Genomic DNA, 61,303 nt, shown 5'->3' on the forward strand with positions numbered 1-61,303 from the left:
CAGAAGTGCTTTTAACACTGGGCCATCTCCCCTGCCCCAGCCTATTTTTCCACAGGAGGTATCTCCCCACTTGGCTTTGTTGTATTTTAGGACCTCTGAAGGTACAAAATACTCCAGAAGCCCCTAAGGAGAGTCCCTTTACCCTCTTGCTATTCCTACACACGCCTCCATTAAAAAAAAAAATCATTTAACTCTATGGTGACATCTGTTTTACAACGACAATTTATTTTCAACAGTACAAAGGTACATTATAATTTTAGCGAATGCTTATTCAAACACCACCCAATCTCCAAATTCCGCCAGACACATACTTGTAGTCCTCTCCAGCACTGCTAGTGTGATGTGTCTAAAAGCCATGATTTATTTTACAACAGCAATGTAAATTCACTCATTAAACAGGTCTATTGGTGCTGTAATATGCCAGACCCTAAATAGGAAGAGGGAAAAAGAGAGAAAGGCTAGCAGCTCTCAATTTAAACGTTGCAGTATACATACTTACTGGGGGCTGCCAAATTAATCAGCAGTTCTTTAACATTTCGGAGGATGAGTGATTCAGACCCTGTCTGTTTTTTTCAAAATTAAAGGAAAACTAACCATCCAGGAAAACAAAGCCTAAACACAAAAATTTAGTATAATACAATTTTCGGAAAGTTAGAAACTCAGTCCCAACTATCCTTATCCTCAAACTCAGGTTAAAAGCACATTAAGGAAAGCAGATTGCGCGGGATTAGAAATTACCACGTCTATTTAATAATCCTGGTAATTTCTTTCACTGTGTAACGCTCACAAATGCTAGTTATGAACTAATTCCCCAATAATGCTAACCAATTATCACCAGCGAATCGTTTCTCCCACAGGAGCCCTGTTGGCCAAATGGTTATTTATACAAAGACCTTTCACTAGTTTCACTAACGCAAAATAGTTCAAAACTCACTGTTATTCATAAATGGACTACAAGATTACTCACTAATCCGGGTTTCCTCGCTTTACCTGTAAACTCCACATCTCAAGATCAACACCCAGAGAGAGCCCTGCTGGCTGGAAGGAGGTGGAAATTAACTGATGCTCCGCAAAGCTCACCCCACCAAACCAAGAGAAGGTAGGTCCCAAGGACCGCTACGGCTTCCAAGCCCTTTCTTCAAAGGCTCTGGAGGTAAAGAAATGTACCTCAAGCTCCAGGAAAGCGGTGGCGACTGCTCTCAGAGAGCAGAGCAGTTACCAAGTAGCCTCCTGACCTTTCCGTCACCATAGTGATTTCTAAGCGCTGTGAGCGTTGCCCCTGCCATGTTCCCGCGATACTTGCCAGGTGCCAGTCACCGGAGCGGGCTGTTGACCCCGCCCCCCATGAGCCCGCCCTCTCACTGGAAGGTGTTATTGGGCAACTGGGCCACGCCTACAGCTGTGGGCGGGATCCTGCTCGGTGTTTTCTTTTTCTCTTTTTCAAATTTCGCCAGTTTTCCAAATACTGTTGTTCTAAAAGTGCGAAAGGCTGTAGTTTCCACAGCCCTATGCCTGTTAAAGACCATAGAAAAGACGCAGTCCTCCTTGCTCTCCCTTCCCAATCGAAACTTCCGCCTCGCGCCACTAAGGAGAGCCCGCGCATGCGCCCAAACGGCCCGAAGATGGCGGTGGGAACCGCCGCACTTTTTTTCAAATTCGCGGGTCCCAGAAACCATTGCGCGCATTTGTAACGAATTTCCGTTCGAGTTTGGATTTTAGGCGCCATTTTCGAGTGAAGGGCCCGGAGCCGAGACACCGGTAGGAGCGAGGCGGGGGTCGGCCGCCCCACGATTTCAGCCCTGCTCGGAGTGGACCTGCCGACAGGTGAAGTACTTCTTTTCTAGGTCGGGTTGTCACATTCTTCCTCCCTGCCCCGCGGGCGCCGGGAACACAGGCCTGGAGCGGGAGCGGCGGAGGCGGCGCGGGGAGCGCCGTTGCCTGTCACCCCTCCCCCTCGGCCGCCCGGCGCCTCTTCCCGGGGGAGGCTGCGAGCCTGCCTCGGCCGGGGTGTCCCCCTCGGCGCCTCTCCTGGGGACTTGGCATGGCTTATACTGTCCATCGGGACTCCGCCCCGGACCCGGGAGGGATAGACCCCCGCTATTCCGGAAAACGACCCAACCCGAGCAGACGCTGCCAGAGTCCGGTTTAGCAGTGTGTGGCGGGTGACTCCGGCCGTCCGGGCGTCAGGACCGAAATGGCGGGGAGCGGGGAGGGGGTGACAAGTCGCCCGGGCAAGCGCTGCTGCTCTGAAGAGTAGCCACGCAGACCCCGAAGCTGGACGAACTTCTCTCTCCGACTCCGAGCGAGCGCGTTCACTCCCCAGTCCCGACGGCAGGAGACTGTCCGCCGGTGGCCTGAGCGAATTTCTCCGTCTTGGTCCGTTTGCAGGCGTGGCTAGGTTCCCCCACTTACCTGGGGCGTGGGGAAGCCCGCCTCGCCTGGTTGCCGCCGCTGAGTTCCTAGTAGTGACTTTCCCCGGGACCCGCTACCGGCTGTGGCGTTGGCGAACGCGGTGGCGGGTGGGTCCTGGGCGGCGCCCATCCTGCTGCTGCGGGGCCGGGGCAGCGAGCTGCGGGCCGACCTGACTCCAGACTCTCTCCTGCCCGCCGCAGCCACCATGCGGCGTAAGGGCACCAAGCCCTCCCAGGACGGTGCCCACAGCGAAGGGGACACGGAGCAACCGGCCGGCGAAGCGGACAACGGAGTGGACAGCGCTGCAGCCGCAGGTGAGTGACCGGCCGGGATCCGGGTGCGTCGGAAGCCTGCAGAGACCCACTGAGGTTGGCCGGGCGCAGGCGGCAGGTTGACTTCGGAAGCTCCGGAAAGTCATTCTGTGGTTTGTCGAAGGAATTCCATGCAGTTTTCTGTAACGGTTCTGGAAGGGATGAGGGTGAGCGGAAAAGATGAGTTGTGGATTTCTGTGTTTCGGAGTAGCACTGGCGTCTTTCTCGTTTTTTTCCGCTGAAAGCGGCATGGTCAGCCCTGAGTTGCTGAGCGCCTCTGCACCTAGACGGGACCGAATGTGATGTGGAGTTGTGTCTTGACTCGCCCTTTACTGTTGGGTGCCCTTTTGTGTGTAACTAATTGTTACTTTTTAAAGTGTGTCGGCGTCGGCGTATGAACCTCTAGTTATAGGCAGTCTCGAGTCTCCCATTTTGGGTGCCGGGAACTAAATTCGGATCCTACACGAGAAAAAAAAGGGTAGGCCCCTTTAATTGCCTTTAAAGAAGGTATAATTTGAAAGCGTGGAGCATCCTGAGTGTAGGAATTAAGAGCTACTGTGAAATTCCCGTTGCCATGTTGCTGAAGTTGGTGAGTTTGAGTGCCGAACCACGTAGAGAGTTGGATTTTTCATTGTTAGGTTGCATTGCATCTCCTGTCTCAGATAGGTGTCGGGGAATTCATTTGTTGCAAGGTTTTCTTTATGGTGTAGTATTTTGACTCCTTTAATAAATACAGTGTAGTTGTGCCAAATTTTATGACTGGTCTGACTTTCACGAATTTTCATAAAACAGATAATCTGAAGAATTATCCATCCCCTTGATTTTAGCATATGTTTGTGTGGAAGATTATAATTTTTAGGTTTCAAAAGTAACATCCCTCCATTAAGTTCTTTAAATGCTAGCAGGCAATAAACTAATTACACTAATGTAGGCTTTCCTTTCCGTTAACCTAGAGACTCCAGGTGAGGAGCTTGATAACCGAAGTTTAGAAGAGATTTTGAATAGTATTCCTCCACCCCCACTTCCAGCCATGGCCAGTGAAGCTGGAGCTCCTCGACTTATGATAACTCATATTGTAAACCAAAACTTCAAGTCCTATGCTGGAGAAAAAATTCTGGGACCTTTCCATAAGGTATAACTTGTAATACATCTTTATTACAAGATATCTCAGTTTCCTAACGGTCCTGGCTATTGTATAGTGGTATGTTATACACATACATATGCTCACAGACAGTATGTTGTTGCCTGTGACTTCAACAACAGGAATTAGTTTTTTCTTTATCTGATATCTGGTATTTTTTTAGCACTGATGTTTGCATATTGAATGGAATCTGATTTTGTTAGAGGGTAAGATTTTCCCTTTGACTTTGCTAATGGGTTTGCAAAATGTCGGGATTAGGAGTAGAATATGGTTTTATTTAAGATGGTAATGCTTGTGCTAGAGAAGAACATGATGTAAGAAAACTCAGATGGGGTTTTGGAGTGCATTCTTTTCCTTTGGCTCACTGGCCACTCCCATTCTTGGAGTGCTTTCCTTTCCTTAATAAACTGCTTTTATTTCTAAAGAGAAAGAACTAAACAATATTTATCTTCTAATAATGAAAACCTTTAAATACTTTTAATTTTTAGAATAAACTAAGTTATGGGGTAGTTTTAAATTAGTTTAAGTGTGACTTAAAATTTAAAGTTTTTTAAAACTTACTTTTATGCAGCGCTTTTCCTGTATTATTGGACCAAATGGCAGTGGAAAATCCAATGTTATTGATTCCATGCTTTTTGTGTTTGGCTATCGAGCACAAAAAATAAGGTCTAAAAAGCTGTCGGTACTGATTCATAATTCTGATGAACACAAGGATATTCAGAGTTGTACTGTAGAAGTTCATTTTCAAAAGATAATCGATAAGGTAAGATTATTTTCTACTTGTAACCTCAAGCAGGAAAAAGGAAAACACGTTATTGCAGACCTGTGTTGTTCTTTTAAAAGGTAGACTCTTTTTGCTTTAGAATAAACATTTTAACTTTTAAAATGTAATAACTGAGTCTAAAATATAATGATTAGTAGCTGTATGTGTGAGATGGAATTTTCTAAGGTTTGAACCACCATGATAAAGCATTTTCTAAAATGGTGGGGTCAGGCATCTGATTAATTATTAGCTTAGAAAATCCATGATTCAAAAAGCAACTGAAAAGAACCTTAAAAAACTAAATGCACATAATAAAAGGGATGCTGGGAGGTTAAATATAAAGAAATTTAATTATACAGAAACGTCATAATTTTGCTTCTAAATTCATTCTGTTGTACATTTGAGTTAGAGAATGCCAATAAATCAGATATTATTCCAATACCTGTTGTTTGATCCATCTAAAATTGAATGTGACCCAGAGCCTTTAAGGATAAATGAACTTTAATGCTAAAATGGATTTATAATCTTTTATTTCCTTTATCGGGTATATAATTGTGAATTTTTATGATTTGTTTTACTTTCAATTAATGATAGGAGATGCTGTTCAGGAAAGTGCAAAGGGAATACACACACACACACACACACACACACACACACACACACACAGAATAACCATCAACCTTTACTCCCTGACACCACCACCAGTAAAGTATTTCCCCTGAATATTTTTCTTAAGTCGTCTGTACCTTTTTAACCAGTCATCAGAGTGATTTGAATGGAGTAGGTGGTTGTGAGTACGCAGGGGGCTGGGGTTCTTGTCCACCTTCCATGGGTTTTATTCAGACTTTTTTTTTTTTTCTTTTTTGGCTTCTTCAAGGATGAAATTTTTGTTTGCTTGATTCAAACTTTTAGAGATTTTTGAGAAAGAAACCAAACAATTTGGAGAAGTACCGAGTTCTTTGTAAAGCAGTTTACTGTACTAGTTTACAGTTATTTTTTATTTCACTTTAAAATGGTTGTCAGCTTATGGTCATTCTTAATTCAGGGAGATAAAACTAGTAGTAGGTGAAAAGGGCTAAAGTTTGTTATATACATTTATGAATCTGTTAATGAATACAAGAAAAAATTTTTATTTAATCCGTTGCATTAGTTTCAGTATAAAGAAAATGAAATCTGGCTCAAACCTGTGATTTAATACCAACAGTTTTTTGGTTCTGTTTTTCCTAAAAACAGGAAGGGGATGATTATGAAGTCCTTCCTAATAGCAACTTCTATGTGTCTAGAACAGCCTACAGAGATAATACTTCTGTCTATCATATAAGTGGGAAGAAGAGCACATTTAAAGATGTTGGAAATCTTCTTAGAAGCCATGGGATTGACTTAGACCATAATCGATTTTTAATCTTGCAGGTAAATTTAAAAATTCTTCCAACATTCTTGGGTTTTGGGTTTTGGTTTGTAATAAAGCTTGAAAGAGTGTTCTTCTGTCTGGTGAATCCTCTTTTGGAGCCTTAAAGTACTGTAGCAGCACATCATGGTTTACATACTACAGTCAAGATGCGAATCATCATTTGCTGCTCTAGAAATTTAAGGAAATTCATTCAAGATTATATTGTTATCATATTCGTATTATTATGTTTGGATATCTGACATACTTGTTCCACTCTAGCAGCACGTAAATATTGGCGTAGTGAAATAAATATTAAACACCAATATTATTGTGCTGCTTTAGTGTGACAGGGATATAGCAACTCATTTCTGTTTGTTATTTCCCTTTAAGATAACATGTTAGATGAAATCATTTAGTAGTCCCTTTTATTGTCATTTTTCTAACATAAAAACTATATATTTGATATCACAGCAAATTTTCCTGAGTACCTCATAAAACATTTTTAACTTATTTACTTGCATGAAGCTTTACTCAGGGTAGGTTTAATTTGTTATTAAACAATGGCCTAATTTCTTAACCAGTACTGTTAGTATCAACTCTTAGAGAAGTCTTTTTTTAGAAGTATAAAAACTAGTTTCTTGGTGTTTATTTTTATTTTTAGACCCTATATTTTATTGTTTCTTTTTATTTATTATTTTTTCCAATTTTGGTGTGAATATGGAAGTAAAAGCATATCCTGCTAGTATAACTTGGAAGAAAAATTTTGTTTTTCCTACCTATTTTTTCCAATAATGCCTTGATAGGTATTATGAAATTTTTGTTTTGATTTGAAGGTATTTTTTTTTTTATCCCAAGCTACTAAGAGCATAATTTTAAAAGAGAGATTGCTTGTTATACAGAGAGCTGCTGATACATTGTATTTTGTGCTACTAATTTTAAAATAAGTTGGGAGTTTTGATTTAAGATAAAATGTTTTGTTGTGGTAACTAAATGTTCCCACTAACATAATTTTCACAAATTTTACTCTGTTCTTAAGGGATTATTATTTAAAAGCATACACAGTATAGAAGACAAATGATAATTTTCTAGAATACCCCTTAACTATCAGAGCAGTGTATTTACAATGCTCTAGTGAACCAGTGTTATCTAAACATAAATATTGAAAAAATCAGTTGCAGACATACATGTAAATATGATTTGGATTTATATAGATGTAGCTTTATGCCATTGTGGGTATTTTACTTTGTTTTTTAAATGAATTGTACTATTTTGTAGATTTCCATTTTCAGGAATTTGGCTTAAATAGATGGATAAAAAGTTGTATTTTATAATTTTAAATTTAATCATGAAAACAGTTTTTCAGGGAATTATACTTTTATTATTTGCTGTTTGCTTAATTTTATTCTGAGATTAGCTTTATGCCAGTACAGAATAGATTGTATTTTAGGTTTTGGAAAGTTTTTGTGCAACTTACTAATACATAATTTGTTGATAAAGTAATTTCCCAAAGAAATAAATAAGTTGAGTTTATTTTAAAACCTGCCTCTAGAGTACTTAAGATGATTGTTGGTCCTCCTAACTGAATCCTTGTCTGCTCTCACAATTAAACTTTTATATTCTTTCCAAAGAATATTAAGTTGAGCATTCTAATTAACACATTCAGTTTGTTTTGATTGAACTTTGATAAGAACTTTAGCAACTAGATAAAACTCAGAATTCTATTAAATTTGAAAGTGGAAGTAGTTTCTGTGCGTTTTATTTAGTTCCTTATCCAAATCTTTGATTCTTCAACTAGTAAGATTTAAAGCATGTGAAGGTAAGTAATATTGTAGCTTTTATTTCATTCTCTCTTCACTCACATTTGTCTTAAAAATTACGTAGTGAGGCTAGAAAATTGAGGATAGTATATCATAGTATCAGCATCCAAGATGTAAGTATGCAGAGACAGTGATAATGATTCTATCATATGTAATCTAAATTTAGGAAAAGCAAATTTTTAAGATTAAAATGAACTAAATTTTAGAAATTGAAAAGGCTTTTACACTGTATGGATTCATGTTTCTTTAAGCATCTCTAGTATACAGATTTAAGATTCACTAACTGTTTAAATGTGTTTCTGATGAGACACTGTGCTAAGATTAATCTAAAAATTAATAAACCCAGCTTCTTAACCTTAGGGACAGGTATACATGGACATCTGTACTTCAAAGGTAGTCACATAGTTGACCAGTGGTTTACATAATTTTGTATGTTACAGGAGAGGCTTTGTGATATTTAAGACTTGGTCCAAACAAGAAAGGTTTTATTAGCCTGTAATATTTTATAACTTGGGTTAGAAATGATAATCCTGTGTTCTGTTACCCTTCAAAGTTACATTAATAAATTGCTGTGTTGAGAGTGGTTTTGTAAATTCCTTAAAAGGCAGAGTTTTGATTTGGTCAATTTTTAGTTCTGTATGCTTTTGTCTTTTATAACAAAATGAAACAAATGATTTCTGTTACCATTTTCTACTTTGGAAAATGGGTTAACTTAGATCTGAGTTATTCCTGTTTTCTAATATGCTTTTACAGTTGGCATGACATAAACTTATATATTGTACTCTATCTGTAGAAATAAGGAAAAATTGAAAGCGAGTAAGTCTGACTAAATTTCAAAAGATATTTTTGAGTTAATAGTAGTACTACCTCAGTTTTACAAAGGTATCTTATCTGATTCAGAGTCTCAGCTATGAAAACCAAGCTAGGAAGCTTCCCCTAAGTACCCAGAATAGATATGAAAACTAATCACATGAACATTCTCTTTACTTATATACTTCAGACAGATACTAACACTAGAAATTGGTTACTTGTCCTTTTGCAGAAAAATTGGAGTAAAATGCACTTGAGGAAGGTAGAAGTTAACGGATAGTGCAGTAAGAAGCAGGAAAAATGAAAGGTATTTAGGCAAGACAAAAAGCCCAAGGGGTTGGAATGTTGCTCGGTAGTGATTAGCTAGCACTCTTGGTTTAATATCTAATAGTTTCTATAAGTTTTTCCTGCATGTACGCATGTGTACCATGTGTGTGCTTGGTGCCAAGATGGTCAGGAAAAGGCATCAGAACCCCTGGACCTGGATGGCTGTGGGCCACCATGTCTGCTTGGAACTGAGCCTGGGTCCTTCATAAGAGCAGTCTGTGCTCTTAACTGCTGAGCCATTTCTTCAACCCCTTCCCTACCTGTATCTTAGTGAAAATAAAAGGACTTACTTCACTTCCTAAATGCTAGAGTTTGGTGTGTGTGCTACCATACCCAGCTTCCTCTTAGATTTTTAAGCTGTAGATAGATGCCCAGCCCTGCCACTCTCACACTGGAGGGTGTATGAAATTTTACCAGCTTCAGGTATGACACATCATGAAATGTCTTAGATATCACTGTTCTGTTACTTACTGTTTGTGATTTATAACCTTGGTATGAAAGAGTATCCCTTTTAAATTCAAGTTGATGATACTTTTTGTCTGGGTGGTGGGAGATATCTATTACTACAGAGGATCTGAAATGGGTTCTCAGCATCCAGTTTGTAACTACATGTAAGTCACCATCTTGAAATTCATAAGCATCTGTACTCACAGGGGCATATAAACACAATTTTTAAATTTTTTTAATTATTTCAGAAATATACTAAGCTTGCTGCTTTAAAATATTTCACATGAGCTGTGCTTTCATGAAAGCTCACATCTATCGGTCCACAGATTACACAGTATATGGCATAAAATGGAAATATTAGAAAGCATAGAGTAGCAAGTGGTTGGGCACATGAAGGTAGTATTAAGGATTAAAACGATAAGAAAAGTCATAGGTTGTCATTGAAGAGCCACAGTTGAGAGGACCCACATGGAAGCTTACTCTCTTTGACTCCAGTTCCAGAGGATCTGATACTCTCTTCTATCCTCTGGGCCACTGCCCACATGTGGCACATAGTTACACTTGCCAACATTACAACCATACATAAGATAATAAAATGTTTTGCTTTTTTTAAACACAGGAGTCCTTTTAATTAAAACCCTAACTCTGCCTTATTCATTCACTGTCTAGTCTTTAAAGGAATGCAATTGCAGGTTGGGGTGGTGGTGCTCGACTTTAATCTTAGCACTCAAAAGGCAGAGGCAAGCGGACTTCTGTGAGTTAAAGGATAGCCTAGTCTACACAGCAATTCCAGAACAGCAAGGGCTAAGGAGAAATATTCCATCTCAAAGGAAAACAAAAACAATTCAGTATAATACGCTTTAAAACATCCCATGAGACTTGAAATGGTTATTTTGATAAATAAATGAACTTATCATTAATCGACAACTTGATTGGAATGGGAGGAAATCAGTGCTGCTTCCTTCATTTTGTTTTGGAAGGAATCAACTACCATGCTTTCTCTCAAGCTAGATTGCTTCTTAATAAGTATACCTTCCGAAAATACTTTGGGCAAGAAACGTGTTACTATACAAATACTTTTCCTTGTGTGTATGGTTTTGATTATTTGAAAAATGTAGACTTACTACCTTGTGGTCATTTGACTCAAATGTGGGTTCTTTTGGCATTTTTTTTCTTTTTCTTTTTTTTTTTTAAAAATTTAGATACTCAACATGAATTAGGTAATATATTAGAGTATGTGTTCTCAGTGACTAAAGTTACTACTGTAATCTGAAGCTTTTGGTATACTTCAGATTTCTAAACGTTGGTGCAAAGATTTGAGAACTCACGGGAAAGTACTCTGCATAAATACCTACATACTATAGGATTAGCATGTGTATGGGCATTTTGGTTTACGATTTCACTCTGTACTTGGTGATCATGTGCTGCTGCTAGATCATCAGGGTATTAGCATAATGATACTGTATAAAACTATTAAAAAGCACCTGTTAGCATGGCTTAATACGGTGCATGCCTTGGATCCAGCATTGGGTAGACAGTGACAGTCCTTCAAGGTCAAGGCCAGCATGGACTACTAAGAGAACCCATCTTAAAAATCAACACAAAGTATACCTGTCATCGAGTAAATTTTAAAATGCTAAACACAATTCTTAGCCTAATATTTAAGGTTGAGTCATACACTGATAAACATTGAATCACTAAACTATCGTAACATGAATTAACATGTAATTCCTTTTTTGGTCATTTAACTAGAAATAGTCTGTCCCTGACCATCCCATCCCCCACTTATTGCACGTTCCTTTGATTTTACAATGTTTACAGAACAAAAAAAAAAAAGCTACAGAATTTTCTTCACTCTTAAGTTAATAGGTTACCTGGAAATCAGCCTTAGGTGATGCTTATAGGTTTTTTTGTTTGTTTTTTTTTTTTTTTTTTTTCTTTTTAAGTAATCAAAGATTTTAATTATAGTTTAAAGTTGCTAGATTGACTACAAACAAGGTTTCCTACATATCATAAAACAATGCTATTTGCTGTCCCTAATCAGGGTACTTAGAGGGAAGATAATTTCCTTTCGAATTTAAGACTCTTAGTTGAAGAAAAAATGAGAACACTTAAGTCATCTTTTATGAGGTGGGTCCCTTGTGACTCACACCAGGTTTATAGAGAAATTAAATAGCTATACATGGTAAAACTAAGCACTCAAGCAGGTTCTTTATACATTTCATGAAGAGACTTTTTGAAATTTTCTTTTAGAATGAGAACTAATTAGCAAATTGTTTTAATAATAATTGGTAACACACCTTATCAAAATGTGCTTGACAGAAAAATGTATTTACTTAAAAACACTAGATGGGGGACTTTTGTGTATATATGTGGGTATGAAGTATATAAAATGTATATATAATATGTATGGTCTTAGACCCCTTGCATAAAATATCTTTACCCTTTGCTTGGGATTACCCTGCTCTGACTGGAGAGATTTAGCTGCTGTATGAATGTGACTCTCTTAAAGGGTGAAGTTGAACAGATTGCTATGATGAAACCAAAAGGCCAGACTGAACATGATGAGGGTATGCTTGAGTATTTAGAAGACATAATTGGCTGTGGACGGCTAAATGAACCCATTAAAGTCTTGTGTCGGAGAGTTGAAGTATTAAATGAGCACAGAGGAGAGAAGGTAAATGAATCTTCAGTAGGTGTTTGTTGCGAATGAGAATGGGTTACAAGCCCAGCAGTAGGTGCACGCCTTTAATCCCAGCACTTGGGAGGCAGTAGCAGGCAGGTCTCAGCTTGAAGCCAGCCTGGTCTACAGACTGAGTTCCAGGACAGTCAGGGCTATCATAGAGAGTGCCTGTCTCAAAACAGAAAGGGGAGAGAGAGGGGCTATCTGAATTTAATAGTAAATGCAGACCAGCTGAGTTTACTAAGTTGTATACTAATGTTTTATAGTTCATACTTACAGAAGTTTTTTTGTCAAACCCTCTATTTTTTTGTTAACCTTTGCATGAGATGCTTTTATTTAGTTTTTATGTTTTAAATTGATTTTGTATATGAAAAGTTTTAAATCTTTAATATTTGTAGTTAAACAGAGTAAAAATAGTAGAAAAGGAAAAGGAGGCACTAGAAGGAGAGAAAAACGTGGCCATTGAGTTCCTCACCCTGGAAAATGAAATATTTAAGAAAAAGAATCATATCTGTCAGTACTACATGTAAGTACTCTGGTCAACTGTATATTGCTAAACATCAAAGCCCTTTTTTTCTCTATAATATGTGAATGCTTACAATTTTCTAAAATCTTTAAGGCACTCAGTTTTTAGTTTTCTATCTTAAAGTAAAAGGTAGTTATACCATTTATGAATGCGGGGTGGGGGCACATGTTGCATTACAGTAACCCCTTCATTAATGGTTAATATTTGGAACCTAGTAAAAACCACTGTTAGTATCAAATCTTTATATATACTATTTGTTTTCATTTATGTCCTATAGAAGTGCCAAAAATTCAGAGTTAAATCTACCTTTCCGTGTGATTTTTTTTTTTTTTTTTTTTCTTGTTTTAGTTACTGTGCAAAGGTAGGTGAGTACTAACTTGCTCAGATAGGATGACAGCTTCCTCTAGGAGGGTCCAGATCTCAAACTCAGGTCATTTCATTTACTCTCTGAACTATCTCCCCAGTCTGGGGTGGGTGGTTTGGTTGGTTGGTTTGGTTTGGGGGTTTTGGTGCACATGTGTGGACATGGACATGTACATGGGTGTGCATACAGAAGCCAGAGCAAGATGTCTCTCTCTTCATTTTATTCCCTTATATGGTCTTTACCTAAAGCAGAAGTTCACTGATCCAGCCAGGCAAGCTAGCCACAAAGCCCTTGGGATCCACCTATTTCTGCCACTGTAGCACTGTCCCCACCCCAGTGCTGATGCTAACACCACAGCCATGCTGCTGTATAGTTTTTCCTGAATGTGGGAAGTTCATACTTAGATCTTCATGCTTGAAAATCAAATGTTCTTACTGAGCCATCTCCTTGGCTCCTTTTGCATTATTAGGAAATATAATAGTTATTTGAAAAAAAGCATAGTGCTACTTCATAGTTAAGGCTTCTAAGTGACTATAAGATCGATATATACAATGTTGTAATACTGAATAAAAGGAATGGTTAATAGTATCAGTCAATGTGCAATTTTAAATTGCTTCTTCTGTAATTTACCATTTAATATTTTCAGATGACAAGGGTACGCCACAAGTAACACAACTCATAAAAAAGAAACACATGACATTCATATGATAGAGATGAACTCAACCAATTTTGTTCTTAAATTCTATGTAGCCTTAAGCCAGGGGTCCTAATTCAAATAGCCTGGCTTGCTATAAATTGATGAATGTTTTTGAAGCAGCGGGTCTTACTAATGGCATTTTACATTCTCTGATTTTTCTCCTCTAGTTATGATCTACAAAATAGAATTACTGAAATGAAGACTCAAAAGGAAAAAATTCATGAAGATACTAAAGAAATTACTGAGAAGAGCAATGTGCTTTCCAATGAAATGAAAACTAAGAATTCAGCTGTAAAGGATATAGAAAAGTAATAATCTTTGAAAAAGTATTGAGTATTTAAATTCAGTTTTTCACATGTCTACATGTAAACGTACTACAACTAGGTTGAATGTAATATATTTATTTTCTAAATTAGTTCTTTTAGGCACCACCACCCTGTACCTAACTCATTGTTACAGTTGCCCAACTTTGAAGTTATGCTGTATTGTATGCCTGTCTTCTAGTGGCACAGTAACATCCACAGCTGAAACACAACCGTTGACCCATTAGTCCTGATGGCTTACAAATTTAATTGAGAAACCAAATTTTAGTTATTTTAGATAGATTAAAAATTATCACTCTGTGCCAACCTTCAAAGACACTATGGGTTTCATTTCTTTAACTTTTGCTTTTATGGATAAATTTTTAATGATTTAGTTAAAATACGTAAAGGGGGCAGAAGCAGGCAGGCCTCTGAGGCCAGCTCTGGTCTACAGAGCAAGTTCCAGGACAGCCAAGGCTACCAAAAGAAACCTTATCTCGGGGAAGGAAGAAAAAAAAAAAAAGACTACAATATTTTCTTCCCAGCTTAGAAACACAAGGCAACTCTCATGATTAAAGAGAAGAGGTCTTCAACTCTCGGTGGTGATCAGCTTGGATGTTTTAAGATTTTAATTATAAAAGCTTTGACATGAATAAATGAAATATGCCAAAAAGATTGTATCTCTGACAGTTTACTCTCTTTGATAGGAAGCTCAATAAAGTTACAAAATTTATCGAACAGAATAAAGAAAAATTTACACAGCTGGATTTGGAAGATGTTCAAGTTAGGGAAAAATTAAAACATGCTACAAGTAAAGCCAAGAAACTGGAGAAACAACTTGAGAAAGATAGAGAAAAGGTAGGTATTAGAAGAAATTCTGAATTTATGTCTAAAGTACCAGACTGAGTTCTTTACCCAAATTCACTTGGCTTTGGTTCCCTAAGAAAATGAATTGGGATGCTTCTCCTAAGGGGTACATTCTACTGATTGAGTTTTAGAACTTAATAATGTTGTTTGGGAAGCATTCACCTAAACAGCAGTACTATTTTGATGGTAGTGGTAATTTTCTCATTTCTAAAATCATTCAAAGGGATGTTTAGGTGGGTTTGTATTTTGTTGTTTGTTTTTTCATTGGAGATGAGGTCTTGCTATGTAGCCCTGACTGGCCTAGAACTCCCTGTATAAACCAGGCTGTCCTTGAATTCACTGCAATCCTCCTCTCTTTGCTAGATGGCTAAAGATTTTTTTAATTTTTTTTATTTTATGTGCATTGGTGGTTTTGCTTATATATGTCTCTGAGGGTGTAAAATCACTTGGAGCTGGATTACAGACAGCTCTGCCAAGCAGTCATTGCTACTAGCCACAGAGCCATCTCTCCAGCCTAGCTAAAGCTATTTTTTGAGTGGATATTACAGAGTTTTTAAAAAATAGCCACAATAACTATACATCCCCCTATCATTTATATGTGTGATATGCATGAATCTAGAGGTCAGAGGACAATTTGAGGGAGTTGGTTTCTCTCCTTTCACCTTGTGGGTCTCAAGGATCAAATTCAACAGGCTTGGTGGTGAATACCTTTACCCACTGAGCAGTCTGAGCATTCCCCCATAAACTTTAAAAATAATACCTTCTTCTCCAAAAGCAAATAGTTTGCTTTCTGGAGTTAAAATTTTTTAAATGAATTCCATGGCTTGGACAGGTGACAGTGATCACTGGCTACTCTTGCAGCATTCCTGCACACGATTCCTAGGACCTCTGTGTCAACTCCACGCCAGTCTCGGGGTATCTGATGCCCTCTACTGTCCTTTGCACACATTGCACCCCCATGTGGTGTACAGACAGACATTCATTCGGTAAACACTCTGTACATACAAAATTAGAAAAGCTCAACCAAAAAAAAAAAATTGGTTCTGACAGCTAAGTAATTTAGTGTTCATAGCTTTACCAAATATAAATGGATACATAACATCCTACTTTAGGTTCTACTTTACCTTTAATCATTTTCCAAATGTACTTACTATAGCTTAACAAAGGTTTTTGGAAGTACTGAAAAACAGGAATAATATGGAATAATGCTCAAATTCTGCAAAGACATTAGATTTTTATTTTAAGGGTTTTGAGTTTGTGTATGTATGCACATGCACACACACCAGAAAAGACTATTGGATCCTCCTGAAACTGCAGTCAGCAGGCAGTGGTGAGTGCCTGGGTGAGGAGACTAGACTTAGGTCCTCTGGAAGTGCTCTTAATTGCTGAGTCAGCTCTCTAGCCGTGATGCTTTCGTTTTCAGGAATAAAATGTTGGCGTGTGATTACTACCAGATTGTATTTTGCATAAACATCTTAACTCTACATAATGGCTCTGAACAGTTGGAAGTTCTTAAAGATCTTAGTATTGGGTTGAAGAAGTGAAAAAAGATAATTCAGTGTGTGTTGTCTTCAGATAACTAATTATTAGGTACATTTTATTAGTATTGAGTACTATACAGAATATATAACCTTGTTTCATAATCTCAGGTTGAAGAGCTGAAAAGTATACCTGCCAAGAGTAAGAAAGTCATAGATGAGACAACAACTAGAAACAATTCTCTTGAGAAAGAAAGAGAGAAAGAAGAAAAAAAGTTAAAAGAGGTTATGGACAGCCTTAAACAGGAAACACAGGGGCTTCAGAAAGAAAAGGAGGTAAGAGTCTGTCAGTGATGGCTTTGGTGACTTAATCCTAACTGATGTTTGTTTTTGCAATAACATTCAAAGGTGAGCTTTGAAAATAAGTCTAGGCCTAGCACAATGCTACATGCCTATATTGTAATATCAGCTACCTAGTAGGCTAAAGCAGGTAGGTGAGGAGTTAGACACAGAGCTATGTTACATAAAGAGACTATCTCAAACTGTCTAACCTTTCAGTTTAAAATAGCTAAGACTGTAGGCTAAAATATTTGCCCTGTTTGTTTTCTCTTTTTGAAAGAAAAGAATGCCTAGCGAAGAAAAATTTGTAATTGTAAGAAATGTGAAGTCAAATACTTTCACCTATGGCCATTCTGTGAATTCATTTTCTTTAATGTACATTGATGGATTTTTTTCCTATGTATCTTTTATCCTGGTTAATGATAAAATATGAGTGAAATTGAAATGAAGTCTTCCCATAATGCAGATTTTTCAACATAAATCCATTTGAAGAGATTTTGTGAATAGTTCTGATACCTGGTAATGTAGAAACAGTATGAAATCCAGATATAAGTCCAATGTTTCCTTAATTATTACATTTTTAATTCAGAAGTAAACATGCTAATGCTAGCTTCTCAAAGCTCATATGGAAAAGTTAGGAAAAGACATGAATACATGGAAAACCTGACATGGGCTGTTTTAATCTATTCCGCTTATACAAATTATTTTTTAATGGTACTCTATTTGTAGACCTTTCTTTAACTGACTTAAGAATTTGACTCAGTCAAACTTGAAATATATATTTCATATTTAATTAACTCATTTTAACAGATTCAAGAAAAGGAACTTATGGGTTTTAACAAATCAGTAAATGAAGCACGTTCAAAGATGGAAGTGGCTCAGTCAGAACTTGATATCTATCTCAGTCGACATAATACAGCAGTGTCTCAATTAAGTAAGGCGAAGGAAGCTTTGATTACAGCTTCTGAGACTCTCAAGGAAAGGAAAGCTGCAATCAAGGATATAAACACAAAGCTCCCCCAGGCTCAACAAGAATTAAAGGAGGTAAATTACTTCTATCTTTGATATATCTTTGTCATTGCTAGAGTTGTATGTGGGGGCTGGGTTGGTTGGTTGGTTTTAAATTGCCCATGTTTAAAGTGATTTTCATATAGAAGTTTCCTCAACATAATCTTGAATTAAAAAGCATTTTAGTATTTGAATTTACTGATAATTAACTGGAGCTATAAATGTGGGTCACTGGTAGAGAGCTTCTATGAGCATGTACAAAGCCTGGATTTCATCCCTAGTACATCCCAGAAAAGAGAGAATGGGAGTAGAATCATTATATCGTTTCCAAAAAAACAAGCAGCAAATAATGACTACCACAGCCGCATGAGAATAACTAAGATTTCTCAGGCTGCTTACCCATCCCTAGTACCCTGTAAAACTAGGAATGTTAGTATGCCTATATAATCTTTGCATTTGAGAAGTTGAGGCAGGAGGATCACTTTAAGACCAGTGTTAGCTGCATAATGGATTCCAAGCTAGCCTGTTGCCCACCACCACCTCAGTGTTTCTCTCAATATATAAATGTAGATAACTTACATAAACATATGTGAAAAGTAACCTTTTTTAACATTTCTTGTTAAAGTTTATCCTTCTTTAGAGCCCTGACATGGTCATTTGAGGAACTGGAGAGATGACTTAGCATTTGCTGCTCTTATAAAAGAATAGTTCCCAGCACCCACATTGGGTGGCTCATAACTACCTGGGACTTCAGCTCCAGGGGTTTTGATATTCTCTTTTGGACTCCAGGGACACCTGCACATACCCACACACAGACACACACAGGTATACATAGTTAGAAATAAGGTTTTTTTTTTAAATATTAGTAAATGTATACTGTTTGATCATTTATACTGATGTGTAAAATTTAAAGGTAAATTAAATTATGCCCAATAAATATTTTTAGTGATTTGTTTTATCTATAATTTGAGCTTTCACTCTATGCTTGGGCCATAAGTAATAGAGAAGGAATATAGCAGTTAGAGAAAGAGGGTTGTTTCTAAATTGAAGATTGAGAAACTAAGTTTGGGTTTATGATTCCTCTGGTTGACAGCTATCCCTGTCATCTTTCCCTCTCTGTTTAAGAACTGTACCTTTGTGTTTTGTTGTTTGCTTAGCCAAACAGGCAAATACCATACAACTACCCAGCTGTACACTTGACCCTGGAATCCAGTTCCTGCACTTGTTTAGGACAGAACATGAGAAAAATCTACTGGGATTTTTATACCCGTAGATACTTTACGAGATCTGGGTTCCCTGTTCAGCCAAGTAATTTATACTTCTTCTAAAATAGGAGAGACTCATTGGTAATTTCAGAGCCTGGCCAAGATAGCAATATGGAAGCTCAGTGTCATTTAGGGGCTCACTTATTATTGTGGAAACATTAACAAATAATTTTCCTGCTGCTATTGATGTTTAAGATCAAATGCTTGTAGGTTTCATCTTCTCACTTTTAGAAAGAAAAAAAACTTCAGAAATTGACACAAGAAGAAATAAACTTGAAAAGTTTGGTTCATGATCTTTTCCAAAAAGTTGAAGAAGCAAAGAGTTCCTTAGCAACAAATCGAAGTAGAGGGAAAGTACTTGATGCAATAATTCAAGAAAAACAGTCAGGCAGAATCCCAGGAATATATGGAAGATTGGTAAGTACATTACGTTTTGCTCAGAAAAGTCGTAAGAGCTAGGGTCTCAATGTAGCTCTGAATAACCTTAAACCACCTGCTAAGGTTGACCTGTACTTCAGATCCTCTTCAGTCTCCCAAGTGCTGAGTACTTAGCACCACACAAGAAAACTTCTTTCAAGAAAGAAAAGAAAGAAAATTATAATTTAGAAGTTGGCCATGGTGGTGCATGCTTTATAATCCCAGCACTAGAGAGGCAGAGGCAGAATTCAAGGCCAGCCTGGTCTACATACTAAGTTCTAGACTGGCCAGAGTTACATAGTGAGACCCCATCTTTAAAACAAAAGCAGTTTTAGGATGTGAGGCAATATCGCTTAGAGATCTGTTATCCTATTAATCACCAGGGTTGATTTGACTAGTCTTACTAAATAGGCTTGTGCCTGTTCTCCGTTTCTCCCTCACCATTCAAAGTATATCCTTGCTGAAGGTGCACAACTCATTCTAGCAGAATGATATCTAGTTGGAAGAGGACTGGGGTTGTTTTGGTCAGAAATGCACAGTAGCATTCCCCGCTAGACCCTCCAGCCCAAGAATGGTGAGGACTTAATATGGTCTAGGCTTCTTAATGTTATACTTAACATTTTTGTTATGGTGTAGGGAGGTGGACTACCTAATTTAGAACTGTTAGTACTAGTTTTGGGGATCATTACGTTACCTTTCTTTCTTAGCCTTAGCATGGAAGAGCGATGTGCTTTAGAAGAATATAAGTGTTCCTGTTCTGTTCATTTCTTGCCCTGCAACCATAACTGAAACCTGTTTTGTTGCAGGGGTGGGGTTTTTGTTGTTGTTTTGGGGTTTTTTTTTTTTTTGTTTGTTTGTTTTATTTTTGCTGATAATAAGCTGATTCATAGCTTACATAATTTTAGACAATTTTTAATTAAAAGGTTTTTTTAGCTTTTACTTCCTTTTAGGTCTTATATTCACATTATATATTTCATGAAATAAAAACAATTTTTATATACTGTGCCCAATAAAAATTTATGTTGCATAGTCATAAACACTGAAGGGTAGATTATAATAGAAATCATAGGGCATGGGATATAGCTCTGGTAGAATGTGTGCCTAGTGCATATATATTAGTCTGTGTGCTGGTTCTCCCGTAGAGAGGGGAGGATGGTTGGCATAAGAAGGGAGCACTGTAGGTCGTCCCCTTTTATGCTTCTTTAAACCAAGTGTATATTTAATCTTCCATTAAGAATAAAAATAACACCCAAGTACTTGGGAATTTGTAACACTCTACAGAGGGTCCTGGTCAGTCTTCAGCTACAGAAACCCAAAGGGGTAGGAAGAGTGGTCAAAGTGGGACAGTAATGATATGATCTATTTACATATCTATTAATCTAATTATAAATCCATTTTTTATCCCTTTTCATTCTTAGGGAGACTTAGGAGCTATTGATGAAAAATATGACATTGCTATTTCATCTTGTTGCCATGCATTAGACTATATTGTTGTTGATTCTATTGATACAGCCCAAGAATGTGTCAACTTCCTTAAAAAACATAATATTGGAGTTGCAACTTTTATAGGTTTGGATAAGGTAAGTATTCACTTCCTATAATTTAACTTTGAGGTGCCATATATTTTTCCCTTAGAATTTCTAATTTTTCTTCACCATTCACCCCTATATTTTTTTAAATTTAAGTTCTGTGTGTACATGTTTTTGGAGGTTAAAAGGTAAATTTTGTAATGCTGTTACTAAAAAAATTCCAGTGTTGGGGATGTTGCCCAGTAGATGAAGTATGTTTCCTTCGTGGGGGTGGGTAGAGGAGGTTCAAGATGTATTTACTGATGTATTGCTGTCATCTAGTTCCAGACTATTTTCATCACTCCATGGGCAGGAGTAACACATCCACACATTTTACCCCCACCCTAAACTTCAGGCATTGGCGTGCACCTGTCCTTCATTTTTCTGTGTTCTGTTCTGTTCATACTTTTTGGTTGCCTTGACAGCAGTGCTATAGCAAAGATTGATGTACAGAATTGAGTTCAAGTGCACACCTAGGGGTGGATCTCACCTGCATCTTATTAATGGATGTAAAGTGATAGCTAACTCCTTCATCTACACTTCCCTACTGACTAGTACTAAACTTTGTGCTTATTAATCATCTTTCTTGGGGGTAAATGCATTTGAAACCTTTGCCTTCTTCCATTTGTTTTGTGGGACTGTAAAAACCCTTTATATGTACAAGTCTCTTGTCAGGTGCATCTTTTAAAATATGCTTAAATTTGTGGCTTTTTTGATTGTGTGCTTTGAAGCACGAAAGACCTAACATACTTTTCTGTAGCTTCTTGGATAGAATACATGTGTATGTTTAGACAGGACGTAGTAATGTATCCTTGGATAACCTAAAACTTGGTATCTGGACCAGACTACCTTCAAACTTGGAGCAATCCTCTTTGCCTTCCAAGTAATAGGGCTGTGAGTGCTGGATGTTTGAGTTTTATAGATTTCCACTCTTATATTTAGATGTCTAATGCATTTTGAGGTTTTAACTTAGTGGTAAGTTTTGTCTTCAAATTGTGCATTAATACTCTATAGATATAAAATAAAATTCCTGGAGAGGAATTTAATACCATGGTAAGATTTTACTTGGAAGTTAGGTGGTGGTGGCGCATGCCTTTTTTTAATGCCAGCACCCAGGAGGCAGGGGTGGCTAGATCGATCTCTGAATTTTAAGGCCACCCTGTCTACAGAGCAACAGCAAGGCCTACACACAGAAACCCTATCTCAAAAAACAAAATTTTTATGTAGGGTTATATAATGCCTTGAACATTTTTCATAATATATGCAATTTTTTTAACTTTTAGATGGCGGTGTGGGCCAAAAAAATGAGCAAAATTCAAACTCCTGAAAATACTCCTCGATTATTTGATTTAGTTAAAGTGAAAAATGAGGAAATCCGCCAAGCTTTTTACTTTGCGTTACGAGATACCTTGGTGGCTGACAATTTGGATCAAGCTACAAGAGTAGCATATCAAAAAGACAGACGATGGAGAGTCGTGACTCTACAGGGCCAAATCATAGAACAGTCGGGTAAGTTGGGCTCTTTCCCTGCTGCTTCGTTTGGTTTGTGTTTTTTAGTCGTGGGTAAGACATTTAAAACTCACTTGTCATGTGTTCCCCAGGGACAATGACTGGTGGTGGAAGCAAAGTGATGAGAGGAAGAATGGGTTCTTCTGTTATTGACGAAATCTCTGCAGAAGAGGTTAGCATGACCCACATAGGGTCACTTCTTTGAGTCACGGGGAATCCGCATGTATCACTGCTTGTAGCTCTTACTCGTGTCTTCATGTTTGAAGCTTGGGGGTTTCCTCTTTTATGGTTATGTCTATATATCATGTGCATGCCTGGTGTTCCAGGAGACCAGAAGAGGATGTTGGATCCCCTGGAACTGGAGTTACAGGAGGTTGTGAGCCAGGAATCTAACCCTGGTGCCACCTCAGGAAGTGCTTTTTTTTTTTTTCAATTGATTTTATTAGATTTATTTATATTTCAAATTTTAAATCCTCTTTCCTCCATTCCCTCCAAGCCCCCATCCCGTCCCCCCTCCTCCTATGAGAGTGTTCACCCACTCACCCCCTCCCACCTCCCTGCCCTGACATTTTCTTACGCTGGGGCACCAAGCCTTGGCAGGACCAAGGGCTTCCAATAAGGCCATCCTCTGCTACATGTGTAGCTGGAGGCGTGGGTCCATCCATGTGTACTCTTTAGATAGTGGTTTAATCCCTGGAAGCTCTGGTTGGTTGGTGGTGTTGGTCTTATGGGGTTGCTGCAAACCCCTAACTTCTCCATTAAGCACCCAGTTCTCAGTTTAATGGTTGGCTGTGAGCATCCGCCTCTGTATTTGTCAGGCTCTGGCAGAGCCTCTCAGGAGACAGCTGTATCAGGCTCCTGTCAGCATGCACTTCTTGGCATCAGCAATATTGTCTGGGTTTGGTAGCTGTGTATGGGCTGGATCCCCAAGTGGGGCAGTCTCTGGATAGTCTTTCAGGACGTGCTCTTAACTGCTGCATCAGCCCCAGGTTTTTCATTTCATAAGTTAACTGAACTCTTGGAGGGCAGGGAAAGATTGTTGAGTTTTGGGTAAAGGGTGGGTAAAGGTCCTTCCTGCTAAGCCTGACTACCTAAGTTCAGAACCAGCTTCCACAGGTTGTCCTTTACTTGTTATGTATGCCAAAGCATACGTATGGCTACATACAATACAATGTTAGTGTAAGAAATTTAAGGAGGTGTGACAGTTGGAGAAAATTGTATTTCTTTTTTTCTTTGAAGGTAAATAAGATGGAATCTCAGTTGGAAAGGCATTCTAAACAAGCAGTGCAAATCCAAGAACAGAAAGTACAGCATGAAGAAGCAGTAGTTAAGTTAAAGCATAGTGAACGAGAAATGAGAAATACACTAGAAAAGTTCACTGCAAGCATCCAGGTACGGTGTGTCAGTGTTGGAATATTAGCTGTTACAGCTCAACAGCAATTGCAAAGAAGCATTTTGAGTAATGTAAAAGATGATTATTTTCCACTCTAGAAATACATTTCTAACTGTGTAGTTCTGGCTGCCTTAGAACTCTGTAGTTAAGAGCACTGACAGCTCTTCCAGAGGTCCCAAGTTCAAATCTCAACAACCACATGGTGGCTCACAACCATCTGTAGTGGAATTTTGATGCCCTCTTCGTGTGTGTCTGAAGACAGCTACAGTGTACTCATATACATAAAATAAACAAATCTTTAAAAAAAAAAATAAAAAACTACTCTGTAGTCCAGGCTAGCCTTAAACTGAGAGGTGCATTTGACTGATTGAAGCTGTGCACTCTTACACCTGGCAGCCAATTGTTTAAGGCAGTTTTCAGTAAATACCTAAATTACAACTTCCAACTGTGACACATAGCTTCAATTTTTAAAATTTAGTTGCATGTAATATATTTTGCATATCTATGCATATTTGTGTATAGAGTAAATGTAGCTTTTTAGTGTGTGAAATACATTGTACAAGTATAAATACAAAGTAACTTTGCTTAATAAATACGCCTTTGATGTGTCTGTGCTATGTGCACAGCTACATTGACAATTATAGTTATGTCTTTATATACACATCTAATTGTTTGTCAGGTAGTTTCCTGGAATTATTAGTTGTATTTTATTGCTTACAGCACTTGTTGCCTCATACCAAATTGTCCAGATAATGGTTCTAACTCACTATTTTTATAATGAACTTGTACTCATTTTGTTTTCTGATCATCTGTATTTTTATATTGATGATGCCTTCTATCATTTACCTGTTAGTCTTATAAATTACTTTTTGGAATGTTCGTAGGAATATTTGCTTGTACTAAGTTAAAGTATTGACCAAAAATGCTAAATGATTTTTGTAGGGTTTATCAGAACAAGAAGAATATTTGCGTGTACAGATTAAAGAACTGGAAGCTAATGTGCTTACTACAGCCCCTGATAAAAAGCAGCAGAAATTGCTTGAAGAAAATGTCAGTGTGTTTAAAAAAGGTAAACTGCTGCCCATTTCACATTTCAGATTAAGAATGTGTCACCAGCAGGCATCAAGCATGTACTTCACCTCATGTTGTCCCCATCATTAACTCTGCTTATACTGAGGTACTGACATCAGCAAGAGCCTTCTACGTTGTACAGTGTCCTCAGTTAATTGGACCTGAACAGGAAAAGCTACCAATTCATCTCCTGTCCTTCACGTTGTTATAATGTGGAGGACTGTTCAGTTAAACAAAAGAAAATATCCAGCATCCCCAGACCTGAAAAAGGCATGGAGTGTACATTCAGTGAAATATTTTAAGAAAGGGTGAGAATGAAAAAATCACTAAGAAATTTATCAACAGCTTAACCAGAGTTTAATACCATGTGTTACAATACTGTTTTATTTGTTTTAGGTGTTCTAGGTCTTTCCCCTAAATGTCTGATATTTGATAGCATGTGCCGGATTAAGTAATTGAACAAATATACATCTACCATAGTTACTGAAAAGTGAGTTTGGCTGCTTTATTCAATTTCAGAATATGATGCTGTAGCTGAGAAAGCTGGTAAAGTTGAAGCTGAGATTAAACGGCTACATGATACCATCCTAGATATCAATAACCGAAAACTCAAGGCCCAACAAACCAAACTTGACACAATAAATAAACAGCTGGATGAATGTGCGTCTGCCATTACCAAAGCCCAAGTAGCAATCAAGACTGCTGATAGGTGAGAGCGTGCCTCCCTTAGTCTGCCCTCACCCTGACTAGGCACGGGGGGAGGAGTCAACACTGCACTGGATGTTCTCTATTGACGTAACTACTGTTGCCCAGCATCACTTTTCAGAAAAACAAAGCTTACAAGAACATTTATCAGTTGTCTCCAACTTAAAACACACACAACAACCTAAACATGTATGCCTCAGAAAAGTTGGAGTCATATATTATATAACCCATCTATTAGGGGCATAGACATTTTGTTTCCTGGCATAGAGTAAGTAGATGTAGCAGAGCTAGGTCTTAACAAAAACAGGAAGTGGTAGGAGTGAGTTATAAATCAAATCTCTAAGATTATTTCTTCACTTTGTGTTACTGATTTGGCTAAAAGTAAGGAGCTACTAAATCGTTTGTTAGGAGCAGAAATTATGTATAAGAGAGTTGAAGGAAAAAAGTTTAAGCTCACTTGTCTGGACATAGTTGCATACACCTGTAATCCCAGAAAACCCAAACTCAGAAGACAGAGTCAGGCAGATGTCTTGAGTTCAAACAATGACCATATCTCAAACTTTGTTGAATGTCAAGAGTTTGTAATTTAATAAGTAGTGGCATCAAAGTCCACTAGAAACTTACATAAGGGGGTTTTATTAAGCTCTATGGAATTTTAATAAAACATACAAATCAGACTACAAGTATTTGTACCCATGTAAAATGTAAGGATGGTTCAGTAACTCAAATGTCATAAATTGTGTTGTTTGCTTTTTTTAAGAAATCTTAAAAAGGCACAGGATTCTGTTGGCCGCACAGAGAAAGAAATAAAAGACACTGAAAAAGAAATAAATGACTTAAAAGCAGAACTAAAAACTATTGAAGACAATGCTGAAGAGGTCATAAAAAATACAAAAGCTGCAGAGGTAAGATGTGTGTCTGCATTGCAGGGTAGATGACATTTGATGCAATTAAAATGTTGGTTATAAGTTAAACTTCTCATAACTATATGAACTTGAAGGAAACTCTCTGTGAATTAGAATTATCAAAGTGGGACAGGAAGAGGAATTGCTAACAATGTGTGTGATGTAAAACTAGTTTGACAAGGTATTTGTCACATTTCTTGGTTTTTAGAAGTCCTTACCAGAAATCCAGAAAGAACATCGTAATCTACTTCAAGAACTAAAAGTCATTCAAGAAAATGAGCATGCTCTTCAGAAGGATGCACTTAGTATTAAGTTGAAACTTGAGCAGATAGATGGCCACATTTCTGAACATAACTCAAAAATCAAATACTGGCAAAAAGAGGTAAGATAAGTGGCCTTTAGTTTTAAACCTTTTGGGGAGGCTGGAGAGATAGCTCTTGTAGAAGACCCAGGTTTGATTCCTAGTACCACATAACAGATCACAATTCTAGCTCCGAGGAATCTAATGTCCTTTTCTGATCTCCAAGGGCATCAGACACACCTGTGGTGACTATACATCAGTGCATAGGTAAATAATAAAGCTTTGGGGTGTTTTTCTGGGGGTTTTGTTGTTGTTTGGTTTTGTTCTGATATAAATGTTTTCACATTTATAGAGGATTTAAGACTATTTAAAGTACCTTCTCACCGCTAAGCCTTAGTGGAAAGTGGTCAGTTCATGCCTACATTATTTTTGTAGCTGTCATTTGTCATGTTGACTTAAACTGGGAGCAGGAAAGATAGATAGTCCAGTGGTTACAAGCACTTGCTGCTTTTACAGAGGCCCCTCAGTTTGGTTCCCAAAACTCTTATCAACTGGCTTATCTCCCCCAGCTCCACAGGATCTGGCACCCTCTTAGGTGTGTGTAGCATTTGTCTACACACTTGGCATCACCAACACGTCGATGCACAAAGAAAACTGAAGTCAACCTGTTTTTATGTCTTCTCGCTTCTCTTAGATTTCAAAAATAAAATTGCATCCTGTCGAAGACAATGCTGTTGAGACAGTATCAGTTCTAAGCCAAGAGGATCTTGAGGCAATCAAGAATCCAGATTCTATAACAAATCAAATTGCACTTTTGGAAGCTCAGTGTCGTGAAATGAAACCAAACCTTGGTGCCATTGCTGAGTATAAGAAAAAGGTAGGAGTGAATTGTTTCTAATAGAAATTTCACTGAGCCTAAATTGAGTATTTAATTGTGGGTAATGACCAGTGCTAATTCTCAGATTTGCATGTGAAACGGGGTTTTGCTTTTTGTTTTACAATCTTTACAGGAAGAATTATATTTGCAAAGAGTAGCTGAACTGGACAAAATTACTTCAGAAAGAGATAACTTTAGACAAGCATATGAAGATCTTCGAAAACAAAGGCTGAATGAATTTATGGCTGGTTTTTATGTAATAACAAATAAACTAAAAGAAAACTACCAAATGCTCACTCTGGGAGGGGATGCTGAACTGGAGCTTGTGGATAGTTTAGATCCTTTTTCTGAAGGAATCATGTTCAGGTTTGTGAGATCTTAATCCTACATATTTTCCAAAATCTTAATATTTCTTAAGTGTGTGTGAAGGTTGGAACTACTTTTATTTGGTAGTAACTACTACTTTGCTTCATAAAATATGTGCAAAGTATGTTAAATAATGTCTAATTCATGTTTTAAAGTCAAAGTTAGATGCAATACTCTAACATCTATAGTCCCAGCATTCTTTGGGGAGATGGACGTAGAGACAGACTCCCAAGTCAGGGAGCCAAGCTTAATGCACCAGTGAAATGACTCAAACAAGGCAGAAAGGCCTCCCATCAGTACCAAAATAATTTTTTTAACTGATTAAAATAGGCTACTGTTTAGAACATTATCAAAATTTTAAGATTTAAGCAAACTAGATATTTTTAAAAGATCAACAGCTAGGCCATGGGATGTGTGCACCCAACTGGTTTAAGCACTAGGATCACAACCTTTTAAACAGTCATTACATACTGAGAGAAAAAAAAAATCACCCTGTTCAGAAAACCAACATCTAAATTGTGAAAAGCAACTTACAGATTCAGCAAGAGAAAAGTGGTTGATACTAGTTGTGGGAAGCACTTCATAAAGTCTTAGCCTGTTTTACAAGGTATTTGACTAACACTTAATTGTTGCAGTGTTCGGCCACCAAAGAAAAGTTGGAAGAAGATCTTTAACCTTTCAGGAGGAGAGAAAACCCTTAGTTCACTGGCCTTGGTGTTTGCTCTTCACCACTACAAACCTACTCCCCTCTACTTCATGGATGAAATTGATGCAGCTCTGGATTTTAAAAATGTGTCTATTGTTGCATTTTACATATATGTGAGTAAATCATTGTTTGGTAATTTTGTGCTGTATTTCTTGCTGTCAGGGTTTTTTTTTTTTTTTAAATACTCAATTCTCTCTGTCTCCACACTTTTCATAATTTATCCATGAAGTCATTACTAATTATAACTATATATCTATAGTCATTACCATACATCTATGTCAGAATTGCTGCCCGCAAACTTTAAAAGGGGGGTATGTTTGCCTATTTAATATGGCTTAACTGTTACTTCTGTTTTCTTTTTAGGAGCAAACAAAAAACGCCCAGTTCATAATAATCTCTCTTCGAAATAATATGTTTGAGATTTCAGATAGACTTATTGGCATCTATAAAACATACAATATTACAAAAAGTGTTGCAGTGAACCCAAAAGAAATTGCATCTAAAGGACTCTGCTGAAATTGTTCATACTGAAGTTTTCAAATTCACTTAGATTTGATGTTTCTGGTTTTGTCTGTAAGAGATTATAAATTGTATAAAATACATCTTTCTATAAATTGTATGACAAGTTTTCTGTTTTATTTGAGTGATAATGTCTTTAAATGAAGGGTCTGCTGGTCTTGGGTTCTTTATTGTTGGGGGAGGACTGTTGGCAGTGAGTCTGGATTCTACTGCTGCCATGAATTCTCACAAGCATTCCACCATCTCTATTTCTGTACTCCTCTACCTAGATAGGCTAATCTATAAACTCAGAGAACCTGTGTGTGCTAAAGTGGAACAGCAAATGTTTACAATCACCCAATATGCTAAAGTAATGTTACCAACTGATTGCATAAGCTGGCAACATCAAATATGCTTATAGAAGTAGAAATGAAATTACTTGGATTTATGTTTCCAAGAAAAATTAACCAGCCACCACTTTCTAAGAAATTCAATAAAATAACAAGTTTATTAAAATATACTGTTACACATAAAACCCAGAATTTCCAAATGTATGAAATTTTAATTTGAACAAATTCAACCTCCTAGTAAAAATATAAAATACACTATACTCAAAATTGTCAAGCCTACAAGGTATTACTGGGCATATGCTTTAGCAAGTTTCAGTTAATTACTTTAATCAGTCTATTCTAGTTTTGTTAAGCATAACATAATGAGCTCTCCCACCTGCTAATACTGGCACTTCGTTACTTTGTTTTCTATAAAGTTAGCAACCCCTTAAAATAATGCCTTCGCTAATATTCTTTGCTTGCTAATAAGTACATTAAAAAATAACAAGCATGTATCTGTTAAAAACTGATTTCCCCTCACTTCCATTAATTCCATCTTCAGGATGTAATATATGGCCTCATAATAAAGTCCGATTCTGATAATTGAACGTAATGACTTGGTGATAAAACTTGTCAGCATTGTTCTGACCTTAAACGCTTTTATTTGAAATGAGATCCCCAAAGGTAGTAGTTCAAGAACTCATTTGGGTTTTCTGGAAAACATTGTGTTCAAGACTTCACTGATGTGAACCCAAGTTCTACCATATGCATCATGGTTGTCCATGCCAAGGGAGCAAAATTAAAGGTTCTGACCTAATGACCTCTTTTTAAGACTAAAAAGATACAGCAGCAGTTCATACTTGTAATCCCAGTATTTGAGTTACAGGGTATATAGTTTACATGATACCAAATCTATTGAGTCACATCAACAGGATTGTCCCAATGTACATGTTTTGTATATACTTCATCTAAAAAAGCAAGACTAAAACACTACAAAAATCAAATACGTGCTTGGTTTGCTTTGTGGCGCTAGCACCACAATTTCTTGGTTGGTTCATTTTGAGATCTCACTGATCTCGGTGTGCTAGACACAGTTGATGTATCCAGAAGCAGCAAGCAGTGCTATTTGAAATGAATGCTCTTAACTCTATTACTAGGCTTAACCAAAAAAATTTAAATAATCCTGGCCTGGATTTTTAAAACAACTTATATATCATCTCCATCTATACATTGAAAAGCTTCAAATTTGTGAACCTCAGGGATCTTTTTCTTTTTAAGATCTTATATTTACATATACAAAGAACTGCAAAGTAAACCACTATAGCATATAACAGTTAAAAAAAAAAAAAGCTTTAGTTAATCAGAATAAAGTATTGACTAGCAAGCCAATAAAAACAGGGTAAGGTATTCAAAGCAAAATTTGTCATTTTCTAATTTGAGTCACCTTTCAGATAATGTCTCATTTCTGACAGTCAGTACTTTTACCCAGCCATGGGAAGTTTGTCATGTTTCTGTGCATTTGTTGTAACAGATGTAAGGTTGATTTGCTACTTACAGCACCCTTGGCTTTTCCATGTAGCCACCAATAGTTAGCCTCTGCTATACAGAATAAGCCTACATAAAACTGTTAAGTCAGGTTTTCAATGAGAAACTATTTTCCACATAAGTTCCTTGAACAAATATAAAATGTGGCATACTGTATTTTTTAAGTCATATAAATTCTTAGATAAACTTTGGTAAGCAGAGAGAAAGACATCAGAGAAACATATTGAAGTGATTTCATTTAAGAAGGTTATTATGTGATGGCTGAAAAGGAGTATCAATATTAGTATCAATGAAATGAGTGAGACTATAGCAATGTTTAAAATTTTAAAAAGTTCCATTTCTTTTTCATCCTTATCAGGCCGGGAACATGGCATCCTTTTTGAAGAAATTTTCATTTCAGGAATGACAGCTTTCTTAATCCGTCCAATTTCTGTTCTGCTCCACTCTTTTAATACATTGCTTACTCGAGGATAAATTTCAACAGGGTGAACCTCAGGAAGTGGTCTCTGTTTCAACATCTGCACACGCTGGCGGACATCGTCAATTTTTTCAAGAAATTTAAGTGGAGACTCCTCTTGTAAAGATGTTGTCACTGTCATTAACTCCAGTTGTTGTTCCTTTATGTCCTTCATCCTTTCAATCTGTGGAGTGTATTCTTGATTAATCATCTTGCCAACATTGCAGAGAGCTGCCAAAAAAACCTTTTTTTTCTGTTCTAATGTATCAGTAAGCTCCTTAAAATACTGGAGAACAACCTCCTTATCACCTTGAACTATTTTCTCAGAATGACATTTCTGTTCTTCAAGCTTTTCAATGAGGCGAGTGATATCTGTCCAGTGTGCATCAGTTAACTGTTTAAACAACTTCTGAGGTGTGTCCTTTTCTTTCAGATAGGCACTTTGAAGGTCATCTATAGGATGGCCATGATGTTGGCCTATAGTAAGGCAATGGCCACAAACTAATTTTTTATCTAGTAAACAATAAACATTTAGTGGTTGCCTGTAATGTTCAGGGCAGGTGACAACATCTGGGTGGTCTTCTTGCTGGTACTTTTCAATAATTGCTCTTAATGCAAAGTTTACAGGTAAGGATTCTATGCCAGTCGAAGCAATTTCAATAATACTTCTGCAGTTAGGACACTTGAGTGGGATTCGCAGAGGTCTCCATATGTAAAAGTTACCAGATGCCTGAAGAACATTTTCCAAACAGTTTCTACAGAATGTATGAGAGCATGGCAGTACACGAGGGTCTTCAAAGATACTGTAACAAATGGGACACGTTAACTCGTCCTCAAAATTGTGCATCTCCTGTCAAAACAAAAAAAAAATTAGGTTTATATGTAGCACACATATAAGATTTTAGGCATGACCTTCAAATTAATAACATACTGTATTCACCATTTATGAGAAAAGCAGAGATTTCTTTTTAGATGGCACTTTCTTTGTAATTCAGCTCCTAATATATACTGAGTAGGTACATCATCTTAAAAGTGCTCCCAACTAGTCAAACTGGTTTCTGTGTAAATGAAGACTAAAAATTCAGTTGAAATCTACTTAATAATTATAATTACTATATGCAAGTCTTTACATTAGGCTTAGCAAAATTATTCAATTTAAAGGGAGAAAATGTGATTTTTTTTTTCCTGAGATAAATGCTAGGGTTGTAGGTATGAAGAATCACAACTCAACCATAGCTTCTTACAAGTTATAGTTGGCTTCTCTAGAAATTGCTACTATTAACATCACATAGCAATTCCTTTTTTTTTTTAAAGTGGTGGTGCATATTGAAAGGGAAAGGGTGTAATTATAATTAGTATCTGCAATTAAAATCAGTTTGGAAGTGATCATGGTGACAAGCACTGATGAAAAATGAAAATCTGTAACAAATGATAAAATAAAGGATACCACTCATCTTCATTTTAGAGGTTTGAGAGACTCAAAAGATGGCTCAGTGGTTATGACTGCAAACATGACCAGAATTTAGTTACAAGAACATCAGGATTATATGTAACCACCTACAAACAATCCCCAGGGAATCTGACACTGTACCAATATACCTGCACATATCTGATCACAACACACAAGTTCTTTTTAAGATGTGTTTTGAGAATATCCCTAAAACAGGGAAAAGAAAAAGATAGGAATAGTTCAGAGACTCCAACAGAGCAAGCAGTTTTGGTTTTGGTTTGTAAATACAAAAGGGAGTTTATCTGGGACCTGGAGAAGGGGACAGAGGCAGAGAACAGTACAAAAAGAGGGAAGAGAATAGGTAGTCAGGCTGGCAGTTTTATAGCCCACTTTCATGGTTTTCCTTTGTCCATAATGCAAGTCATAAATCTTCAAAAACTACTTAGACTTTGGCAGGGGAAAAAAAAAATCAAGTATATTGCTATTTAAAATAACAAAGTCGTAGGTGCTATTTGTGTAGAGTATAAAAGCTAACAAAAACTATATAAAACCAGTCCCAAATTCATAAAAACAGGGTTGGGGATATAGCTCAGGAGAACGTGATGTTTAGCATGACCCTGCATTCAGTCTCCAACGCCACCTTTTAAATCCATTTTAGCCCTTAGCTCCCGAGCCACCTTCTGTGAGACTGCTGCCTCCAAATTTAACTAGAGAGACTAATTTTACTTCAAGCATTTAAGATTTTGTAAGAATTTTATAACATCTATGTAATTAGAATGTAAGCTTCCTATAAGGTCAGAAATAGTATCTAAACAGTAGTTTTAATAGCTCTCAGCTTTTACTTTTCTTGTTAATAATAAAAACGTTAGAAGCAATGAAGAGCCTACCAGAAAGAACATGACAATATTCAGGACCCATAATGAGCCAAGTTGTGGCGTGTAGAAACTAAGTCATGACATGTCTAGGATTCCAGGAAAGTAAGGATTGGGCAGCAGTACAGAAGACAACAGTCACTGAAAAGAAATGCAAGTGAATGCACGTTTAGAAGCCTTTACAGCCTTCATCTACACCCACGGATAGCTGTGACGTCAACCGAAGAAAAATATTTCTCTTGAGTACTTAAATGATGTACTACAATGATGGGATACATTTCAATCCAGACTTAATATCTGGTGGTAAAATTGCAAAAACAAGATAGATTTTAGGACAAGTTTGCATACATGTTAAGTAGTTAGTATTAAATCTCCACAGCTCTATTTTAGACCTCATAGGAAGCTCGAGGTCAGGGAGCTCAGTGGGTAAACCATTTACACCCAAGCTTGAGGACCTGAGTTTAGATCCCCAAAACCCACGTAAAGCTGGACATAGTGCATATCAATAAAGCACTCAGACAGCAGGATGGAGGCAGAGATGAACAATGACCCAGTCTCAGGAGGAGGTTGGTCCTCTGACCACTCATGCACTGAAAGGGGAGGGCAGAGTACACATTTGCACAGACACTCAAAGATTTGGGGGAAAGTCACAATGTATCTGAGAAATCTATTGTAGACCCAACAGCTCACCAAGTTACAAGAAGTTTGTAAACAATAAAAGCATCTATGACAGCACTAGACTTCACAAGACAGTGAAGCAATGCTTTCAGCAAGCTTCCTTAAGGGCACCCACAACTTGATGAGAGAGACAAAGATCCACTTTGATAAAGACAGCTTCTCAAAGACAAACTACTGAACACTGAGAAGAAGCTCAGCTGTTAAGAACACTTGCTACTCTTTCAGTGGGTCCAGATTTAATATCAGACAGTGCACAAGAGCCTACAACTCCAGCTCCAAGGATGCAGTGCCCTCTTCTGGCCTCCATGGGCCCTAGAATCATGGTATATAGTAATGGACACATAAGTAAATTTTAAAAAGAAATTCCCCACACCAGAAGGATGGGGGCAGGGGCTTTCCTAAAGATGCCACTGCACGCATAAAGGAGGTCTTACCCAGATAACAGAAAAGCAAACTCTAAAACAACTGTGCAAAGGATGTCTTTACATACAGACACACACACACACACACAAAATAGGAACAAAATGAGAGAAAAGGCCGAAAGTAAACAGAGTATCTTGCATACCTCCACACTAATATATTTGATGACTTACAAAAATGAAGTATCCAAAGTATTGAATAAATCAATTCAAATTACTAATTTCCAAAAATAATTTATGGTTAGCAAACTAGCTACATTACCACAAATGAATACAGAGCACATTAAAAAATTGCCAGCCATGTCTGGGCGGGGCCTATGCGTCAGTGAGAGAGCAAGGCTCCAGGCTCACTCTCCAACTTTGTTAACTGAGGAACAGGAAACCTAAAATAATTCACCCTGTGAAGTCAATGAAGGGTGAAAAACATGTAACCACATTAGATTCTGAAAAATACACGTATCAAACTAGAAAGAGAAAGTTGAAAAGCAGGTGTACAGATGACAAGCCATATGCAAAGGCTCTGAATGTTCACATTATTAAAGGATTTCAATGGTAACTGTGTGTACTGTCAAACAAGGAAAACCATGAAACCTTTTCTTTGCCAAATTATAAATTTTAGTCAATTTATTAGTTATGCCTTTAAAAAGTAACAACAAAAATAAACCATGTGAAATATATTTTCTTCTATGAGTACTAAAATCTGAAGTAAAAACTTTTAACTAAGCAGATAACCCACACTGCTCTAAGTTATCAGACAGGTTGTTCTAACACTGAGATGAAGCACAAGGCTAAAATATCTACTTGTAAATTATTTCACACACATCTTGTGTTTGGAAGTGATAAAGTACTCCTCACTTAATTCTGTCTCGTTGACCTGGGCCTCGTGTGTTCTAGGCTGTCCTCACTGCGCACAGGAGCTGACTCTGGACCCCCCACCTCAGTGCAGAGGATAAGAGCCATGTGACATCACACAGGGCAGAATTATACTTTACAATCTCCAAGGAAATTCTGTTTCCAACACAGTGCTCCATGACTGGCCACAGGACTTCTCGTGAGTCAGCGAGAAGCCTGGGAAAACTCAGGTGATGTCTGGGCTGCACAGCCTTGTGGCCCTCAGTGATAAAAAGTCTAACGTGTGAAAGTATTGACTTCAGAGAGGGGATGGGGGAGAACTGCTAAGATTCTGCCACTTATATACTACCAGACACAATTCTAAACTTTTATCACTCACTATGCGCATATGACCTACTTTATATACTGTATGTTCATTTTCAGTCTAAAAGAATTTTAAATGTTTTCATATATATATGAAATTACATGTTTTTTCCTTTTTCAAGACAGGGTTTCTCTGTGTAGCCCTGACAATTATACTTTTAAAAAATACTATAGCGGGCTGGAGAGGTGGCTCAGAGGTTAAAAGCACTGACTGCTCTTCCAGAGGTCCTGAGTTCAATTCCCAGCCACCACAGGGTGGCTCACAACCTTCTGCAATGGGCTCTGGGGCCCTCTTCTGCGCAGTGAGGGTACTTATATAATGAAAAAGTGGGAAACATTCAGGAGCATACTTGTGAAAGGCAATGTCAGTACCTGTATCACCTAAAGTCACAGTTCTACTTCACAGGCTACACACACTCACTAGGCGAACAGGAATAAAGGTAGCTTGAGTAACACAGGCAAGTGAGGAAACCCCTTCAGAGGCACACATCCTTATACAATTTCTGTTGGATAAAAGTAAAAATCTTTTAGCCAGGCAGAGATGGTTTTAGTCCCAGCACTCCCAGAGGCAGAGGCAGAAATCTCTGAGTCAGAGACCAACCTGGTCTACACAGCAAGTAGCCAGGACAGCCAGAAAAGCACAGTGAAACCATGTCTAGGGCAAAGAAAAAAAATCAAAAGCAAACAAAAAACTGAAAAATCTTTTAGACTAGATTAGGTCATTTCTCGCTTTATGGTTCCTCCATAAGGTGGTTAAAATTATATACAATACCAATATACATCTTTTTTCAAGAGATTTTAAATTTTACATCATGGCCCAGAAATCACACACTGAAATGTACTGAGGTTTCTTCATATACAGTTAACTTCCCAAGCTTACCTGGTCTGTCAGTCTCCTGACCTGGGTACTGAATATACTTTATCTTCTCCAACTTTTCCAGGATCTTTTCTAAAATTAAAACAGTTTAATGTTTCAGATTTTGCCTGCAGTAAATATTTAATCTTGAAAATCCCAACCATTTCCATACAAAGGGCTTTTTCCAACATAAAGCGTCTATGAGTCTGGACAAGATTAACCAATGTGATGATGGCAACTAAACACACTTTGGTGGGGTTTTTTGTTTGTTTCTGAGACCAGGTCTAATTGTGTAGTCCTCCCTGAGGACCTGGAGCTCACACGAGAGCCTGCTGCCTCGTCTGGCCCCACACTGGGATTTCCGGAGTGCACGCCCATGCCCCGCTACAAAGTTCTACTTAAATTCAGCAAGTCTAGGAATGTCCACGCGCGGAGATTTCCCCCAACTCGAAACCTACTGACGTTGAATGATTCCCATCAGTACATTCGCCCACGTCCCAGTTGCCTTTGAAATGCTGTGTGACTCTCGGTCACTTTTAGCTAAGAAGATTCACGTCCGTAAAATGGGCATAAGTCCTACGTGAACTCCAAACAAAGAAGTGGCTGAAGATGGCAGTCGTCCCCTCCCCTTCTCCAGGATGCCCGGGGCTCACCCGCCCGCCCGTAGGGCCACGACCCGGCCGGCAGCCCCACGCCCTCCGGAGCCCAGCCCGCGCGGACGCCCCGGGACGGCCGAGCCCGCGAACTCACCACGAGGCGGGCGACGGCGCGCGCGGCGACGGCTCCGGGCAGCCCGCTGTGGACACCGCGAGGCGCTCGCCCGAGTCTTCAGGTGCCCGGCGGGGGCGGGGCCGCGGCGCCACAGCGACTTTCAACTGCGCCGCCTCCGCCAATGAGAAGGCGCGGGCGGCCTTTGAACGCCAACGGCCGCGGGCCGGGCGCCTGCGCACTAGGCGCGCGGCGCGGCAGCAGGGCGGGGCGCCCTAGCGGAGAGCGGTCCAGACGGACGCGCCTCGGGGAGCAGGGCTGGCGCCGGGACCTCGCGAGGGCGGGGACGCGCGGGCGACCGGCGGCTTCTGGAGGAGGCTGGGGAAGGGGGCGCTGCTCATCCCTGAGGCCCACGCCCGCCCAGCTGGCAGCGCGCAGCCTTCTTTGTTTCCGCGGAGGTCGAGTCACTCACTCCGCCCCCGGGAGGCTTCGGTCCCCCGGCTTAGGCGCCTAAGCCTTCATCTGCTTCCTCCGTGCCCTCTGCATCAGAAAACACAGTAGTGGCTTTTCACTTTCGCGGAGAAACTCCATTCCACAGCTCAGACCGCTCTCCAGTGCCGGCCAGCGTGGGCTGCATAGCTAATTCCAGCCTAAGATACCCAGCAAGACTTGATCTCGGAGACCACACGGAAAGAGGGGGGAGGAGAGGAAAGAAAAGGGAAGGGAAAAAACGGCCACAGTTGTGCCTTGAAGGAGTTTGGTTTACCGGTCCATAGTTCCCGCCCCTGCCAGAGACTTCTGTAACCAAACACGGGGAAGGGGCAGAGAAGAGGACCCCCCCAGCAAAGAGGATTGTGATTCATGCGCTCTGTAGATGATAGTGTGGCCTGGGAAAGAGAGACCAGAAATTACAATTCAAATACAGTGAGCAAAACTTAAAAGTCCCATGTGTTGGTGATTCAAACTCTCAAAACTTAGGGCTGCCAAAAAGTTCAGCTGCTTTGGGTCTCATACGTTATGCTATGCACACTCCCAAAAATCCCTTTGTGATAGAATATTGGGGGGCGTGGGGACACAAAGAATGGGAAAGATGTGGTTTTGCTACAGGTATAACATCGGAAAGATGAACTGAAATGTGAATTCTGAGCTGGGGGGTGTGGCTCGGTTCCAGTGCTCGCCTCGCGTGTTCAGCTCCCAACATCGAGGAGCAAATCCAATCCGCTGTGCTCCTCAGACCCCTTGCTTGAAAACCTTCTGTCTTGAGCTTTGAAACACAAACTGTTGCGGGGAATCTGATGCTCTCTTCTGGCCTCTGAGATCACCGCATGTGATGAAAGCATACATGCACATTACAAGCCACACGTTAAATAAACACATAAACAGGGTTTTGTTTTTTTAATCCACCAGAGACAACTCAGCAGTTAGAAGCACTTACTATTCTTCCCAAGTTCAGTTCCCAGCATGACAGTGGGCCCCTCACAACTGCTTGTAACAAGGGCCAAGGGATCTAACTGCTCTCTCGCTCCCTCCCTCCCTCCCTCTCCCTCCCTCCCTCTCCCTCCCCCCCCCCCCCCCCCTCTCTCTCTCTCTCTCTCTCTCTCTCTCTCTCTCTCTCTCTCTCTCTCTCTCTCTCTCTCTCGCCTGGCTCTGCAGACACACACATATGGCATATACTTACACTGACAATCACTCATACACATAAATAAAAATAAGAACAGTAGAAGCTTGTATACAGTCTTAGACAAAGAACAAATTTTTAAGGAATGACAGCAAACATGCGTCTGTATTAGGAGGCAAGTTCTAGGGCTGTTACTGGAAGATACTAAAAAGCAGGGGCAGCAGAAGCTAAGGATTACTTCAAGGAGCTTATTTATTCAAAGAGGTCATTGCAGCCCCATCTAACAGTCTTTGGCCAGCAAGGATACTTTCTGGTCTTATCTAAAAATCCGTCCCACAAGAATCTCTCTATTTGCTGCAGACGGGAAAATACAGGCCCGCTGGTCCTGGCTCAAATCAGAGTACCGCAAGTGATTTAAGTTGTAGTCATCAACATACCAACCCCACCTAACTTGAGATAGCCCTTAACTCTGTGAGAACCTGCACGATCTGTACCCGGGCAAATGGATTTCATGCCAGACAGTAATGGCACACATTTTTAATCTCAGCATGTGAGAGGAAGAAGTTCTTGTGGGGTTACCAGCCAACCTAGTCTTTTTTTTTTTTTTTTTTTCTTTTTTTAACTTTTCAATTGGATATTTTCTGTATTTACATTTCAAATGTTATCCCTTTTCCCCAATCCCATCCTCCTCCCCCTCCCATTGCCTCCATGAAGGTGCTCCCTCTCCCAACCACCCTCTCCACTTCAATGCCTTGTCAGTTCCCCTACACTGGGAAAACAACCCTTCACCAAAGGCTTCTCTTCCCATTGATACCAAACAATGCCATTCTCTGCCATGCACCTGGAGCCATGGGTCTCTCCATGTGTGCTCAGTGGTTGGTGTTTTAGTCTCTGGGAGTTCTGAAGAGTTTGGTTGGTTGATAATGTTGTTCTTCCCATGAGGTTGCAACCCCTTTCAGCTCCTTCAGTCCTTTCTCTACCATTTTCATAGGTCCTCCTGTTCAGTCCCGTGGTTAGCTGCAAGTATCCTCAGCTGTATAACGGTGGCAGAGCCTCTGAGGAGGCATCCATATCTGGTTTCTGCCAGTAAACACTTCTTGGCATCAGCAATAGTGCTTGGGTTTGGTGGCTGTATATGGGGTGGATCCCCAGGTAAGGCAGTCTCTGTAGATCTTTTCTTCAATCCCTACTCCTCTATTTGACCTTGTATTTCTTCCCATGAGTGGAAGGGTTCTAAGAAGGGTTAAGGCATCCACATTCTGACCTTCCTTATTTTTAAGCTTCATAAGGTCTGTGAATTATTTCTTAGGTATTCAGAGTGTTTGGGGGCTAGTATCCACTTATCAGTGAGTGCATACCATGTGTGTTATTTTGTGACTGTGTTACTTTACTCAGGATAATAGTTTCCAGTTCCATCCATTTGCCTAAGAATTTCATGAAGTCATTGTTTTTAATAGCTGAGTAGAACTCTGTTTCATAAATGTACCACATTTTCTGTATTCATTCCTCTGTTGAAGGATATCTGGGTTCTTTCTGGCTTCTGGCTATTATAAATAAGGCTGCTATGAACATGGTGGAGCATGTGTCCTTGACAACCTAGCCTTACAATGTTAGTTCTAGAACAGTCAAGGCCACACAGAGAAACCATGTCTAGAAACAACCCTCACCTCCTACCAGTAAGACCACTATATTCCATATCAAATGCAGTGGGTCAAACCTGTAATCCTAAATCAGGAGGATGCCTGCAATTTAGATGCCAGCACAGACTATAGAGTGAATCTGAGGACAGCCTGGGCCACAAGGTTGGGACCTTATCTCCAACCATACATAAAAAGGATGTTCTTCACCTGTCATGCTTTTCATCAGAATCGTGGAGAAAGCCAGGTCTAATAGTATGTGCCTGTAATGTCAGTACTTGGGAAACTGAGGCAAGAGGCCTGCCATGAATCAGAAGACAGCCTGGATTGCATGGTGAGGACTTGACCCTAAATAAATAAATAAATAAATAAATAAATAAATAAATAACCATCCATTGTAAAACAAATTGTTATTGTATCTCTATGACAGATTTCTTTAAGATTTCAGGCTCAGGGAAAATGTTTCTTTTGCTGCTTTTGTTGTTCTTTGGTGAGCCGTGAAGGTCATACAATGCCAACTTTGTTGCCAGCTGCTGAGGAACTGGGTACACATCAAGTTCTTCCTTTCCCAGATACATTGTTTACAGTAATGTTAGCCACAGCCCCAAGACAGATTTCTGACCTCAAGTGAATTGTGAGGCAGATCACTGTTTACCAGTAGAACAAGACACTCAACTCTGGGAAGGGCTTGAGGGAGTTAATTTTAGATCTTTCCGTTTCCCTAGCGTCTGCCCTTCATCTCAAACTTAGCAAAAAGTTGACCTGAGACAGCGCAGTTCATCCTTAGTTAATGCTTAAAGATGAACCAAATCCTTGCTTAATCCAAGAGAAACAAAATCACTGCTCTGGTGGATGGGAGGTGGAACTGCCAAAGGTCCTACCCAACTGTGCCAACTAGCAAGCCGAGCAAACCAAGACGTACTGAGCCGCGCTCTTCAGTGCCGATGAGCGAACACAGGAGCCACAGGACTGTGCAGCCACGGAGCTGTGCGAGTGAAAGGCTCCTGGGGACATACTACCTGGAAAGAATTCCAGTCTCCAAATAGCCACAGAATAGTCCCTGAAGATTCTGTTTTAAGCATCAGCTGCGTAGAGAATGTGAATAGGGCTTCCTCAGCACTGACCACAGGCGAGCCCTCTGACTTCACGCCTCTCGGCTTCCACACCAACACAGAAGGATGGGACTCGCAGTCAAGCAGGACCAGTGGAGATGAGGCTCTTTGGAAGAAGTCAGCCCCAACCTCCCCCTTGAGCCATCCACCCCACTCTACCTGAGGTGTGGGAGCAGCTGTTACTTCAAAGAACGTGCCAATAGAATTAATTCTGAAAAATAGTTTGTGGGGGCCTTAGGATTTGGGGTTACCCAGCAATGACTTGAAAAGTCATGAACTTGATGTAGTTTCCTCTCCTCAGTGGAAATCTTTTCCTATGAAGTAGGGTTTTTTTCCTTCTAGACCTTCATAGATGAGTACCAAGTCTCCATTACTCTCCCCCTCCAATGTCCCTCTCCAGTCCCTCTCTTGCCCCTCTCAAACTAGTCTCTCTTTTTAAAATATATGTAAATATATATAATGTACTAGAACATTTACCTTCGGTCATTCGTACAAGTTTCCAGGTCTGGTCACTTGAAATTATGGAGTAGGTTTTTCTGTGGGAACTCATCCCTGGAGAAAACCCATTTTCCTGCCCTTCTCTCAGCAGCCATTTCGCACTCTTCATCTGTGGGCGGAGCCACGTGGAATTTCTGCAGTGGTAAGTTAATTGGAGTGGTCATTGTGCCATTCCTGTTCCTGCAACCAGGACAGTGAAGGGTCACGGGGCACTCACCTCGTTATGTCTGAGGGACACAATGTCACAGCAGAGTTCCTGGATCTCACAATCTTCAGCGTCTCCCCTGAGCTCTAAGTAACTGATACACTGCAAATGTATCAGCTGGGAATGGGACCCACAGACACTCACGCTCTGCATTTGGACCAGTTGTGGATCTCTGTCATGGTCTCCATCTGCTGCAGAAGCTCCTTTGATGATCGACAAGAGCTACGTTTATATGTGAGAACAAACGCAGTCAGAAATGATATTTAGGAAAATGGCAGGAGATTCTCTTCCGGGGTCTATGGCCTCTCTCCAGTCATAGCCTGCCTAGGTCTCCAGTACCAGATTTGAATTGCTCTCCTGTCAAATGGCCTTGGACTCATTAAATAACTGCTGTTGCCCCCGAGACAAGGGAGCCACTGTTGTGCCCTTGTGAATTTCTTGCCAGTTTAGTCTGTGATCATGTGCTGTACAGGTGAGAGGGACGACCAAGTCAGTCCTCCTCTCCCTGTAGCCTACGTAACACCTGATAGCATTAAAACCAGTTCTCAGGAAGGAAGCTTCCAGATCAGAACCAGCTCTCTTTCTCCAAGTCCTGTGTCCTAAGTTTGTGGTGCATTCAGCAAATAAACCTTACCTTCAGATTCTGAGAGGCTTCCAAGGGCAGCCGTGTGGCCTTATATTGTTGCGGAGTCTCTTGACTAACAGCTCAACTGGAGGCTCCTCAGGTCTGCTACTTGGGTTTTTGTTAGATAGTCTATGGCTCGTAGCATAAAGTAATTTAAAATATATACCTAAATACATACATACATACACACACACACACACACACTCACAGAGAGAGAGAGAGAGAGAGAGAGAGTATGTAATTTTAGAGAAACCTAAAATAAATATTCCTTTTGTCTTTTTCAAATATCTTTAGGATTCTGTATCCCTCCTCTTCCCTCTTTTACTGTGTAGGTTTTAAAAGGCCAGTTGAAGAACAAAATCAACTTGCTATATAATTGGCATGTTCTTGTTCAAATTACCAGTTACTGTGTTGAAAACAAGTCACGATTTCAACCACCTGCCAATGAACAATTGGAGGCCTATTACCCTTAAACAAAAGGATATTTGTTACAGCCAGACAATGTTGGCAGAGATGGGTCCCATCTTGTGATAGCTTCGTCACAACACTGCCATTCCTTCTTCTTTCCTGCACCCTTCATGCATGCATGTGTGTGTGTGAGTACGCACGCGCGCACACACACACACACACACACACACAGAGAGAGAGAGAAGCACAGCCTATTTGCTTTCCCATAAGAAGCAGCTCAGTGGTTCTTGAGTTAACTCCTAACTTCCTTAGTCACATGAACAAGCTGTGTTCACTACACAGTACAGCTCCTTCTCTAATAACAACCCTAGTGTGATAGAGATGCTAGGTTTTCTAATCAGCCCCCATACTTAATAGTAACAAAGGTAAAAATAGAAGGTGGCCTTGGCCATGTGTCTGTTTATAAACACAACTCCCCTCTTCAGTAAAAACTGTGGAACTGTCAGAACTTACAACTGCTTGGCTTCGGTTTCTGAATCCCTGTGGCTTCACACTCACGCAAGTCCTCAAGCATAAAGTCTGCTCAACCCAGCTATGGACTGAGGAAATAATCCCAAGATAAAGGCAAGACTGTTGGTGAAGATTTGATAACGATTCTAGCAGAACATCACAAACTGGGATGCCTTCTACTATTTAAACTTGTGCAGATGACAGATGTGCCCTTAGGTTAAAAAAAAAAAAAAAAAAAAAAGTAGTGGCAGGTTTTTCTGTAACTCACGATCATAGACTATGTGGAACAACATAATTTTCCAATAGCAAGGCATCTGACATAGAGGTATGGGGGGATACCTTACTGAAAATATTCCTAACTCTGATTGTAAGATCTCAAAATAGGTCTAGCAAGATGGCTTTTTAGTGGGTAAGCATGGAGGCTGTTAAGCCAGACCGTCTTGAGTTTGATCCCTGGAACCCACCAGGTGAGAAGAGAGAACCAACTCCCAGAAATGGCTCCGACCTCCCCAAGTGCTCCCTAACATGCCACCTCCAATATGTTTTTAGAAACCGAAGTCCCAGAATATTTTTAAATGTCTCAAATGTTATGTCTTCAAATTATTTCTCAGCATATTCTAATACTCTCTAAAATGAACTTGTACATGTTGAGGTGATAAGCGAAGTTTAACTTTGCGTCATTCCTCTAAACTGTCACTTACCTGAAGACCCAGCATTTAGTACTGCTTAAGTCATTCGGAACTCTTCTTTGGGAATTATGTTTAGAGTTAGTCCATGAACTAGACCTCCAGATAAAAAGAAGTAAAGTGCAAAGTCGTTAATTCATGGATAAATTTACAAATATACGACAAAAAGCAAAGCCTGGGGAGATGGCTTAGAGGTTAAGAGCACCAATGCTCTGGCAGAGGACCAAGATTCAGTTTCCAGCACCCTCTGGGTGGCTCATGACCTGTAACTAAAATTAAAGAGAATCTGAAATCCTCTTCTTCATAATCAATATGCACATAAATCCCACACATACACATTAAATATGTAAAGATTTTAATAGCAGATTATACATTGTGGGTTATAGGGAGAAGCCAGGTCTACTCGACATTTACAAGCCTCTAGAGTACTGGCTCCTTGTGCGGGAATTGGCCACTGGAATAAAGCAGAACATTTAGTAATCTACAGGCTGTGATTGTTTATTTTTGTCAATAAAGTGTATTTGAACATCCACATACGTCTCGTCTGTGTCACCATTTGTCCTTTAACAGCAGAGATGATGTGAGTCTCCCACTGAGCCGCTTCCCCACTGGCAAGCTGTTCTTAGGTAATAAAGTAAACATTTACGTTTGCGAGCCCATAGTCTCTGGTGTGGAGTGATTTCCAGGATAGAAAAAGCAAAGAGATAAAGAGGACCCATAACGTGTCCTTTTAAATAAGACGTGGCTGCTGTTGTACGCAACTTTTACTTTGTACGAAAAGAAGCAAGAACTCAATCTAAAACCTTGAAGTTGACTGGTCATCAGAGGATCACTTTGTGTGTGTGTGTGTGTGTGTGTGTGTGTGTGTACACATGACGTTGTATGATTCAGGGATAACGAGGCAAATGAACCGACGTGGACATTACATGACAACTTTGGAAAGTTGGATTTGAAAGGCCCGGGACTATAAGCGGTTTAGCTTTGGTCCCGGGTTTGGGTTTGGACACGCGGACTGAAGCCGGACCGAACACTTGAACAGCGCTGAGTCCTACTCTGTGTCCTACTGTTTGTTAGCAGTCCGCCCTGCTGTACCACCGAGGTCCACATGTGGGCGTGCAGTGAAGCTGTCACGGGATGGGTAAATGTCAGCTAGGCAGGACCTCGAGTCACCTGGGAAGAGAGTCTAATGAGGGATTGTCTAGGTTCGGTCGGACTGTGGGCATGCCTGGGAGGGGTTTTTCTTAATTAGGTTAATTGAGGTGGCTCTAGACGGATGAAAGGACCGTGCAGAGGAGCCTGTGCTCGGTCGCCATCCTTGCCATGTGACCAGATCCCTCCGCTTCCCACTGATGCTTGACACCCCGAACTACGAAATAAGCCCTTTCTCCCCTAAGGTGCTTCGTGCTAGGATGTTTTATCCCAGCAACTGGAAAAGCCACCATCACCAGCCGAAGTCGGTCCGCCCACACGGCCAAACTTGTGCTGGAAGCTTGTTAAATAAACCTGTTACAAGACTGGTTAGTTCGGTTCAATCTTAAATACGCACTAGCAAGGTTATGGTCCCGGCTCATTATCAGCACAGTAAAGTTAAGCTTTATTTCTCTTTTCACCTTTATATTTTTTATTTAACTTCTATTTAGTGGGGGGAGTGCAACATGGGGGAAGGGCCCCACAGCACCCCTGTGGAGACCAGAGGACAATGTATACAGTTGCTTCTCTTCTCCCAGCACTTGGCCATTAAACTCAGGTTCTTAGGCCCGGCAACGCGGCTGACCTGCTGAGCCATCCACCCGCGGTTTCCATCTTTACTACAAACTCCATAGACTCATGAAGCGATGAAACCAAAATAATGTAAAATAAAATCTGTCTTCTAAAACTAATTTTTTTAATTTAAAAAGTAGTGACTAGACCCGGGTATAATGCCATCACCTTTTAAGTCTAGCACCTGAGAGGCAGAGGCAGGTGGACCTCTGAGTTCAAGGACAGCCTGGTCTACAGAGTGAGTTCCAGGACAGCCTGATCTATGGAGACAGACCCTGGCTTAAAAAGGGGGGAAAAACAGAAACAAAAACAAACAAACAAAAAAAAAAAAAAGGAAAGGAAAGAAGGCAGGAAGGAAAAAAGGAAGGAGAGAAACTTTTTATTTTCAAAGAAAATCACATGAAGAAGTGAAATTTTAATGGACTTAATTCTTAGCCCTGTTCATAGTGACATGTCCAGGAGGCTAAGATGGAGAAGCTAAACCAAGTCGTTAGAGGCTCACCTAGACAACAAGACTTTGCCTTAAAGGGGGCACAGAGAGATAATTGGGTGGGTAAAGGTCCTTGTCGCCAAGCCTGATGATCTGGGTCTGATCCTTGGAAGCCACATGGTAGGGGAGAGAACTGACCCCAGAAGTTGTTCTCTGATCTGCACACAGGTGTCCTAGCATTCGGTCACCTACCTCCCTGCACAGTCATGAAACAAGTGAATGCAGAAAAATGTGTTTAAAAACAAGTGTTTCAGCAAAACCAGCGATGTATATAGAAGTTGCCTTTATCTGCAACCTTTGGACACTGAGGGGGACTTTGCAGTACACTAGAACACAGCTGTCCTCCCTGGGGAAGTCAGCACACTCCAGCAGCATTATCACCCTAGAACCAGCAGCCCATACACTCCATGCACCTAGTTAAAGTCCGTGAAAGTGTTCCGTCCTTAAACCCACAGTTGTGCCTTCCCAGAGTTTCCCTCTGCATTGCTAATGCGGTACAGTCTAACCATTAGACACCACCACATCCTCCTCACTGAAGATGGGCATGAACGTTGTCTTCTCAGAGCCATTCCTTATTATTCCTTGTTTTGTTTTTAGGGTTTGCTGTGGGGGTTTGTTTGGTTGGTTCTGTTGTTGTTGTTTTATGTTTTTTGTTTTGTGTTTTGGTGTTTTGTTTTGTTTTTTCAGGACAAGGTTTCTCTGTGTGGCCCTGGCTGTCCTGGAACTTACAGAAGTCTGCCTGCCTCTGCCGCCTGAGTGCTGGGATTAAAGGCTTTCACCACCACCTGACTTATTCCTTGAAATTTAAAATGCAACTCTTGTTTTTAAGTTTTTGGAATAGAGTCTCACTGTGTAACCCAGTGTGGCCTCGAACATACAACCTCCTGGCCGCTAGAACTGTAGGCATGTGCCACTAACCAGCTGACATTCTTGTAACAATCTCCAACCAAACTGATGACTCCTCCTCTAAGAGTTCTGGAAGTTCCCTTAAGTGTCTGTGTCCTTTGTGGCCTGGGTGACATCTAGTCCACCAGTGAGTCACCCGTAAAAATCCTTTCACCCAAACACAGCCCATTTCAAAGCTCTACCAACGCTGGAGGTTGTTCACCACCATCTGGGATTCCTGCTGCTTTCCTCTTGGCCTCGAGGACTCTTTCTGTAACACCAACTCTTCCCATTGACTGCTTTATTTAAAGCAGGGAGTTCTCAAACTGTAGTCTTGAAACTTACAGCACCTGCTCCAACCAGACATGTGCACAAACTCTTGGGTCGTACCCACACTTAGTGATTCAGGAGCTCTAGGAGGTGGTGGGCAGTGGTGTGTTCTCATGGTGTGGGAGGGAGGTTCTGATGTGCACGAACACCCAGGCTTACACTATTCCAGGGCTGTCAAGACGGCTCGACAGGAAAAGGTGATGCTTACCTTCAGTCACCACAACCTGAGTTTGGTCCACAGTGTTGAGAACCGGAACTGACTCCCATAGTGACGTGTGAGGCCCAGGCAGTTGTGCTCTGAGCAGCCAGGTACACACACTGCCTCACACACATATCATACACATACAATAACAAACAAGTGCAATTTTAAAATTTGCCCCATGTTTGCTCTTCCTACGAAGGAGCCTTCCAAAGAGGGATATTAGCATCACATACTAAGAGTTTGTTTATGGCTTGCTCTCTTCCTTTACCTATCAGCTTCTGGCTTGTCTGTTCTTTCTTTCCTAACACCTGCCCTTCCTTGTTATGAAGGGCAAAGGTGGAGCCAGCACCTAAACATCCTCTTGGCCACACCCCTCTCAGTAGCTTGGGCGGGCCCAGCCTGTGGGGAAAATAGGCAGTAAGGCTAGGACAGTTAGCTGTGTGCATGCACCAGCACATGAGGGTGTCGTATGTGCTGTTAACCTGCCAGTACCGGACGCTAAATAACAAGACGAAATACAGACATTCCCACTACCTCTGCAGTCTTAGAACTGAAGAGCTAGGAACAGCAGCGCCTTCAGTCCAACTCCCACCGTGCAAGCTAGCAGCTCCCTGTCACAGGTCAACACCCCAACCCGCAGAAGACACTCCGTTCCACGGAACTTTCAGCATTCCCAAGACTGGAACTGAAGCAAGGTCTGGAACTTCTTGGGGCTGACCTTAAAACACAGTGGTGACTATTTGCTTTTAAATCTGTGGAGGCCTCCATTTCCTTCTTCTTAGTGTTTCATACACCCAAGCAGCAAAGCCTGTTATCTTCGTCAGCCCCAAATATGCACATCAACGGTAAAAATGGGTTCAGAGACCCGGGGTTCCTCACAGCTCTGCTCAGCAGGCCTCCGTGGCATTTTACATCTCTAATCCTCACTGGCATTAGAGAAGTCTTAACCACTCACAGAAACTCTCAGTTTTTGGCAGATTGCCAGGATCTTCCTTCTCTCCTCTTTGGGAACTGAAGGGAGGCTTGCCTTAGCTCTGTGGTGGAATATCAGCTTAGCATGTGCAAGATCCTGGGCTTAATTCCCTGTGACAGAGGGAATGTGTGTGGAAATGCAATGTTTCCTAGACTCAGGGATCCTCCTGCCTCAGTCCCCAAGCTGCCACTCTGAGTGCAAGTCCCCATACTGATGGGGACTTCTCTCTTTGGCCGATTGCTCAGCAGCCTTAGAACTTAGGTAACCTTACCGGGTATGTTTAAGTGTCAATTCATAGCGGCAGTTCAGATCTCTCTTCTTCACTCCAGAGCCACAGAGGAACGTGTCATTCATCTTGGATGTCGCCAGGTCCCTGCTTTAGTGTGTCCCTACCGACTAGCTCATCGCCTGTGGTCTCCATCACAGCGGGTACCACCATTGCCCTTCAGTGTTTTCACCCTAGAACTGAAACACTCCAAAACCAGGGGTCTCTCGAGTCTATTTCCCCTTCGCTAGCCAGAGCCAGCAAACCACAAGACCCCTGAAGCAGGTCCTGGTGTCTGGGTTTGTGCCAAGGCCTGCCTTGGAATTCCTACCTGGAGTTCTCACCTGAAGTTCTGTGTCCCTCCAAGACAGTGTTCACCTCTGTTTCTCATCATAGCATGCCCAGAAAGTGACAACTTGAAGGGCCTGGAGGAGGCCACCATGTTCAGCCTATTACCTAGAAGCTACCGTGGCTCAAAGATACACTGACAGTATTTCTTCTCCTTGCTGTAGCTAAAGCAGTCTGTCTTCCCTTCCTTTCTCCTAGACACCAGTGCTGTGATTAAGCTCAAGGTTTTGTGCAAGTTAGGCAAGCATTCTACCACTACAGCCCTCCAATCCCACCCCCAGCAGTCTTCTTAAAGTATAGAACGTGCCAGATGTCTGTCTTGACAAGCCTTAAACACACCTTCTTTTTTTTTTTTTTTAAAGATTTACTTATTTATTACATTTAAGTACATTGTAGCTGTCTTCAGACACACCAGAAGAGGGCATCGGATCTCATTACAGGTGGTTGTGAGCCACCATGTGGATTTGAACTCAGGACCTCTGGAAGAGCAGTCAGTGCTCTTAACCACTGAGCTGTCTCTCCAGCCCTTAAACGCCCCTTTAGACCTAACCCTATATCCCTCTCTAGCCTCCTAATTCTTTCTTGTCTTCTCCTCCCACCACCTCTCCATGTTCTAACCATACCACAAAGGTGTGCATCTGTGAGCCCTGTAAGTTTTTCCCAGGAGCCATCCTCCTTCTTCTCCCAGTACCCTGCACTGCACCTATTGCCGTCTCTCCAGAAGTTTACTGAGAATAGAACTGTGCTCCAGCCATGCCTGCACACAGTGAGACCCCAGATGGCTTTTGAAGAATGGCCGAGAGAACCCATCAGCCTTGGCAGGAGCACTGAACAGCAGAGAGGATGAGCTGGCCTCTGCTCTGTACTACCCTGTTCTGCACACTTCTTTCTGGGCGTCTGTTTTTCTTTACCCACCAAATGGGAGCATCCATCTCTGAATGCCTTCCTGTTCCAAAGTCTTGCTCTCCTAGGCTCTGTGGAACCTGGACTTCGAATGTGTGAATATTGCTTCACGTCTGTATCAGCACACACAGAAGCAGCTAAACGGCCGACATCTTGTGATTACTTTAAAAAAAAAAAAAAAACTTCACGTGGGGAATGAAGAGTCTGTCCCACCCCCTTCTGACATGAGAGGTCAGGGATATCGCTGTGGGGGAATGAAGGTTTGTGTGTCCCTGTGCCTCCTTCCTGCCTTTATTCCTCACTTCATTCATGTCCTTCATCCTCCACTTCCATTCATTACATTTAAGAAAAGAACAGATACACTGTGTTTATCTCAAGGCTAGGAAACAAGGCCGAAGGTGCTAGAAAGGTGAGTCCACAGGCCTGACAGGCAAGCTCTTAAATCCATCTTTTTAAGATTGGACTGCTCTTCCCAGACAGTAGTCACCAAGCTGAAAGCTTTAGTCACCAGGGGAAATGGGTTATGTGAATGCTGCTCTTTATGTTGCATAGTGACTCTAAATGAAAGCGATGCTAATAAATGACCCAATCCAAGAAGAAAGAGAAGGGACAATTTTCCCACTGAAAAATGCCTTAGAAACTTAGTCAGTGTTCCACACTTTTCATCCTGAAATTCTACAGCCGTGTTGAAGGTTAAAATGAAGCCTCAAAACAAAATGATTGGTCCAATTAAGGTTCTTGTCAGGAAGAGGGTTTTGTAGTTTAAAGCCCTGCTAATAACCGATGGTCATATTAATGTTAGCCATCAGCTGCTAACCTATTAAGATGTTGTATACACTGTAAGCAAAGTGAAGCCTATGCTATCGTATGCTTTCTGTGTCTCTATTTGTTCTTCAGTTTGAGGGAAGCAATCATAAAAATAAGTACGCACACACACACACACACACACACATTCATATGCACACATTAGTCAGAAAAAATGCAAAAATCAAAAAGCTCCTAACCCAAAAAATCCAAAAAATCCAGAACACAATGAGAAGACCAAAACCTAAGGATAATAGGTGTAGAAGAGAGCATAGACTCTCAACTAAAAGGCCCAGTAAGTATCTTCAACAAAATCATAGAAGAAAACTTCCCTTACCTAAAAAAAGAGTTGACCATCAACATACAAGAAGCCTACAGAACTCCAAATAGATTGGACCAGAAAAGAAATTCCTCCCAACACATAATAGTCAAAACACCAAATGTTCAAAACAAAAAAAGAATACTAAAAGCAGTAAGGGAAAAGGGACAAGTAACACATAAAGACAGACAGATCAGAATAACACCAGACTTTTCAACAGAGGCTATGAAAGTTAGAAGATCCTGGACAGACGTCATACAGACCCTAAGAAAACACAAGTGCCAGCCTAGCTTATTATATCCAGCAAAACTCTCAATAACTATAGATGGAGACAGCAAGATATTCCAGGACAAAACCAAAATTTTTTTCACAGTATCTGTCCACAAACCCAGTCCTACAAAGGAAAATAGATGGAAAACTCCAACACAAGAAGGAAAACTACATCCTAGGAAAAGGAAGAAAATAATCTTCTTGCAACAAACCCAAAAGAAGATAGGCACACAAACATAATTCTACCCCTAACAACAAAAATAATAGAAAACAAGAATTACTATTCCTTAATGTCTCTTAACATCAATAGACTCAATTCACTAATAAAAAAATATAGACTATGAGACTGGATATATAAGCATGATCCAGCTTTTTGCTGCATACAGGAAACTCATCTCAGTGACAAAGACAGACACTACCTCAGAGCAAAAGTCTGAGAAAAAGCTTCCCAAGCAAATGGTCACAAGAAACAAGCTGGAATAGCTATTTTACTATTGAATAAAATAGATTTTCAACCAAAAATTATCAAAAAAAAAAAAATAAGGAAGATCACTTTTTACTCATCACAGGAAAAATCTATAAAGATGAACTCTCAGTCCTGAACATCAGTGCTCCAAATACAAGGGCACACACATTCATAAAAGCTCAAAGCATATATTGTACCACATACAAAAATAGTGGGAGACTTCAACACCCCACTCTCTCATCAATAAACAGATCATGGAAGCAGAAACAGAACAGAGACACAATGAAACTAACAGAAGTTATAAACCAAATGGATTTAATAGATATCTATAGAATATTTCATCCTAAAACAAAAGGATATACCTTCTTCTCAGCACTTCATAGTACCTTCTCAAAAACTGACCTTGTCAGTCACAAAACAGATACAAGAAGATCAAAATACTTCCATGCATCCTATCAGATCACCATGGACTAAGGCTGGTCTTCAATAACAACAAAAACAACAGAAAGACCACATACACATGGAAGCTAAACAATGCTCTACTCAATGATAACTTGGTCAGACAAGAAATAAAGAAAGAAATTAAGGATTGTTTTAGAATTTAACGAAAATGAAGGTACAACATACCTAAACTTAAGGGATGAAATGTAAGCAGTACTAAGAGGAAAACTCATAGCTCTGAGTAACTCCAAAAAGAGAAACTAGCAGTTTGACAGCACAACTGAAAGCTCTAGAAAAAAAAGAAGCAGATACACCCAAGAGGAGTAGATGGCAGGAAATAATCAAACTCAGAGCAGAAATCAACCAAGTAGAAACAAAAAGAACTATACAAAGAATCAACAAAACCAGGACCTGGTTCTTTGAGAAAATCAACATGATTGACAAACCCTTAGCCAGACTAACTAGACAGCACAAAGAGAGTATCCAAATTAACAAAATCAGAAATGAATGAGGAGACATAACAATAGAAACTGAGGAAATTGAAGAAATCATCAGATCCTACTACAAAAGCCTATGCTCAACAAAACTGGAAAGTCTAGAGGAAATGGACAAATTTCTAGACAGATACCAGGTACCGAAGTTAAATCAGGATCAGATAAACCATCTAAACAGCCTCATAACTGCTAAAGAAATAGAAGCGGTTATTAAAAGCCTCCCAAGCAAAAAATACTCAGGGTTCAGTGCTGAATTCTATAAGACCTTCATAGAAGACCTAATACCAATACTCTTCAAACTATTCCACAAAATAGAAACAGAAGGAACACTACCCAACTCATTTTTCATAGCCACACTTACACTTATACCTAAATCACACAAAGACCTTACAAAGAAAGAGAACATCAGACTAATTTCCCTCATAAAATAGATGCAAAAATACTAATAAAATTCTTGCAAACCAAATACAAGAACACATCAAAACTATCATCATGATCAAGTAGGCTTCTTTACAGGAGTGCAGGAATGGTTCAAGATAAAGAAATCCATTAAAGTAATCGGCTATATAAACAAACTCAAAGAAGAAAACCACATGATCATCTCATTAGATGATGAGAAACACTTTCACAAAATCTAACAACTCTTTATGTTAAAAGTCTTGGAAAGATCAGGAATTCAAGGCTCACACCTAAACATAGTAAAAGCAATATATAGCAAACCAGTAGCCAACATCAAACTAAATAGTGAGAAACTCGATGCAATCCCACTAAAATTGCCCTACCTATTCAAAAAAGTACTGGAAGTCCTAGCCAGAGCAATTAGACAACAAAAGGAGGTCAAAGGGATACAAATCAGAAAGGAAGAAGTCAAAATATCACTATTTGCAGATGATATGATAGTATACTTAAGTGACCCCAAAAATTGCACCAGAGAATTTCTACAACTGATAAACAACTTCAGCAAAGTGGCTGGATATAAAATTTACTCAAACAGTGGCCTTCCTCTACTCAAAGGATAAACATGCTGAGAAAGAAATAGGGAAACTACACCCTTTATAATAGTCACAAAAAATATAAAATACCTTGGTGTGACCCCAACTAAGCAAGTGGAAGATCTGTATAACAAGAACTTCAAGTTTCTGAAAAAGGATATTGAACAAGATCTCAGACGATGGAATGACCTCTCATGCTCATGGATTGGAAGGATCAATATAGTAAAAAATGGCCATCTTGTCAAAAGCAATCTACAGATTCAATGCAATCCCCATTGAAATTCCAACTCAGTTCTTCATAGAGCTAGAAAGAGCAATTTGCAAATTCATTTGGAATAACAAAAAACCCAGAATAGTGACAACCATTCTCAACAATAAAAGAACTTCCAGGGGAATTACCATCCCTGACCTTGAGCTCTATTACAGATCAATCATGATAGAAACTGCATGGTATTGGTACAGAGAAAGGCAGGTATATTAATAGAACAGAATTGAAGACCCAGAAATGAAGCCGCACTCCTATGGTCACTTTATCTTTGACAAAGGAGCTAAAAACATTCAATGGTGTTGGTTCAACTGGCAGTCAGCATGCAGAAGAATTTAAATCGATTCTTATCTCCTTGTACAAATCTCAAGTGGATCAAAAACCTCCACATAAAACCAGGCACACTGAAACTATTAGAACAGAAAGTGGGGAAGAACTTAGAACACATAAGCACAGGGGAATATTTCTTGAACAGAACACCAATAGCTTAAGCTCTGAGATCTAGAATTCACAAATGGAACCTCATGAAATTGCAGTTTCTGTAAGGCTAAGGACACTGTTCAGAGGAGAAAACTGCAACCAATAGATTGGGAAAGGATGTTAACCTAGTCATCAGGGAAATGCAAATCAAAACAATGCTGAGATTTCACCTCACATCAGTCAGAATGGCTAAGATCAAAAACTCGGCTGAGAGCAGATGTTGGCAAGAATGTGAAGAAATAAACAGTCCTCCATTGTTGGGATTGTAAGCTGGTACAACCACTCTGGAAATCTGTCTGGTGGTTCCTCAGAAATTTGGACATAGTACTACCTGAAGATCCAGCCTATACCCCTCCTGGGCATATACCCAAAAGACACTCCAACATATAACAAGGACACATGCTCCACTATCTTTGTAGCAGCCCTATTTATAATAGCCATAAGCTGGAAAGAACCCAGATGACCTTCAATAGAGAAATGGATACATGTGGTATATATACACAATGGAGTACTACTCAGCTATTAGAAACAATGACTTTATAAAATTCCTAGGCAAATGAATGGAACTATAAATTATCCTCCTGAGTGAAGTAACACAGTCACAAAAGAACACACATGGTATGTACTCACTGATAAGCAGATACTAGCCCAAAAATCTCTGAATACCCAAGAAACAATTCACAGATCTTATAAAGCTCAAAAAGAAAGAAGACCAGAATGTGGATGCCTCAGTCCTTCTTAGAAGGGAGAACAAAGCACTCATGGGAGGAAGTACAGGGACAAAGAAGAGCAGGGACTGAAGAAAAGATCATTCAGAGACTGCTTCACCTGGTGATCTACCCCATATACAGCCACCAAACCCAAAGCACTATTGCTGATGCCAAGTAGTGCTTACTGGCAGGAGCCAGATATGGATGACTCCTCACAGGCTTTGCCAGAGTCATACAGATACAGTTGAGGATGCTTGCAGTTAACCATCAGACTGAACAGAGGGACCCCTATGAAGAAGCTAAACAAAGGACTGAAGGAGCTGAAAGGGTTTGCAACCCCATGGGAAGAACAACATTATTGATCAAGCAAATCCTCTAGAGTTTCCAGGGATTAAACCACCAACCAATGAGCACACATGGAAAGACCCATGACTCCAGTTGCATATGTAGCAGAGGATAGCATTGTCTGGCATCAATGGAAGAAGACACCTTTGGTCTTGTGAAGAAGTCTATGGCCATACCACCTTGAAAGTGCCTGATATCATGTGGTCCAGTGAAGGCACATTATCCCAGTGTAGAGGAACGCCAAGGTGCTGAGGTGAAGAGGGTTGTGAGAGGGAGCACCTTCATGGAGACAAGTAGATGGGGAGGGGGATGGGAGTATGGGAAAAGGGGATAACATTTGGAATATAAATACAGAGCATATTCAATAGAGACAAAAAAAGAAGAAAATGAAAGCATCTATTTTTAAGAGAAACATTTAAAGAATTTATTATTATTATTTTAATTTCATGTAACCTATTTTTGTTTTACTTTGTTCTGTTTTTTGACTCATGGTCTATGTAGCCTTGGGTGGCCTGTAACTCTCTGTGTAGTCTTGCCTGGCCTTGAACTCAGATCCACTGACCTTTCCCCTCCTGAGTGCTGGGTGTTTACCATGACTCTTGGCCTACTTTATTATTTTAAAATGTGTGTGTGTGTGTGTGTGTGTGTATGTGCCTATCGAGGCCAGAGGTATCGGATCCCTAACACTGAAGTTACAGACAATGTAAACAAGCATCTATTGGTCCTTTGAGGGAGCATTTAAGGGCTCTTAACTCCGGACCATCTCTCTAGTCCTAAGTGATACATTCTTTCTTACTTCCTTCTTTTTTTCTTTCCTTCTTTCTTTCTTGTTTGTTTTTGCTTTTCAAAACAGAGACTCTCTGTGTGACAGTCCTAGATGTCACTTTAAGGACCCAGTTGGCCTTGAACTCACAGAATACCACCTGCCTCTGCCCCCCAAGTCCTGGGATTAAATTTGTGTATCGTCCCCACTCTCTTCCTGTCATACTCACATTCTTCCTACTATACTCAGTGGAACAGTAGGCAGTTGTTAAGATTTAATGGTTTGGGAGACATAGAAGCAGAAGAGGAGGAAGAAATGGGAAAAAGGAGGAAATGGAGATGGGAAAAAGAGGAGGGGATAGAAGAGGAGGAAGAAAGAGGAGGAGGAAGTGGAAGAGGGGGAGGACAAAGGAGCAATGGGTGAGTAGGAAGAAAAGGAAAAGCTGGGTAACCCAAGAGGGAACAGGGAAAGGCTTTGGTGGATAATAAGCAGGTGGCAGAACATGACAGCCCTTCCTAGCTGAGGACTGCCTTGGCAAGGACTCACAAAGGAGGAGGTTGAGATAGCCCCTAAACTAAACCAAGAGACAGCCCTACTTGTTCATGCAGTGCCCAGGGACATTGCGCTCCCCATGATGAGTCACTTCACTCTGGGATCCATCTGGGTCTAAATAGCAGCATCTTTCAGTGGACAGTAATTGTCTTGAGATGTGACACTGAGAGCCAGAGAGATGCAGAGGCAGTGACAAGCCTTCACTGATTAGTGCTTTCTTGCTACAGGGGAGCCACATTTTGTGAGCAACCGAAGTGCAGAGACGGCTAGAAAAGTAGGAGGAAACGGTGAGCTTTTAAAGTCTTTTCAGGATTGGGATCTAGGCTGATGGCTCTTAAGAACACTTCCAGTTCTTCTAGAGGATCTGGGTTCAATGCCCAGCATCCACATGGTTACATGTTACTCCAGATCCAGGAAACCCAATGCCTTCTTTAGACCTCTGCAGGAGCTAGAAACAGAGGTGGTGCCCAGACATAAAACATGCAGTCAAGACAGTCACATACATACAGGAGGAAGAATGTCACTTGGTTCGTATGGAAGCTGATCTTCAAGTATCTGAAAGTGTTTTAACGTCTCAGGCACTTCCTGTTGTACACAGCCTTGGTGTAAGGTTAGAGGGGAGGCAACACTGGAGAAGAGGACTGCTAGCGTTGCTCGTTTCAGCTCCTATGCTGCTGAAGTGATGCTGATGTGAGTTCACTCTGCATCATAGCACTGGTAAGTGCCATTCTCTGTTTAAGAGGAGGAAGAAAGAGGAAGAGGAGCCGCAGCAGCAGCTGTGGTGAGCAGAGCCACACAGCGGATGTTACCAGTGCATGGGTTCCTTTTTCCTTTCTCACTTGAAGTTCGGCAAGACACAGAGGAATAGAGACCATTCGATGCAGTTGTGAGCATCTCCATTCTCAATCCCTCCTCGGCCGTGAACTGCTGCGATGCCTTCATTAGTGTTTTTCAAAAGCAAACTCTCAGAACCCCTCAGGAGCTGATTTCTCTCCTAGTTTTGTTTCTGTTGCTGTGATAAACACCTTGGCCAAAACCAACTCTGGAAGTGTTTATCTTGTCTCACAGGCCACACTCCATTCTTGAGGGAAGCCAAGGCGAGACGTCACAGCCAGAGTTTGAAGCAGAAACTAGAGAGAAAGGCTGCTTACTTGCCTGCTGCCCGGGGCTCAGACAGCTTTCTCATACAGTCCAGGGCTCATGTGTGGTACCACCCACAATGCACTGGGCCTTCCCACGTCAATCACCAACCAGAAACTGCCCCCCTATAGACATACCCATAGGCCAATCCTATAGAAGCAACTCCTCAGGCAAGGCTCCCTTTCCTCAGGGGTGCCAACTTGAAAGCAGGACTGGGCATCAGAGTTAATGAGTGCTGCAAAGTGCAAGAAGACAGATCCTGAAGAGGGCTGGGAGGTGGTTTGACATGGGGGATGCTCTTACTGTGATAAATGCATAGGAGCTGGAAGAGCCCCGCAGGCCCCACCCAGTTCTTCAGACTTTATACTTATTGGCCTATGCTTTGATTTAACAACTGTACCAGCTGAAATTAATGTAATAAGCACCTGGAAAGCAGGAACTGTCTTTGTCCTGTTTTATACTTTGTATTCCTATGACCTAAGGCCCAACACAAGACTAAGTAAATAGAAGAAGTTTAGAAAACACTGTGGCTGATAATGTCAAACATTGTGTGCTTTGCTGACATGTTTTTTTTATCAGCATTATCTACATTATCTTTTTAAAAACGTATTTTGTACACCCAGGAATCACATAGCACACACTAAGCAAGAGATCTATCACAGAGGGACATGCCCAGACAGACAATAATGTTTTGTGTATTGTTCACTTACGATTTCCTATGTAATAGTTAAACTTTAGAGCATTCTGTAGATACACACCAATTTTCATGACAATGCTGGTTCCACATCAAAAGATGACTTTATAGGGTATTTGGTGTGAGTGTGTGTGCTTGATTGTGGTGATGGGGTTGAACTGGGGGCTTTCTGCATACAATAACTCTATGACTTAGCTACATCCCAAGTCTTGTTTTTTATATTTTTTCTGTTTTCTTTGTACAATAAAAGGTTATAAACTTACAAATTTGACAAAATGCAGCCATACTTCAAATAGTAAATAAGTTGTTAATCTGAGAACAGAGTTCTCAGTATTAGCTTATGGACAGTATGGTACAAGATAGTGCTGTGATAGTTTTTAAACACCCTTCAACTTATTCAGTATTCCACGAAATGTAATTGTGAATGAAATATTTAACACCTATACCAACCCACTCTCTCTTTCTTAGGGAGTCAGGAAGGCCATATGCTGTGATAATCATTATTCTGGGAGTTTGCTACGGCCCCTTTGCTATCTTTAAATATCTGCTAGGCATTTCAACCCCAAATCAGAACATTTAGTTCCCAAACGAAGGACACAAGAGACCCTTAGATTTATAATAAGCTTCAGCCCTCTGTGCTCTTTTGTCTACTTCTCTGTGGTGATCCCTGAGATACCACTTGCTCCATCTGGACCACTGCTACTCAACCAGGCCAGCAGTCAAGGCCAGGCTCACGGTCCACCCACCCCACGGCAACCACCTTCCTTCTTTCTCTCTGGCTCTCTCCTCATGGTCTCTGCCTCAGACCCTAAGCCTAAGAAGAGAGGGTACCCTTTCTTCCGCCCAGCCCAGGCTGTAGACATTTTTTTTTTTTTTTTCTTTTTTTAACCAATAAGAGATAACTTGGTGGGCAAAGTTTACATAGCATCATTTGATGTACACTAGGATCTCCTCGTCGGGGGCAACCAGATTTTGGGGGCCAAGTATTTAGTATTTAGATACATAACAGCACCCGACCAACCTCCTATAGCCACACTCAAGAAACAAGTTAACAACACACTGAATATACAGTTAAGATGCTCAAATGTGGCTTCTTGGTAGATCATTTGCTAAATATGTGAGGCCCTGGATTCAATCCTCAGCACCAAAACTGGATGATGGATGGATGGATGGATGGATGGATGGGTGGATGGATGGATGGATGGATGGTTGGATGGATGGATGGATGGATGGATGGGTGGATGGATGGATGGATGGGTGGATGGATGGATGGATGGATGGATGGATGGATGGATGGATGGGTGGGTGGATGGATGGATG

At 40.2% G+C, this 61,303-nt stretch overlaps 2 protein-coding genes across 2 annotated transcripts; one reads left to right on the top strand and one right to left on the bottom strand.

Annotated features, from left to right (window-relative positions):
* Positions 1-1,726: 1,726 nt before the first annotated feature.
* SMC4 (structural maintenance of chromosomes 4) lies at positions 1,727-29,288 on the top strand. Its single transcript, XM_080915880.1, has 24 exons — positions 1,727-1,824; positions 2,613-2,726; positions 3,677-3,855; positions 4,436-4,627; positions 5,861-6,037; positions 11,931-12,095; positions 12,500-12,627; positions 13,856-13,996; positions 14,698-14,848; positions 16,507-16,671; positions 17,485-17,718; positions 19,179-19,364; positions 20,783-20,944; positions 22,216-22,441; positions 22,534-22,613; positions 23,681-23,833; positions 24,777-24,903; positions 25,425-25,614; positions 26,371-26,515; positions 26,724-26,897; positions 27,511-27,693; positions 27,827-28,059; positions 28,695-28,878; positions 29,129-29,288. Exons 2-24 carry the CDS (start codon positions 2,618-2,620, stop codon positions 29,279-29,281), a joined length of 3,837 nt encoding a protein of 1,278 aa, XP_080772006.1. The 5' UTR covers positions 1,727-1,824; positions 2,613-2,617; the 3' UTR covers positions 29,282-29,288.
* A 1,944-nt stretch (positions 29,289-31,232) lies between these two features.
* On the bottom strand, positions 31,233-32,441 carry TRIM59 (tripartite motif containing 59; the record flags this gene model as incomplete). The annotated part of the gene is made up of 1 exon (XM_080915876.1): positions 31,233-32,441. The coding sequence occupies one exon, from the start codon at positions 32,439-32,441 to the stop codon at positions 31,233-31,235; it is 1,209 nt and encodes a 402-aa protein (XP_080772002.1).
* Between the last annotated feature and the right edge of the window lie 28,862 nt (positions 32,442-61,303).

The sequence above is a fragment of the Micromys minutus genome (assembly GCF_963924665.1).
Source record: "Micromys minutus genome assembly, chromosome: 4".
Lineage (NCBI taxonomy): Eukaryota > Metazoa > Chordata > Mammalia > Rodentia > Muridae > Micromys > Micromys minutus.

Coding starts and splice junctions, on each gene's coding strand:
- SMC4 (XM_080915880.1), top strand. CDS start 2,618: ATGCGGCGTAAGGGCACCAAGCCCTCCCAGGACGGTGCCCACAGCGAA. Junction 12,628..13,855: donor CATATCTGTCAGTACTACAT/GTAAGTACTCTG, acceptor TTTCTCCTCTAG/TTATGATCTACAAAATAGAA. Junction 14,849..16,506: donor TTGAGAAAGATAGAGAAAAG/GTAGGTATTAGA, acceptor TCATAATCTCAG/GTTGAAGAGCTGAAAAGTAT.